The sequence below is a fragment of the Ambystoma mexicanum genome, chromosome 4p (assembly GCF_040938575.1).
Source record: "Ambystoma mexicanum isolate Mex_15411 chromosome 4p, UKY_AmexF1_1, whole genome shotgun sequence".
Taxonomy (NCBI): Eukaryota; Metazoa; Chordata; class Amphibia; order Caudata; family Ambystomatidae; genus Ambystoma; species Ambystoma mexicanum.
Genome location: NC_090927.1, coordinates 679,936,607 through 680,008,695, shown reverse-complemented (window position 1 = coordinate 680,008,695; position 72,089 = coordinate 679,936,607).

The window sequence follows — 72,089 nt, the reverse complement described above, 5'->3', positions numbered from 1 at the left end:
TGTAAAAGCAGAAGTACGCCCAGGCGGCCAAGGCCTAACTGGTGGGTTTCATATCCAAGCCCAAGTCAGGGGAAAGAGCGGAATCGAAATTCAACAAAGGATGGCTCAGGCCTGGGAAATCGAGGTCAACCCAAGAGAGGGAGGCGAGCTTCAGCTAAGGAGAATCGAAACTTCAGAGCATACCAGCCTGCCCTGTAAAGGTCAAGATAAGGAGGCCCGGGCAGTTGGTGGAGCTACATGGAGAATTAAATACACGAAAAGCTAGAAACTGAAGCAGATTCACGGTGAACCAACACGTGACCAGCCAGGCGCGAAGATGTACCAATGTCTGATGTCACGCAGATCCAAGGGGTGCCATAACTTTTCCTGATAAGAGACTACAGTTCCGAGGCTTTCCTTAGCCAAACTAATTGACACATCGCTCTAAAACCACTGATTGATGGAATGGAGGCTGGGTGAATCTTGGGACACTGGGCACCTGGGTGTCCATCCTGCATGCTGCTAATTAAAGTGGAGATTTATGGTTAGGGGTGTAACTTGCCCAATCACAATGGACCATGTAATCTAAGGTCCTATAGCCACTGTAACCAATAGGACGTCGTACTTATAGTGACGTCCATCTCGTGTGATGTAGAGGGATGGGCGTAGACGCCCACCAGATAAGAGTTAACCAATCCGCATGCTCTATTGTCATATATAAATATAACACCTACTTAAGTTACTTTTCCCAACCAATGACATTGTGTGATGATTTTTTGTAGAATTAGACGTCAATGATGACGAGTTTAGCCTATAAAAACGGCTGTTTGACTGAAGTTCGAGGAAGTCAGAGCGAGACAGGTGTTCGCAATGCTGCTGATTTCCATATGCTGATGTATGTATCATTAAACGGACTTCCCTTTGCAAACTTACTGAGTCTTGATTTTTGAGATGTGCTGGAATATGTGAATCCTGCACCCTGTCCTCACACGGTGCAGCTATCCAGTATTACAAGTTCTCGGGGTTGAGTACTGACCAATGGGCCTGTCAGTAATTTCCTCTCCTCCTGAACAGAATGATAAATTATTCCAAATCTTTTATCCTCTTATTGTTGTATCAGATATAATTGTTTTTACTGTAGATACCATTGTTTGCACTATGTGACATTGATAGCATGAAATAAGCATTCTCTTTTTGATTAGACTAATTTAAAATTGGGCAAATTCATTTCATATAAGAAAAGAATACACATGAACTATAAAATGTGAATGTCAAAATGATGTGGTTAAAATGTAATTTGTGTGTTCAAGAAGTGAAAATACAATGTAAATTTATGTTGAGAAAGTTAAAATAATCAACTAAAACAACTTTCAAATAAAAAAATAAAAAATATATTCAAATGTTAGAATCAGTCTTTTTCTTCTAGTTCAACAATACTGCTGTTTAATTACTTCACCTAGATACATTCCGCTTGATAGTCCATTGTAGGGTTCTACAGTACTTCTATCCAGTTCTGTGAAATTTCTGTAGGTAATATGCATTCATAATATGCTAATACTAATACTAGATTGCCTAGTAGATACATAATGGATTATATGTCTTTACATGAGTCCTCGCACTCCACCAGGTGAATTAATCTGGCGTCCTTTCCTCTGCACTTACTGGGATGATGGAAGTGTTCCTTGTGTCTTATTACACAAGTCTAATCACCTATCAACAATGTTCAATATCGGATACGTTAGAATGTTATAATCTTAGATTTAAATACTGATGAAACTCTTTCTGTTTGATGTCTGTGGTAAATACTCACCAGCATGCAATGTTGACAGTATTTCCCTGTTACTGTTTTGGTGGATTTGCCAATATCCTCTGTTTATTACGAAATGCAGGTCCTTGTAAAGAGACCCACGCGTCGTGATTCCTGAGATTAGTTTCCTTCTATGTCATGCAGGCTGTTAGTATAGATCAATAAATTATGTGTGTTGATTATACTCACCAATATGGTGTGTTGAGGATGCGCTGAATTCCTGTTCAGATATGATGAAAATCTCGCTCTTCTATGTGAGACGTTGCGTGTCCCTAGGGGCAAATGGACGCATCATACTTAGCCGTGTGATCAGCATTTCCAACCCTGCACTCTTCTAATTGTCCCCAAATTATTATAGATCTACGTTGTCACCATTATTTATATATTCTTACCTTGGTGTTGCGAATGTTGAACCAAAGCGCTCTCTCATGAGGACCAAAGAAAACTTGCTGCGGCTCCTCTGTGTTGAAAGCTGTTGCTAGGTAACTGCTTTCTTTTCTACTCTACGTGGGGACGTTTTGCGTTCACACGTTAGTATTGCTCAGTCTCTTGGGATTTGGAGTTCAAACTGTTAGCGGCATTGTGTTACTTAATCACTACCCTGCATATCGCTTGTGTGGTAATATCTCTACAATAAAATAAAACACCTCATTCTAAGCTGTACTGAACTAAACGACCAACGTGATAGTTGCATGGGAAAGATGATGACAAAGTACCAGACGCTATCTGAAGAAGAATGGTGGAGACAACTACACATGACTGAAAGCAAGCCACTGTTGATCGCAGTAATGCGATTCTTGGAGCTCTTGCAGAAGCGCCTAAAAATGAATCCGGTGGTTGCCTAAAACAGCGGCCCGCACAGTTATAGGTCAGGAGACCAACCTCTCTGAAAAGACTGATAAAGACAGAATATCTGTTGGTGCAAAGGCAGAGGAATTAGGGGTAGAAAAAGTCTAGAGAAAAAGACCAATAAGGTGTTTAGTGAAAAATAGTTAAGGACTATAGATGGAATGTTGATCTTATGTTAAAGATAAAGTTTTTCAAAGGTTTGTATAAACTAAATGAAAATAAAAAAAAATAAAATAAAATAAAATATGATTTTATGGTGTACAATAACATGCCGCCGCTACCACTCTATTAGTTGTTTGAATCCTTTTGTTTGATTCTGCTAGTCAGACTTTCTAACTATTGTGAATTATTACCACTATGCAGCATAGTCAGCAACATCTATCGGTATGGTGTTTGCATGGTTCTTTTCATCGTGAAGATATTTATAAATTTTGCACAAGCCAATTTCTTTAAAGTTAGTGATAATGTAACATACAGTATCTGATGCATCACATTGCAGAATTTCCATGAATGTTCAGTACATCAAAACATCAAAAAATCAATTCATATCCATGATTCAATATTTCAACCATTTAGGATTAGATGACTCTGGTCCCTTGTTCCTTGTGGCACATCTTCATGGGAGCTGCGTCGCATTGTGAAGTTAACAGAAATGTTCAAAATATCAAGAGACTTTTTATCATTTCTATGGCTCACAATTTCAACCCTTCCAGATTCAGTGACTTTTTTCTTTGTAATTGTACATCTTTATGAACCAATTATTCTGCAGGTGTGTCCATCTACAAAAGACCCTCCTTTTACATGTATGTACTTATTAAAGAACCGATTGTACCACAGGAGTATCAGTCTATAAAAGACAATCCTTTTATATGTTTGTAATTTATGGGGTGAAAGCTCTTCAAGTCACCCCACTCCACATGATGATATATTAGCCTAAGGGCCTAATGTTGTAGTCACCTTCAGTGACATGAAGAAATGTCAACTGCTATTCGTGTATCTTCATTTCTATCTCAAGTTGTTCAATGATTGCTCAATGTGGCTTCCCAATGATATGTACTTGTTTCAGAGAAAAGGTGCTAAGGAAAATTCCACATTCATTCCACGTGGTTCCAGGGAATCCAGTTTATGGATCCAGAACATCTCCCTTTGTGTCATGATATCTTTCATTTTGCCACCTGTTGGGGGTCTGGAAATTGTTTCTAGAATCACAAATTTCAGTTGCGATATAGAGTGATGTTTTGCCTCAAAGTGTCTAAGCAGAGATGATTTCTGATTCTTCGTACTTATATTTGACTTCTGTTCTAATAGTCTCTCTTTAATTTTTCTAGACGTTTGGCCAACATTATATTGGCCACATGGACATATGAATCCATAAATTACAAATTTACTGTTGCATGTTGCAAAATCATGAAGTTTGATTTTTTGACCTGTGTATGTGTGTCTTATAGCGATACCTTTTTGTACATTGTTGCAATGGCATCAATGGAGACAGGGAACTGTGCCTTTCTCTGATTTGTGTATAAAAAGCTGCTTGTTTTTCTCGACTCTTTCTGCTTTCACTAAGGAATCTCATACATTTCTTCCACTTTGTACGGCTTAGTGGTGGTTTGGGGAATAGTTTGTTCATTTGAGGATCCAATCTGGTGATTTTCCTATTTTTACGGCGAATTCTAGATATTTGCATACTTTGCTGTGAGTATTTTGTCAAATAGATCAATGGCGGCACTTTCTTCACTCGCATCAGGGGAATCAGTAAGCTCGCCCTATTTTTTGATTGGCTCTTCATAGCAGCTTCAATTAGGACCTCGTCAGGAAAGCCCCTCTCTTTAAATTTTTGAATTTGATCTTGGGCTACTTCCTTGTAGGTGTCTTCATCTGAGACAATTCTTCGTATTCTCAATAATTGACTAAGGGGTGAATTGTTCGTTAGATGCTGTGGATGGTGGCTAGTGTAGTGTAAACTGTTGTTTTTTACATCAGTTGGTTTCCTGAAAATTATGGTATGGAGTTGATTGTCGTGTGGTATAATCTTTAAATCTAGGAAGTGTGCTGTGGGGCTTGCAACTTCTAATGTAAATATAATTCTTGAGTTCTGGGTGTTCAGGTAATTCAGGAAGCTTTGTAGTTCTACCATTGAACCTTTCCATATTCCGAAAAATGTCATCTATGTAACTTTTCCAGATGGCCAGTTGATTTGACCATGTGGAATGTTCCAGGATGTATTCTGATTCAAATTGAAACATGAAAATATTAGCATAGGCTTGCACCATCGCTGAGCCCATGGAGGTGCCCAAGATCTGGAGGTAAAACTGCTCATTGAATCTAAAGAAATTATTATACAAGATCATCTTGGCTAATTCTATTGCAAAGACTTTGTTTGATGGAAAATATTCTTGCTGTAGTAGTAACCAGTCTAGAGCTTTGAGGCCTTCCCCATGCGGTATAGATGTATACAGGCTTTGGACATCAAAAGTGAAGAGTATCCAATGATCCTCGATATGGTCAATTTCTTTAAGTGGAATCAGAAAGTGAGTTGTGTCCCGTAAATATGTTGATGTTCTCTGAACTAGAGGTTGCAAAAGTTAATCCAAATATCTGGATAACGGATCAAAAATGCTTTCTGCTGCCGCTACAATTGGTCTAAAAGGAGGGTTCATATAATTTTGATGCACTTTCGGGAGTCCATAGAACACTGGGGCTATCAGAGTTTTATTGTACAGGAATTCCTTGGTCTTATCTGTAATCCACTCTTCTCCATGTGCTTTGTTCAGGACTTCCTCAATCATTTTCTGGATGTCATTTGTTGGATCATGATGCAAGATGATATAGGTGTCTCTATCCTGTAGTAACTTTAAGCATCCCTTTATTTACATGTCTGAGTCCATGATTACAATGGCCCCGCCATGTCTGCCAGTTTGATTTCTATCGTCCTGTCTTCTGCACTTACCCCAGTCTCTACTGACCAGGTGCACTTGGACCTCCCACTCCTTTTTATCGTCTGTGCACTTGCATGATCCGTACGCTCCGTGCCGAAGATTGTCTGTCCTCCCTTGTCTCCACCCCTTAATTGCACTGGTATAATCTGCAGAATCGCTGTCAGGCCTATTTGCAGTATCTCAAACTGTTAAACGTACTCTACGCACTTACTGTGCCTGTGCAGCCTATTATCATCTCAGAATTTCAAGGGCTATGAGCGACTGTTGTTTTTTCTCCCAATATTCCCACCCTCCTTGAACGCTTTGAAACACTTGCCTGTGTCTAGGCACTGCATAAATAAACAGTGCCATACCATACCATGCCTCCAGCAATACCAGCATTGTGATGTTCCCAATCCTCCTCCCAGGGGCCCTATCCACCAAAGCTTCCTGCCCTTGCTGCTCAAAATCACCCTCTTCCCTTTGGTGCTCCTCCATCCTGCCACTGTGGGTTGGGGTACTTTCCCCCCCACCCCATTGTCCCTGTCCTTCTTCGGCCTATAATGCTTCAATTTTGTCATTCACAATCTGTTGAGTATCTCCTGTCCTTTCTCCCTGAGCCAGTGTCGTCACTGGTGCTTGGACGACAACCTTATTTAGTTTCTTTTCCACTAGTTTTGCCTCGTCTGTTTGCCGCTTCTGGGCGGTCTCCCTGTCCTGCTCCTTGATTCTCTTACAATAGTGGACTATTATACTTTGTATTTCCACCCACCCTTGGGCTTAAACTCCCACAGTTGTATCTAGTGCCTTCTGGACCTCTTTTGGTAATGCCCTCTTTCTGATAAAGTAGAAAATTGGTACCAAATGGGCCCATTGCCCTCCGGTCTCAACTCTACACATTATCTGTAACTTAAGAATAAGCCTAACTGGGTCCTCATCATCACTCTTTGTGCACTGCATTAAAGAATGTAAGTCAGGGGTATCTGGGTACATCTTTCGTAGGGCATCCCATACGCTTGCCCCTATTTCATTAAGGGCTGCTCTATCATGTTCCTTATTTACCCATATGTCCCCAGCCTGGTCTCCAACCATGGTGACCAGTAAACTCTTAAGGTCTCCTAGTGCTAAGGCTACCCCTGCTGTTTGTTTCTCAAATTAATAGATCCATTTACTGGCTGTGGCCGTAAACTGGGGAAGAGCTTTAATCTAATTATTTTTATCCATTTGAGGCCATGGCACATACTGCATTATCCATACTCATTTATGTATAAGAGGAATCTGCATGTCTATTTTGTTTTCAACCCCTGTTTTAGTATTTTTCTGATCTTGTACTACCACCATTAAATCTGGTTGATTTCTCGGTCTATCCCTTCCCACTGCCTCTTGTGGTGGGGATGGGTTTCTCGCTGCCTCCTCTCCTTGATGTCTTTCTTCCCCTGCCTCTTCATTATTTCTGCCACCTTGATTTTCCCATTCATTTTTCATCGCTGGTTCGACTTCTTGTCTCAGAACCGTCAATACCCTCGCCCCATCATCTTTTTCGACACAAACATTTCTTTTTGCCCTATAAATGAATCTAACCAAAAAATCTCCTGACTTCCAATCCCCTATTTTTTGCACCGGTACCCTTATTTCTGGTGGTACTTCTCCATGTTTGTTTAACCTGACCAACCTTTCCCGCAACGCTCTACACTCGTTGTTCATATCTGCTTGTGAACCCCCTGGGTACACTGATGCTACGTGCATGTCAGCGCTTGTGGGTGGGTTATATGGAGCTGGAGGTGCAGAAGCTCTTGAGCCCCCCCTAGTTGCTAATCCTGATGATACTGTTGTCAACAATTTCTCTACCACTGGAGGCTTATAGACTGGATTTGTATTCCGTACTGCAGGTTTAGGCGTTACGGGGTATGTCCCTTTACAATCTGATCGTCCATATTCTCAAATAACCAGCAGAGATCTAAAATCTCTTTTCTTTTTTGTAACTTCTTTCCCTTATATTTTGCTGCTAAAAAGATGGACATGTTTCTGTTATCGGAGCCCTGCTCTGGCCAGGAACAGGACATCCCCCCTTCCTTTGTTTCCAACACCCATTGTCTATGATATTTTTGTATCCTGTCAAAGTACAGTTTTCATTGCCACACCAGTCAGCCTAACTGCAGCACTAGCCACATCTAACATGCCATTCAGTACACAATTGAAGTCCCCAACCCACAGGGGCCAGACATCCATGCGATGCACCAACAATTCCTTCATGCCATGAAAAAACTCTGCTTGAACTACATTAGGGGCATATGTCCCCAGTAACTCCTCTTCAATCCCCACAAATCTAGCCACCTTGCCAACCATAGAATATGAAACCTTGAACAATGTGGCGGCCTTAATCCAAACCAGCACTCCGCTGGCGTAAGTAGGGAATGTAGTGCCAACCACCACCACCCCTCCAGGATTTCTGAACCCCCCAAAACATGTGTGCATCCAGATGAGTCTCTTAAAGGATGGCTATGTCAGTTTGGTGCCTTTGCAGGTACGACCGGATCTTGCCCCTTTTAATGACATTATTTATCCCTCTTACATTCCAGCTGAGTAACCTTATATAGCCATCGTGCAGTGACAGCATCCTGTACCCACCCGGCTAAGATCCCCCATCCAACCAACCTCCTCAAAGAGCAGACAAGTGAACCATAAACCAACAACATCCCATTTCACCCTGCACCCAAACCCCCAAACCCAGGGCACATCCCCATTTCCATCCCACCCCCCAACCCCACTCAACAAGACCCTTCATAACTGCTGGTCCCCCCTCAAACCTCATTTCTGGCCAATGAGGACAGTTACAACCATGAAGGTTGTAACTCCCTTCAACTCAGGGCGGGCACCCCATTGCTAGTACCGATATTGTGCCCCCCCAAGTGCCCACAATGATCCGAACCAGTTAAAACATTGCACCTCCAACATTTCCCAATACCCCCGACCCCCAAAGAGGTAAATAGATCCCATCCAACACCCCATATTACAGCCCTCAGCCATTGTTCTTCACATCAGTCTGGCCTATTCCGCCAATCTCCACCACATCAAGGGCACCGCTGCAGCCGGGTGCGGCCAGACCCTGCTCCTGTCTCCTTTCGATCGTTGCATCTCTTGACACGCAAATTCTCCCTGTGTCATCTGTTGTCAATTTCCCCAGATAGTGGGAGGCACTCGATCCACTCATGCCGCATGCCTGGCCACTTCCGTGCTGGGTGGTCCCCTTTTCCCCATTCTCAGACTCCAACCAGTCCCATCCCTCGGCCAGACATTCAAAAAGTGGAATCAGCCACTTGGACTTCAACTTCACAGGAAAGAACAGCATATATTTCAGACCCAGGTCTCTGAGCCTTCTCCTCACACGATCTTCGGATTTGCACTGTTTTTGCACTTTTCGGGTGAAATCCGGGAAAACAATGATACACTTACCCTCAAGTTTGTAAACTGATGATCTCTGTGCATCTTGGATTATTGCATCATGGTCTCTGTAGTTCAGCAGTTTTGCCACAATTGGTCCCGGAGGAGCACCAACTGTGCCCTCTCAAAAGTAAACCACTAAGAAAGCCTCTTGTTCTTCTGCACATCCATCACGATATGTTCCAGATACAGTTCCATAATGGGACCATCCTCGACTTCTGCGATCCCCAGGATCCTTATATTGCTACACCTGGATCGGCCCTCAGCATCCTCAGCCTGATTCTCAAGAGCTCTCGTAGCCACTGCAATCCCGTTCAGTCTAGCCTACAGTGCTGTGACAGCATCTTCAATTTCGCCCACCCTCCTTTCCGTTTCTGTGACTCTCTCACTCATCTTCTTGAGGTCTGCTCGCACCAATGATAACTCCACTGTCACAGTATGCACCTTGCCCTCAACTGAGCTCCTGGAGTCTTGAATGGCTGCAGATAATTGTCTCTTGGTAACTGACTCTTCTAGCGGAGCCGGGGGGGAGTCCACATCAGTAGGCTTTTTCCATTGGGCTTGCTTGTCCCCTACCTCGTGCAGTGTTCAGCAACCAAAGGCGCTATCCGGAAGACCCTCCCATTGCGATCGAGCCAGGGAAGTCACCAGACGGGCCGTTCACCGATAGCACAGGTGCTGCATCTCAAGTCCCACCAATTAGGGGATCCACAGCTGGTTGATCTAGGCAGCCCCAAACGATGACCACAGTGCAGTGCTCACCCAACAGCCTGGAGCCAGAACTTTACTCTCCTGACTCCCAGCTCCGCCCTTCCAGCAGCACGGGACCAGTCAGCCCACTACTTCAGCTCACCATCCATATGCTATGTAGAGTGGCCACAATGCAGCACTAGTCTTCTGCTATACCCTAAGCAGCTCGTCAGGGCCTCATAGCAGCATAGCTCCACCGCCTCACTTAGCCATTGATGCATACTCAGGATATGAGGCCTGACAGCTGCTCCTCAAACGCCCTAAGCCAGCTCCGTCACTGCCTCCCAGGCAGCCAGCATATCCAGCCAGTCGTCCTCCAGCTCCCTGCACCGAGCTAGGCAGCCCCAGCATGTTAGATTCCCCCACCAAGGGGTGTCCGTAGGATCCGGTCGTAGTGCCGCCTCAGCTGCAGTCCGGGCTCCCTCACCCCCGCCTCACTGATTGTGGCCGGATGTTCAGTCCAGCTCCACAGCGGGCTGTCCACACTTCCGTGCAAGGCCACCTGCACCCAGTGGGAGTTTCTGTGACTGGGGGAATCTCTCCATGCTTCAGCCCGCGGCTCACCGCTCGCTGCGATCCTCTGGCAGCACCAGGTGCCGGACGCACTCCAATCCCCACTCTTCTGGCGACCTTCACAACTCTGCACAGCCCAAAGCGAGGCCGATGCCTCGCAGATAGAAGCTGGAGCGCTGGCCTCAACTCGCCAGAGCACCTCCAAGCCTCACCGATGCAGGGAATAACGCATCCATTGAATGCTCTGCACTTCACCAGTGCGGTGCAGCAGCTGACATTCCACGGGGACACGATATTGCCTGGATTTACAGGGCACTCGCTCCAAGGCTTACAGAGCTCACAGAGGCCCGGCCATCTTGGTCAGGCTCTCTAGTGCCACCCGCATCTGCAAATAGTTAAGAACTTAGGAGGGAAAACGTTTTAACTAAAGAGGTCTCCCGAGATGAGGCCCCTGAAGTATTCAAATGACTTCTCAATATTATGCCAATGAAATCCTCATCCCCTTCATGATTGCGTACATTTTTGTCTTGGAATACTAGAGGTTATAGTCATCTGTTAAGTCCAGAAGGCTCCTTAGGTATCCTAATGGCTAACTATATTTTTCTGTTACAGGAGTGTTGGCTTACCGCTAGTATTCATGTTGATGGTTAACAAATCTATCAGGTTTTCGGTAAGAAGGTTGAGTTGGGCAAAACGTATTGGAGCCTCTTGACTGAACGAGGGAAAGCCCTGTAGATTATTGGTTTTAAATATATACGGCCCTCCAGGAGATGATGACACTGAAGACATATTTTAATGTTTATCAAATCTGCTGAGTGAGTGGATAAAAGGTGAACATGGGGATCTGATTATGTTGGGTGGAGATCTTAACGCCGATGTGTGAGTAAAGAGGTATGTCCAAAAACCAAATATGTGGTTGTTCCTAGAAATTTAGGAACTCCCGTCCCTTGCACACTATCTATTATCTGAGGAGCAGATCAAAAGTTAGGTATTTTTAGATATATATGTTAAACAATTTCATGTAGTACAATCTGAATTTCAATTAGTAGGACATTGGGAATAAATACCCAGCTCACAAGATTTATAACAAAAACGACAAATGTATTTAGACACTGTTAGTTAGGCCCAACGCGTTTCGAGTAACAACTCTTCTTCAGGGGCAAATACATCTTTCACAAAATTTCTAGAAAAAGATAAAAGAAAAAAGACAATTTTCAATATAACTGTGTATACAATTTACATACATTTTGTACATTTGAAATTCGAATATAGTGGTTTATTACAGTCTTGATTAGAATACAAGAGGTAACTCATTAGGTGTCTAGAATATATATCCAGTATGGTGATACTCAAAAGTACCAGTCAGCTATTACATGTTATCATAGAATCATTAGTGAGGGGATCATAAGAGAATCTATTAATCAGTCTAAAAAAAGGGGGATAGTCTAATTAAAGAGTAGTCATCCTCATGAGTTGATCTGACTAGATCAGGGAAAGGAACAATTTAACTTACCAACAAAGTTGGCAACTTAGTTGTAACAAAGGAGTAGCCAAGAGTGCAAACAGCGGATGCTTAGGAGAAATCTTACGTCACTATGCTGAAAGAATAAAAAAATAAAAAATGCGTGTCAAGATGAGTTAATCTGGGGGGGTAGTGAAAGTAAAAAGAAATGGTATCTACTTATATCAGGTACAAAAAGTCCTGAAGGAATAGGGGGTCTCTCACAGAAGACTGAATAATTCCGGTACAGACAGTAAAACTAATTATCTGCAGAGGAAGAGTTGGACAAATGAATCAAAATGCCCTAAAGAGATGGTCTGACAAGTTAGTCAGAAACAAGATCCAAGACTTACTTGATGTAATGTAGCACATCCAGTGAAGGGACCATGGTGAACCGCATCCCGCAACTCAAGGATACGGCTCACTCATGGTGGCCTTCTTTTATACTTAGTTAGGGAATGACGTAGGAAGAGGCATGCGCCTGGGACTGCTTCTGCCTGCGCAGGCGTGCGGACTGATTTTTAATAGGGCCATGTCATAATCCTGACGACACAGCGGTGCTGGCGTCAGAACTATTTGTGCATAATGAAAAATAATCAAACCGTGCATGTGCGGGATGATAAATGCTAAGTCAGGAACATAATAATGGCGAAGGAATGCTTCCATAAATGTAAAGATCGATACTGAGAAAGCTACCAATGTGAATCATAAAAGCACGCGAACTTGCAAGAAGACGAGTAGTGTGAATGTAGTAACCGCGCATGCGCGAAAATAGGTAACGTGGCAGAAGGCAAATGCCAAATGCAATAAAGACATAAATGTCTGATGACAAGCAAATTCTGCACTCCAGGCTGGAACCATAATAAAATTACATAAAATTGTAAGCGGAAAGAGTAAGGTGTCAGTCAGTCTTGTCAGTGTATGTTCGAAAAATTGGGGTAAAGTAAAAACTGTCAAGAAAAGTCTTTGTGTTAATATGTGCAGTCAATTGCATATAAAGAAACATAATACAAGTTCTTAATACCAAATATTAGATATGCAGTACAATATCAAAACATCCTAAAGTTTACGAAATGTCTTAAACAATACCATTCACAGGATGTGGTGTATATAGGAAAGGTGTAAGGGGATGCATAGTGTATAGTACATTTATAATCACAACGGATTGATCAATCAAAAGGTACAGATAAAGGAAGAATCAAGTCACGTGAAGGAAAGTGCAACATTTTTTTAAAACAAATGGGTAATTCTGAGGATATTTTCTCAATAATCCACTATATTCTAATTTCAAACGTACAAAATGTATGTAAATTGTATACACAGTTATATTGAAGATGGTCTTTTTTCTTTTATTTTTTTCTAGAAATTTTGTGAAAGATGTATTTGCCCCTGAAGAAGAGTTGTTAATCGAAACGCGTTGGGCCTAACTAACAGTGTCTAGATAAATTTGTCGATTTTGTTATAAATCTTGTGAGCTGGGTATTTATTCTCAATGCCCTACTAATTGAACTTCAGATTGTACTACATGAAATTGTTTAACATATATATCTAAAAATACCTAACTTTTGATCTGCTCCTCAGATAATAGATAGTGTGCAGGGGACGGGAGTTCCTAAATTTCTAGGAACAACCACATATTTGGTTTTGGACATACCTCTTTACTCACACATCAGCGTTAAGATCTCCACCCAACATAATCAGATCCCCATGTTCACCTTTTATCCACTCACTCAGCAGATTTGATAAACATTAAAATATGTCTTCAGTGTCATCATCTCCTGGAGGGCTGTATATATTTAAAACCAATAATCTACAGGGCTTTCCCTCGTTAATAATCATACTCCCAACAGTCAGGACATTTGACATATTGTTCAATACAATAACCCTCTGTGCTTTCAGGGTGTTCTTAACCCCAGTCAAGAGGCTCCCATAAGTTTTGCCCAACTCAACCTTCTTACCGAAAACCTGATAGATTTGTTAACCATCAACATGCATACTAGCGGTAAGCCAACACTCATGTAACAGAAAAATATAGTTAGCCATTAGGATACCTAAGGAGCCTTCTGGACTTAACAGATGACTATAACCTCTAGTATTCCAAGACAAAAATGTACGCAATCATGAAGGGGATGAGGATTTTGATGGCATAATATTGAGAAGTCATTTGAATACTTCAGGGGCATCATCTCGGGAGACCTCTTTAGTTAAAACGTTTTTCCTCCTAAGTTCTTAACTATTTGCAGATGCGGGTGACACTAGAGAGCCTGACCAAGATGGCCGGGCCTCTGTGAGCTCTGTAAGCCTTGGAGCGAGTGCCCTGTAAATCCAGGCAATACCGTGTCCCCGTGGAATGTCAGCTGCTGCACCGGACTGGTGAAGTGCAGAGCATTCAATGGATGCGTTATTCCCTGCATCGGTGAGACTTGGAGGTGCTCTGGCGAGTTGAGGCCAGCACTCCAGCTTCGATCTGCGTGGCATCGGCCTCACTTTGGGCTGTGCAGAGTTGTGAAGGTTGCCAGAAGAGGGGGGATTGGAGTGCGGCCGGAACCTGGTGCTGCCAGAGTATCGCAGCGAGCGGTGAGCCGGGGGCTGAAGCATGGAGAGATTCCCCCAGTCACAGAAACTCCCAATGGGTGCAGGTGGCCTTGCACGGACGTGTGGACAGCCCGCTGTGGAGCTGGACTGAACATCCACCCACTATCAGTGAGGCAGGGGTGAGGGAGCCCGGACTGCAGCTGAGGCGGCACTAAGACGGGATCCCACGGACACCCCATGGTGGGGGAATCTAACATGCTGGGGCTGCCTAGCTCGGCGCAGGGAGCTGGAGGACAACTGTCTGGATCTGCTGGCTGCCTGGGAGGCAGTGGCGGAGCTGGCTGAGGGTGTTTGAGGAGCAGCTGTCAGGCCTCATATCCTGAGTCTGCATCAGTGGCTAAGTGAGGGGTGGAGCTATGCTGCTATTCTTGTATTCTAATCAAGATTCTAATAATCCACTATATTCGAATTTCATATGTACAAAATGTATGTAAATTGTATACACAGTTGTATTGAAGATGGTCTTTTTTCTTTTATCTTTTTCTAAAAATTTTGTGAAAGATGTATTTTCCCCTGAAGAAGAGTTGTTACTCGAAACACGTTGGGCCTAACTAACAGTGTCTAAATAAATTTGGCGATTTTGTTATAAATCTTGTGAGCTGGGTATTTATTCCCGATGCCCTACTAATTGAACTTCAGATTGTACTACATGAAATTGTTTAACATATATATCTAAAAATACCTAACATTTGATCTGCTCCTCAGATAATAGATAGTGTGTGGGGGACGGGAGTTCCTAAATTTCTAAGAACAACCACATTCTTTTCTCTCATTTATCCAACCTAGTTGCCAAGGTCGAGTTTTGATCCCCCGCACCTCAAACACTCGTAAAATCCTATTAGGTCATTAATAATACCTTCTGACTAATCCTTTTCCAAAAACATAGGTGTGCCCTGGTGTTTGTACTTGTTTGCTTATTGTTTGTTTCTCCTCCTAACAAGGGAGGGGTTGGCATCTATTTTGTAACACTGGCACCCTGTCCGACTAAGATATGTCATTTTCGAAAATAAACACACTCACTGACAAATCAGCCACCACACTAGCTTTTTCTGACGAAGAAGCTATAAAAATACTTGGTCTCTTCAAAGATACTAGTAAGGAACCATTGAGTATAGACAATCCCCAAAATCTTATCCAAAAACTAGAAAGACTGATTCGTTGAGAAATTGCCCAGAAACTACATGCCACTACTTTGGCACAATACTTCAAATCTAAAAGAATACCAAGAGGACTCCGGATATACCTACGACCAACACTCTGTAAAGAAAATTTGGAATTTGTGAAACGCTGGGAGCAAATATTGAACAAGTGCTCACTTGACCTTATCGTACTTACCATCGAGGAACTATCTAAGTCCCTAACACAGATTAATCAAGAAATCGAAGAGGTTACCTCCGAATTATCAAAACTTAAAACCGCGACAGAACTGCAGACCATATTAGAAGACACTAACAACAAATTGGATAATAACAAGAAGGAAATTGAACAGCGAAAGACAAGGAAATTTAGACGTGATACCCTTGACTACGCCCGCAATATCGTTTATTCCTGGCCGGAATTTTATAGCAGTAAACAACCCAGACCTCAACCTACGAACAATAATACAGATAGTAGTGAGGTTACCAGTGGAGAGATTGAGGAAATTCCATCAACTAGTGGTACTACATTACCAATACCCATACCAACTGAAGGCCAAAGAATACTCCACCTCCAGTGAATATACCAACACCAGAAGGTTTTTTAGGAGGAGGAGAAAAGCCAGACAAGGGAAGAAGAAAACCGCGTCAGAAAAACAAACACTAAAGGATCCGATAATAGTGAATATCTCCTCAAAACCGCTCTCAGAATCGCAATTGAAGACTCTTAATTTAGGAATATCCTTCATACCCACCAACAATACAAGTTTGTTTGAAGAAGAAGTCAATAACCTTTAAGCTTGTTCGGAAAATGGAGCTGAAAATATTTTTTGATAATCTAACGACTGAAACAAGTCAGAAAGACAAATGTCCTCACCTTGAAATGAAAGATAGAAGTCATTTCCATCCCCAAATCAATCACCCTCTAGTTAACTTATTTAAAACCAAGACTACTACAGCCTTTAAATGCCTCAAATATAGTACTGGCAGTAAATAAAACATCAAGAAACACCAACTCAAGATCATCAAAGATCTAGCAGAGGACAATAGTATCACTATCAAAAAAGCGGACAAAGGTGGCGCATTAGTGATTATGGACACCACGTCATACAATGAAGGATGTTTGAAATTATTATCGGATCAAGACACCTATTTGAAATTAGATCACGACCCTGGTAATAACATCAAGGATATCATTAAAAAAACATTTCTAAAGCAGAAGAATTGGACTGGATATCTGAAAACATTAGTACATTTTTGATCAACAACAATCCGGTGACACCTGTCTATTATGGCCTTCCTAAAATTCATAACAACAAAACAGATCCTCCACTCAGACCGATCGTGGCAGGGGCACAAAGTATTTTTCATCCCCTGGCCGTTTACCTTGACACTGCACTTCAACCTCTGATTCAAAAAACCAAAACTTATCTAAAGGACACAACACATTTCTTACAAAACATTAGGAATTTGAAGATGGATGAACCAAACCTGTTACTCTTCACAATGGAGGTAAGTAGCTTATATACTTATATACTTCTATTTCGCATAACCAAGGCATTGAAGCATTGGAATGGTTCTTGTTAATACATGGAGAAATCAATATTCAAAATGTATTGGCAATTGAACTCATCAATATCATCCTTTTCAATAACGGAGAATTCTTTCTACAAACCTCAGGTACCTCTATGGGGTTACCAGTTGCACCCCCCTACGCAAACATATTTATGCATTTTTTTAGTGCACTTATGTTCTTAATGTATCAATGTGGAAGGATAAGATCAAGAGCTGGTATAGATACATCGACGATGTCTTTGGAATTCGGAGAAGAACTGAACAAGAACTTTTAGAGTTCTGGAGATACCTCAATAGTTGTAATGAATGAATTCAGTTTACTATCGATATTGGCAAACCAAGTGTGAATTTCTTGGATGTCATAATTGAAATGACTAACACATGTCTCAGAACTCAGATCTACCGGAAGCCAACTGATGTAAACAGTACCTCACATCATCAAAGTTTTCATCCCAAACATTTGAAAGAAAATCTACCGTACAGTCAACTTCTCAGAGTAAAAAGAATCACATCCAAAGCAGATAGATTACAGGATGAATATACCACTATGAAGTCCAGATTCAAAGATAGAAGTTTTCCATAGGATCTGATCAACAAAGCCATATTAAGAACAGAAGCACAAAGCCGAGAAGACTTACTGAGTCCAAAGATCGAAAATGAAAAAAACAATCTAATTCACTCATTAAAGTACTCAGGTCAGAGTTTTCAGATAAAAACAGATAATACACAAGAACTGGAACATTATCAAAACAGACCCACAACGGAACCGTCTTTTCCCAGAACCACCGATGCTTGCATATAAGCGGGGAAAAAACTTTCGTGATAAACTGATCAAAGCTGAAAAACAGAAATCTAATAATCAAACCTGTTTGTCTAAACCGAAAAATGGCACTTACCCAGGCCTGAATTGCCAACATTGTTCCAATGTCATAAAAGGAGATCATATTCGTCATGGCAATACTGGGAAGAAAATTCCACTGAGACAATTTGCAACTTGTGATTCCAAAAATGTTATTTATGCCGTGCGCTGTCCCTGTGGAAAATACTACGTAGGTATAACCTCCAGAAAGGCCAAGGAACGTTGGACTGAGTACAAGTCCAATATTCAAACTAAAAGTATCAAACCCCCAGTGTACAGACACTTCAGAGACCATCAACACACAGTAGCACAAATGAAAATGGTGATACTAGAAGTAGTACACCCATTACCCAGAGGAGGAGACCTACAAAAACTATTATCACGGAGGGAGCTCTTTTGGATACACTGCCTAGACTCGCTCCCCCCACTTGGTATGAATGAGGACTATTATTTAGGACCTTACTTATGAGACATCCACATACCACAATCTTTACATATACTTTATGTTTGATCAATTAGTGTGACAATATGCTGTGCTCTATGTACCCCCATATACCTTTTAGATGTACCCCACACTCTGTGAATTCTATTGATTGAGAAAATATCCTCAGAATTACCCATTTGTTTTAAAAAAATGTTGCACTTTCCTTCACATGACCTGATTCCTCCTTTATCTGTACCTTTTGATTGATCAATCCGTTGTGACTATAAATGTACTTTACACTATGCATCCCCTTACACCTTTCCTATGTACACCACATCCTGTGAATGGTATTGTTTAAGACATTTCGTAAACTTTGGGACGTTTATCTAATATTTGGTATTAAGAACTTGTATTATGTTTGTTTATATGCAATTGACTGAACATATGAGCACAAAGACTTTTCTTGACAGTTTTTACCTTACCCCAATTTTTTTCCGAACATACACTGACAAGACTGACTGACTCCTTACTCTTTCCGCTTACAATTTTATGTAAGTTTATTATGGTTCCAGCCTGGAGTGCAGAATTTGCTTGTCATCAGACTTGTATGTCTTTATTACATTTGGCATTTGCCTTCCGCCACGTTACCTATTTTCGCGCATGCGCGGTTACTACATTCACACTACTCGTCTTCTTGCACGTTTGCGTGCTTTTATGATTCACATTGGCAACTTTCTCAGTATCGATCTTTAAATTTATGGAAGCATTCCTTCGCCATTATTATGTTCCTGACTTAGCATTTATCATCCCGCACATGCGCGGTTTGATTATTTTTCATTATTTACAAATAGTTCTGACGCCGGCACCGCTGTGTCGTCAGGACTATGACGTGGCCCTATTAAAAATCAGTCCTCATGCCTGCGCAGGCAGACGCAGTCCGAGGCGCATGCCTCTTCCTACGTCATTCCCTAACTAAGTATAAAAGAAGGCCACCATGAGTGAGCCGTATCCTCGTGTTGCAGGATGCGGTTCACCATGGTCCCTTCGCTGGATGTGCTACATTACATCAAGTAAGTCTTGGATCTTGTTTCTGACTAACTTGTTAGACCATCTCTTTAGGGCATTTTGGCTCATTTGTCCAACTCTTCCTCTGCAGATAATTAGTTTTACCGTCTGTACCGGAATTATTCAGTCTTCTGTGAGAGACCCCCTATTCCTTCAGGACTTTTTGTACCTGATGTAAGTAGATACCATTTCTTTTTACTTTCACTACCCCCCGAGCTTAACTCAGTCTTGATACGCATTTTTATTTTTTTATTCTTTCAGCATAGTGACGTAAGATTTCTCCTAAGCATCCGCTGTTTGCACTCTTGGCTACTCCTTTGTTACAACTAAATTGCCAACTTTGTTGGTAAGTTAAATTGTTCCTTTCCCTGATCTAGTCAGATCAACTCATGAGGATGACTACTCTTTAATTAGACTATCCCCCTTTTTTTTAGACTGATCAATAGATTCTCCTATGATCCCCTCACTAATGATTCTATGATAACGTGTAATAGCTGACTGGTACTTTGAGTATCACCATACTGGATGCATATACTAGACACCTAATGAGTTACCTCTTGTATTCTAATCAAGATTGTAATAATCCACTATATTCGAATTTCAAATGTACAAAATTTAGGTAAATTGTATACACAGTTATATTGAAGATGGTCTTTTTTCTTTTATATTTTTCTAGAAATTTTGTGAAAGATGTATTTACCCCTGAAGAAGAGTTGTTACTCGAATCGCGTTGGGCCTAACAGTGTCTAAATAAATGTGTCGATTTTGTTATAAATCTTTTGAGCTGGGTATTTATTACCAATACCCTTCTAATTGAACTTCAGATTGTACTACATGAAATTGTTTAACATATATATCTAAAAATACCTAACTTTTGATCTGCTCCTCAAATAATAGATAGTGTGCAGGGGACGGGAGTTCCTAAATTTCTAGGAACAACCACATTCTTTTCTCTCATTTATCCAACTTAGTTGCCAAGGTCGAGTTTTGATCCCCCGCACCTCAAACACTCATAAAATCCTATTAGGTCATTAATAATACTTTCTGACTAATCCTTTTCCAAAAACATAGCTGTGCCCTGGTGTTTGTACTTGTTTCCTCAAAAACCAAATATGAACAGGGTGAAATAACATGATTCAGATAAAGGGGAACAAACAGGGTAGATTATGGACAGATTTTTTGTAAAGATTGTCAGTTTATAATATTAAATGGTCGGACAAAGGGGAGCGGCCCTGGTAATTATACATGAGCGTGTGGTAAGAAGAGCGCCACATTGGACTATTTATACATCAGTTTGGTTTTTCTGCCAAATGTACGCCGCTTGACGGTAATAAACAATCCTTATAGGGACCATGCAGCTTTAACCCTGTGTTCCTCAAAGGGCTCTTACGAAACTGGAACTATTCAGAATGGCGATGGCGATGTTTATGTTAATAGCGAAGGAAATCAAATTTACTGGTTGCCTGAAAATATAGATAAAGTGAACGACTATTTCAGGTATCTTGATGAAGGCGATTTTCAATTGCTCGAAGGGATGTCTGCTAACGAAATTGAGGACTGGCTGACCCAATTAACTGATGGGTGTGCATTGACACATGGAAAGTATGCTATTAATGAAGAGTGAAAGATTAGAGATGCAAGACGTGTGATGCGTAAAAATATAAGATATGTTAAAAATAGCGTTACGGATCCCTTTCCACTGACTAGCAGGATTAGGCTCATTGGGAACAGATACCGAAACTGGGTTAAGTGGTGGTGATGGTCTGGTTGTAATGCTAGATTAGAATTATAATTGTTCTTTCATAACACGCTTAATACCGGAGACCAGTTTCTAAGCACGAGACTGGGATTCAAACCTGTGTTGCTATGCGTTGTCTTGCTTTCAATACAAACGCTTTGCTCCTGAACTATCCTCCCAGTCAAAAAATTATTACTGTAATTAAAAGTGGTGACCCTAGAATTTTATGAAAAATGTTGGGTATGGCGAAAGGCTTTAAAGCAGAGAAAGTGTTCAATCCCATAGGTGAGTCCCAGTGGTGTGATTATATCAGCAACAATTTCGACAATGGCAGATTAGGCCACAGCTGGGGTAAAATAGATCTAGATATTGATAGTGAGAGCATAGTAACAAAGATTAGACGATTAAAAAGATCTAGGGCACCTGGCCCAAATGGCCTTGCTAATGATATAAATCCCAAGACTTGTGCCAAAATACTGGACATTCTATTTCGGAAAATGCATGCTCTTGGTGTTGTCCTAGTGCCCTGGAGACAGGCTATAGTGATTCCTATTTTTAAAAGGGGGTTATGAACTCTCCCCTCTAACTATAGATTATTGTCTATGTTAAATGTCATTGGGGGAGATTTTTACCTCTTTCTTGTTAAGGGAATTACAGGGTTGGTTGGAAGAAGTGCACTTGCTGGACACATACCAGATCGGGTTTAGAGCGGTTGTTGGACCAATTTGCTGAGAAAGCAACCAATTGTATATGATGTTTTTGTTGATTTTCGAGCTGCATTTGACTCAGTCGATAGGGAGAAACTGTGGAAGAAGATGAGAGATGTGTGTCTGTCCTGAGGGCTTATTATGGATGTTAAAACTACTGCCTGAAAATACGCAAGTGCAGGTAATGCTGTAAATCCGGGGCGCCACAACACCCCTAAACCCTACGAGTAAAAGGGTTAAGCAGGGTTGTGTTCCCCCCGTTGTTTAACATTATTTGGCAGACCTCCCTTCCAGATTGCGAGGACTTATGAACTGCCCTCCTAGAGTAGGACTGTCACATGTAGTATGTATACCATACACTGATGACCTTATCATTTTTGAACATACATTCCTGGGTATGGCTGGGTCTACAAAAGAGTTTTGGGATTATGCTGAAGAAAATTCTCTAGACAGTAACATGGATAAAACTAAAATGATGCAATTTGCTAGCAGATCCTCTCCATGCCCCCAAGTTGATCATTCCTGAAGGACCACTAGGATATGCTGAAAGTTACATCTATCTTGGGGTTAAGATCAACTGTGTGAAAGGGAATGATGAGGCGATCAGCTCCAGAAGAAGAACAGCTTTAAACCTCACACAGTTGTTTGACAAGTTTACCATAAATATGGCAGGCTATTCCCTGGATTCTATTATTAGGATGTACAAACAATGCTTTTGCCCTTGAATATTGTATGGTCTTGAAACCCTGTCCTTAAAAGAATTACACGGGTTGAAGCTGCTAGAAGGTAAATTCTGGAGAATAATCCTGAGACTTCCGCAGTCAATACCCATCACGGCTGGAGTTGGGACTAATCTCATTACGGGCAATGGTATTAAAAAACAGCGGATACTAAGTATTAAAGCAATGACTAAGCCTAAATGCTTCTTGTTGACCCAGTTAGGGATAATAATGAAACAAAAAGCAGCAGAGGCTATTAAAAACTCTGCTGGAAAATTGGTTGATGCATTAGGCTGGAATCCTGATTGGGGTGATCATTTCTTTGCATTGAAACAAACGTTTGTAGGAAAAAACTTGAAAAATGGGATTGGAACTGTAACTAGGACCATCTGGCAACATTGAAAAAATATAAAGAAAAACTGCTTGTTATTCATAGATACAAGATTACTCAACCGTACCTATTGTGTTGCCCTTCTCCATTAGTATGAAGATTCTTGTTGTTTTTACGCATTGATCAACTTCCGGTATTAGCAATTGAACATATAGTATAGTATAGTAATTGAACATATAGTATAGTATTGAACAGTTGAAACTTTCTGAGATTTATGACATGATAAAAAGTTGTGAGTTCTGGCAATATTGCCTAAGCTCTAGGAAAAAGACATGCACTTGACACTTTATAGGGTGTAGCTGGTAGTTTCTAAAGGCTTTTAGTGTGTGATTTTTAGAGTGTGAAATTATTTTAAATATGTGTTTTGATAATGAATGGCTGACAGTTTATTGATTGTATTTATACCTTTTAGTTATGTGTTCGTTGAGTTTAATGTGATTAACATGACTGTTTATGAGATTCAATGATGTATATAATGTGAAGGAAGTGTTTTATGTGAAAAGTTTATTTTAAACTATCCACATTAAATTAAATAAATGCATACATACATGCATACATACATACATACATACATACAATATGGCTACAAAACCCCAAGTGGGGTTTCAGTAATAGTTTTTTTGATCCAGTCTGCCACAGTCGTGATGGACGACGACGAATAGCTGGGTGGCTGTGACTAAATGAGTGGCTATAGAATTGAAGGTGATTCTGTACCAGATCATTGGTACACAGACAGCCTGAGCAGAGATGGAATGGCGGACGCAATTGATCAGACTGCTATTCCCATCTGACACAAAACAACGTGAAGTGATGGTTAGGCGAACATCCTATCAAACCATAGATTTCAGGCGTATGTACTCTCTGTCGCATCGTTGTATAGAAAAGGTGAATAGATTTCACTAAGACGTTTTCCTCATATGCACTGAGACGGTTTGGATGTATTATTTTGAATTAATTTAGTAAAATATGTTTAGAATATAGACTTTATTTCTTTCCCCTTTGGTTTTTACATGTTCTTGTTAATCTGTGTCCTTGAATAGATTTTCATGTAGCACCATAGACCAGGTCATGTTATCTTATACTTTAAGGAACTTGTTTAGTGTGTGTGTTTGCTACACGTGGCTTCTTGTCACTGAACATGATTGAGCCTGAATGTTTGGTCACATCTCGTAGCCATTGCTATCCATCTGGGATTGGGCTTCTGAACAGTCATACTGACATAGCTTTAGTAGTGTATACATTTAGAAGCACAATTTATTAGTTCAGTGGATGCTTACCGTGACACTGCCAGCTCACACCTAAAGCACACCAAAGCCAGGCCTGTCAGCCCTTGGCTTTGGCAGAGGACAATACATGGATGCCAACTTTTGATGTTTGCTGTGGGGCAAAACCAACCTTTGATTTTCGCTACAGGTGCACAAATTCCCACACTGAGCAAAGCAAGGAAGTCGTGCCCACCCATCCCTAGGTCTTAACAACACATTTGACAGCACATTTAGCTGAAGGAATTGGAAAAAAGCCACAGTATTTGTTTATAAATATATAACATCACAGTAAAAGGTACATAATCCACTGAGCTGTGCAACATTCTGCTTTAGAATTCCGTACATCACCCAAGGGTTGCAATCAACTTTGACTTGTCCCCTCCCACCCATACATCAAGACTGAGGTGGTCCATTCATGAGGTGGCCTTCCCACTTTGAAGTGAGCAGCACTTGCTAATTTTGCAAGATGCATGCTAACACTTCACCGAGATTGAGCACAATAGGCTCAGAACCAGAAGCGCTGCCTCGCCCAGTTATTTTGAAGATCATCGCACTCAATGCAGATTTCTTTTTGTTTTCTTTGTTTTTGGTTGCAGAATCTCCATGGGGCTGAAATGACACTCCTGCCCTAGTTGAGGAATCTGCAATCTGTGGCTCTCCAGATGTTCTAGACTATGGGCCTCATTATGAGTCAGCCGATCCAGAAAGAACGGTGGTGGTAAATCTGCCACCACAGTTCTTTCCGGACCGGCTGATTAAGAGTCCAGCAGGCGGGAGGTGTCACTCCCGCCAGGTCTGACCTGACGGGTTTAACACCACCCGCCTGCAGGCGGACATGGAAACACCGGCACCATTACAGCATAGTGCCAGTGTTTCCACTTCCCCATTCCTATAGAGTCCTAGGGGACTCCATGGGAATGGGGATTAACGGAATTCCGCCTCCGGAATTACAGGGTCACCGGGGTTGTAATGCCTCAGTGATTCCGGCAATCACGGAGGCAGAATGGTAATACGAGTCCGGCGGTAACCTGCCGGAATTTCCGGCACGGTTACTGCCGGACTCGTAATGAGGCCCTATGACTTGCATGCTCTCTTACCATTGACTGTGGTGGCTAGGGATGATGGGGTTGCAGTCCAACATATTTGGAGAATCCGAGGTTGCAGACTCCTGCCCTAGTTGTTCAAGGGAAGGGGGCAACTATACCCTCAGCCCCCATGGCGCCTATGGGACGATAGATGGTTGCCATACACAGACACAGGAAATTAACAACAGAGTAAAATGATGGGGTTGTTCTATCTCAGAAGGGGAGGTATGTTAACCAGATCCCCCTTTCATTAAACCAAAACTGTCGTGTACATTTGTGCCGTGATGCATCAGTATCCTGATCTGCATACCCTGCTCTCCAGTTGCACAGAGCAGGTTCAAAGGTCACAGGTGCTGTCTGACAGCTGCTGTGACAGCCAAGTCACTGCAGTTCACAGGCTGAATATAAGTCTGCTCTTCTGTTCCCAAACTCTACTACTTATGCTAAACTATTACCTGGTTGCAGGATCATCTGGAAATATAAGCATACGCATAACAACCCTGTGAGCTCAAACCAGCTATAAAAGGCAATACATATTCTAGGTACCTGACGGTTGTTGGCACTCTGGGAGGTTGGATAACTCCTCCCTGCCAGGCCCAGTGACTCAAAACAGTAGATATCCTGGGAGCCTGGCTTCAAAGAAACAATTTCATAACAAAGGCCTGACTCAGACTAGGGGTTGCACACCATAGATGCCTTTGCAGTAAAGGTTTAGAGAAGGAGGAAGTCAGGCAGAGCGGAACACAGAAGAGGAAGGATTCTCCATCTCAGTGTTCTGTGGCCTTCTCTTTCCTTCCTACACCATGAAAGCACTTTGTTTATAATGGAAAAAGGCACAAGTCTTTTGCTACCTTAACAAGGAATGGACCTTTCAAAGCATGCTTGCTTTTAACTAATTCATTGTGGCTTGTTGCTTTTATTAGGAAAGGGCTTCTTCCTCTTTCTTTGATTCAATTCTAATCTTCAAGAATAATTCATGGCATGAAGCACCAAACCACCAGGACTTTGCATTGCAGCTCAACTCGAACGGCTGGAGCAGCAAATCATTTGCTGGCCTGAACCAGTGGTACTCATCTTTTTGAACCACCCCTGGTGACCATTTGAACAACATTGTCCGATATCGCCTTCAAACCACACGGAGCACAGCTGAAACCAGACTCAACAGAGACTTGCCGCTGCGATCAACTCAACACCTTCGAACCCGACTCGTCCCGGAAGCATCTCACTTTGAAACCTGGTTTGACATTGTCGAACCACCTAAGCGTTGTAATCAGGTACATTGAGGGCTCCTGCCCACTTGTTCAATTTGTTGGGACTCTAGAGACGGGTTAAGCCCCTTTTACACCTTTTTCCTAAAGAAACATGTCCTTTTTGGAAATTGTGAATTAATTGCATTTTCCTTCCTTCTAAGTATCCAGACTGCTGGCATCGTTACATTTGCCATTTCTGTGTCTTTATTTACAGAGGTGGGTTCTTGTGAGTGTTTTCTAGGGCAGTTTGTATTGCATATTGGTGTGCTTAACTAAATTGTATATATTTTTATAGAACCTTCATTGGACATTTCTTCATTTTGGACTGTTGTGTTATTGCTTTTTGTGCTGCTACTTTCTCCCATTCACACTCCTCTTAAGTGTATATCCTGCCCCTGGTCCATATCACCAGAAATGGTGACAGAGATATATTTCTTGACGTTAACTGTTTCATCTTTATGACGGGATTCACTGTTTTGTAAAAGTGTGAGGGCTGAGTCGGCAGTTTAGCTACTAATCATCCTTACACTCCTGCTGGCAAGTAGCCATTTTGACACACTGTCCACTGTCAAATAAAAATAAACATCAAATACATGAGAGTTAAAACTGCATAACTCCCTCCAATTAGCACCAGCCGTCCTGACAATCATCTGAGGTCTCATAGGTCCTTAAAGACCCAGCTGTATGCAAATGAACACATTTTGTTGCATCGATCTGGGGTCTTGGCATTACGTGGCAAGACCTCTTTTGGCTAATCATGCACTTTAGAAGTATATTAAATAGAAAAAAGAATAACATCAGGAAGGCTTGACTTTGTCCTCACAACATTGTAAAGAGGCAGAAAATTTCAGACTTTCCCTGAACCTAGGATTTCCAGGAATGTATCCTTGGTCTTCATGTAGGCTATCCCTTAATGATGAAGTCAGTACTGAAAACATGAACCAAGGGTGGGCTCCCAACATATATGTGCAAGTTCCTGTAAACAGAATGTGCTTCAGAAAAAAACAAGGACTTGGGCTGAGACGTAAAAAAGACAATACTGAAAAATTAAAAACAAGAGAGACTGGAGACCTGTATTCTAATTAGGTCCTAGAAAACACTCTTATAAATGTACAAATTGTCCACAAAGTGAAGTAGCTGAAATGAGAACCAGTCTACATTGTTGCATTTTTTTCAAAAAAATTAATGTTCATATTTAATTCACATTTAATAAACCCATTCCACCCTACTACGATGTTCCCTTGCGGGACCCGCTGAGAACGTCTGGTCAGACCAGACATCCTTTGTGGGTCCCGTTATTAACGGGCCGTTATTAACAAGCCCGTTATTAGCTCCCTCCCCATTCCCATTGAGCCCTATGGGGTCTCAAATGGGAATGGGGATGGGTTTTTTGAATGAGGAATTGCCGGGTCCTCCAAGGTTGGAATGGCCCGGTAATTCCTCATTCAAGGAACCCGGACCCGGACCTGAGTTTGGAGGCAGCCATGCCCTTAGTAAGTGCATGGCTGCCTCCAAACTCGTAATGAGGCCCATGATGTATATCATTGAGCGCAATTCATATATCAATGCATACAGTCAATTGTGATACTAAAAGCAGAAAAGCAAAAACACCAAATATTCATATATTACACAAAAATGTGGATGAATCAAAAAACAGCCATGTGAATTAAACAAAACTTGGATGCTGTGAAATGACATAGATTCATAGCATGAATTGCATAACATAGAGAATTCTATGTGTATAGTTGAGACTGTACAAAGAGTGAGGCTGCAGACCACTATTTGTCAGCTCAACCTTAACATAAATCTTATCTGCGGGTCTACGTCAGTAAGACCAAAAATAGTCAGCAATGTTAAATGTATCGCAGTCCTTTTAGGGTGTCACAGTGATAAAACCGTGTATTGGGCGCCTTGTATGGAGATAAGGTAGTCTGTCCGTACGGTGGGATTGACGTTTCGGCTGATGTCTTATATTCTGTGACCGAAGCCTTCTTCAGGACCCATAACAATTGCTTTGCAGGGACCCTCTGTGCATCTCTGGACTAATCTGCAGAAAGTGTAAGATCCTAAGAGGATGTCAAAAGGGTCAGTGTCTGCAGCTGTACTAGAATCGAAAACTCAAGATGCAGCAGAGCTGTATCTGAAGGTGAAGTGCTGCTCATGGAACTAGTAGTGTTCATGTGCGCGAGATTGCCACGGTCCTGACCCCCCTGGGTGCAGAACCGGCACAATGGAATGCAGGGAGCTCTGAATCGTCCGTTGGGCAGAGCGTGGCCAAGCTACGCTGATAGAGAAAGATGGCCGATATCACAGGGCTCTGATAGCCAGTAGGCATGCAAAATGGCTGCCGTGATGGCCAGATGAATGGCGTTCTGCCGGCATGAAAGTCAGGCGAAAAAGTACTGAAAACATTCAGCTCAAGATATTATGGGACTGATCCTTCACTGGTCAAATTTGCTTTTTGGAGTATTTTCCTTTAGAAACTAAGCAGCACAGTTCCAATAGGCCCCTAAATTGGTACATTGGAACTTGAGTAGAACCCTTTTGCACTGCCAACCAGTGCAAGCTTACGCAAACTGGTGCTACAGTAACTGCATTATGTTCTGTATGTGTCACTTTTTTTAGTCTGACGAATTGTCTGCATCGGTGACTGACCTCAGTGCTGATTTAGCCCCAAACTATCTTCGATATTGGTCAGGTTTCAGCCTTTCGAGGTGCTATGTATCATTTTCTCCACGTGATGTCTTCTTGCCATCCAACAGGTGTGGGAGCGCCCCTCCTTCATGCACTGCCTGGCCACACACTTGCTGGGAGTTGGAGGGCAATGAGAATTAGGCACCCTTTCAAGCACCTAGGCATTCAGACGCCCTTCACTCTCTGTAGCATCAGTGGCTGTGGGGTTGAGGACCTGGTCTGTGCCAATTGGGTAAACACTCTATCAGCTGGGTCCCAGGATTCTATCTGCCCACTATTGATACTTTAAGTATTCTTTGATTCATACATTTTATATCTGAAGGTTTTCTTGAGCATGTATTGTATGTATGCTTTCCCGTTTTGAATTGTAGCTGCTTTCTCCGTTTGTTTTCACTATAAAGATTTGCTTTATATACATTGTAATACCTTGATGACATCAAAACAAAAGCACCAACATAAATCTAAAAAACGTGATTTGTTCATTTTACACATGCAACAATGTAAATGTGTATTTATGATTTTCATTTTTGATTTACAAACAGAAACTATTGTCTTCACACGAGACATCACGATGAACCGCCAGTCATCTCCACTATAGTACTTTTCTGAAAAGAAATCTTTGAATCAAGTTGCTTTTCTCTCACTCACCTCCTTCCCCCAGCCATTGATACCTGGCAGCATTAATATAACAATTATTATTTTCTTAGTGTTTTTGTATTGTATTGGCTCTAGGCCATCAAAACAAAAGCAACTAAATACATCTAATACAAGGCACATTCAAAAAGTTGTTGGCGGACATGGGAATCAAACCCAGCTTTCTGCAGAGGTGAACAATCTTGCCACTTCACCACTAGTGCTATGATGTTGAGGTCTGGGGAAGCATATATCGGTTGCAACACATCCCCATACATCATAATGTATTTATGTACAAACTGATAATGCACTCAGTTACAACGTGGCCATCACTTTCCAGCTCTCTGTGTTATGGTACAGTATAGTGTGCACTCTGCACTTCTCCTAGCCCTCTGGTAACACATTTAGTACCTTTTCTAGATGCTATACTTAATTACAGCACATCTGAGGAGGTGACACACATATGTGTCTCTTGACTCTTGCTCTCCCACCCTACCACTAGCTCCACATATGATGCCTCTCACCTCTGGGCCTGTGCCTGCTCTCACAGCAGAACTAGCTGCTTGATGAAGGGCCTTTGATTGGACCCTAGTTAGTGGGAGATTTTGTGCCAGCTACCTTATACATCGCCACACACCCCTGCTGCCCTCACTTTGGTGTCCCATGAAAGTGATTGGTAAGGTTGCTAATGTCTCATTTCTGTGCCCCTTTCTTCATAGACATTAAAGTTGCTGTGATCGCCAATCAACTCCCTGATGGGCATTTGCTGGCAGCTCTTATCCATTGCCTATGGTCACAAATGGATTTGTCAGAGTGGGGACAGGCAAGACACCGGCAGCGGATCTCCAGCCAGCACCAGAGAGTGAAGAGACACATTTACCTGCTCTTTGATATGATATGATATGATAGTTTATTTATATAGCGCCTATACACAATGTGTTTCAAAGCACTTCAAGGAAAGGGAGGGAACAAGGGGAAAATACAATAACATTCTTACAGGCCATAAACAGTAAGGATGTGAATTAACTATCGTACTCGGCCTGACGACATTTCAGATAGTGCAAGAGCTAAGACATAGATAAGGAAGGGAGGGGGAGAGTGGGAAGGACATGGAAACAGACAGGCAACTACCTTTCTAGGCCTGATGACATTTCTGGTAGAGCAGGAGAAAAACAAGAGGTGAGGGAGAGGGGTGCAGAAAGGTACAAACAAGCGACTATCATACTAGGCCTGATGACATTTCAGATAGTGCTCGAGGGGTGGTGGGGAGGAAAAAAACAGTAAGGGGAGGGGGGAGGAGACAGACGAGTTTGCTATCATACTAGGTCCAGGGACAATTCTGATAGAGTAAGTGCATAGAAGAAAGTAAAGGTAGGAGATAGGAAAAGGGGGAAGGGAAAGGAGGAGAGAACAGAGTTAGCAGTCAAAAGAGTGGAGAAGCAAGGGGAGAGTGAATACAATTGCAGAAGTCAGTAGTAACACATACTGTTGCAAGCCAGGATACAAGATGAAGATGGGAACAGCATGATTCAGGGCCACCATGAGTACAAGATGCAAAGGAAGTCCAGCATGAGAGTTAAGAAAGGGTGACGCACCGTGAATGAATGAAGTCCATAAAAGTCAAATCCAGCATTGGCCACAAGACGGTGATGGTGAAGCCATAATTTATCAGGACAGATTCCTGCAGAAGTAGGCTTGAGAGGGGTGAGGGGAGAGCAGGGTAGAAGAATCAAGCAAAACAGGCAACACCTGAGTGCGAGAATGGTGGGGGCACAAGGGAACATCAGGGAGGACTAGAGGGAGTGGGGATGGGCCGTGGGGACAGAGGGAGTAACACATGTTGGTGCATGCTTACCTGCTGTCTGAGTAGGCGGTCGGGCCTTGGGTCCTCCTGGCCCGAACAGGTCCAAACAGGAATTGCCCTTTTCTTCGTCAGCCCTTCGCTTCGGACGCCCAGGCGAGAGACACCCTTGATCTAATAGTTAAGAGCAGGAAGGAAGAGGCAGGGCTAAGAAGGTGGGTGATGCTTAGGCCAGGTGACCTAGATCCACTTGCACCTGCCCCCATTTGCAAATGAAAAGAGGCTGAAGGGCTCCTTAAGTAGGGAAAAAGAGTGGCAAGCAGGAAGGCATGAGGTGGGCGGGGCTTGCTAAATGGTGAAAAAGAGCAGCAGGCAGGAAAGCACCAGGTGGGCGGGGCTTGCTAAGTGGTGAAAAAGAGTGGCAGGCAGGAAGGCACCAGGTGGGCGGGGCTTGCAAAGTGGTGAAAAAGAGCAGCAGGCAGGAAGGCACCAGATGAGCGGGGCTTAGGCCAGGTGACCTAGATCCACTTGCACCTGCTCCCCATCTTTGGGGATATTGGTCGACAATAAAAAGAAATAAATCACTTGACGAGTCATCTGGTCTCTCATCTGGGCAAAGAGTGCATCACGTGTTTGCCGATATTATAGCTCTTGAGGACAGACTCTGGATAGCATATCTTACTCAGAAACAAAGTTGCAGAATTTGAAAAAAACACGTAGCCTCAACAGGCTTGCTTTACTTAGAGAATCCGATACATAGGACTTTACCTTGATCAATTCTCGACAGGGCCATGTATTACGAGTTTTCAGCAACAACAAGAAATAAAAAAGCAGAGTAAATCCGTTTGAGGTAAAGGGATTCCATTTTGAAACCTGGAAGACGCTAGGGACAGCAGCAGGTGCTAATCAATAGGAATGCCTAGACATTCAGCCGCTACATCTGATTGATTCAATACTGCACTGATGTCCACATAGGTTGCAATTTGTCAATAAATAGCATGTTGGAGTTGATTTTAATGAGCTTGGTCTCATCCACGTATCAATGCAAGAGGACAGCTAACAAGGAAGACATTAGGGGACTACTTGTAAAATAATCTGCATGCCATCCATAAAGATGAATAATTCAGCCCCCAAGATGGAGATCATGAAGGTCAGTCGCCTGGAGACAAAATGGCCTTCACATATTCGGCCTTCCTTGTTTGGTCTTTGACCCCTGCCTGTAACTCAGTTTTGAAACTTGGGGTCATATTGGATGCTAAATTATCTCAAATTCCTTTTTTCTGTAATACGGGTTTCTGTGCCTTTAGACCAGTGAACAGAATTAGGCCTTCGAACATACAATTCAAGCAGGCTTAGCACTGAGCATCTCTCCGATTGATTATTCCAATTGTATCTACCTTGCTTTCCTGGTCTGTTTACTGCATGGATTGCAGAGGTTGCAAAATGCCACACCTGACTTGTTCCTTTTAGGAACCATCAGGCATTGGCATCCAACATCCTGCAGCTTTTACATTGACTCCCTATACGCAGGAGCATATAGTCTTGATACTGGTTCTAGCTTTTTGAAGGAACGATTTGAACACTACCTTCTTAGCCGACCCCTAGATTTAACAAAACGCCTACCTGCTTAAACCGGTAAAAATGTTAATGCCCAAGCGACCTCACTGTGGAACAATTTTCCTATAAACCACTTCAAAACATCTTCATTTACCAAAACGCGTCTTTCAACTTCTTCTGCGTTACATTGCTGCGTCGGTTTTGCTTTAGTGCTGAGAAGTAACCCCAGTTCCTGCACTTTATAAAAGAGATCTAACAATAACGCACCTTGCTGCTATAGGGTGTATGTCAATTTGACTACGGGCAGAAAGGCATTAAAGACATCTTATCCCTGCTTCATTTGGCAGTGTATAGCTAATCCTTAAACTCACAGGTTGACAAGATGATTCAACATTATTTGATGCTTGATCGTGTTGAAATCCATGTAACAGATCTACTAACATCTGAGCTACAAGGTCGTCCCTATTGCCCATCAGTCTGAGATTGTCCATCATCGCAGTAATAAGTACCAATTCAGAGCCCCGACTGGGAGGAAATACCTCAGTAAAAGATGTGCCTCCATTCTAACTAATTACTGGAGTAAGTAATGCACCCCCTCTACAAATGCATCCCATGCGTGGGTCAGGGTTTGTTTATTGTAGGAAATAGAGAAAGGTCTCGTAGGGCCCTCTCCAGTTCTCTAAGAGGCCATCACATGATTAGGGATGCCAGTTGCTGCCTCAAGATCCATAATACGTTTTAGTGGCAAAAAGGTGTAATTAGATTTTCAGGGAAGCTTGAGACTGTGCAGGTATAGGTCAGTTTCATAAAAGCCTCAAGAGTAGACTATTGAACATGATAACATGTCATTTATTATTGGAGGTAAAGTCATCATTGGCCGCTCACTCTTCCACCAAATGGGCTCTGAGTAGAACCTCCCTGAAATATCCTGATGTATCTGTTGAACCTTAGCCAAAGCATGTGAGGCTATGTCAGCGTAGTGGCGATGTAGTGACATAATTGCCACACAAGTGCCCATGTGTCCATGCTAAAACAAGCAGCACTGTCAACACATTTTCTGAAGGATATAACTTTATTTGAACGTGTTCAAATCACACCGTGCAGAAATCTACAAGTACTGGAAACTGTCGCAATGAGGAGGGCTATTACTATGCGGCCTGACTCAACATTGACGCCAACACAGGTTACAAAGAACATACAAGTGCTTTATTTAAAAGCTACAACAGTTACCAAAGTCAATTGACAAACGGATAGCTATTCGGCTCTCAGAGTAACATAACGAACTTCAACGAGCGTTCGATGCGTTAGTGAGAGAGACCGCACATTGGAATACTTGGGTCTTTTATACGGTTTGTCCAGCTCTTGGCCAACCCTCTCGCGGGTTAACCATTCTGTGAGCCGGGCCTATGGGTTCCTTGTCAGGTCAATCCTTTAATATATGCATTTTGATTAGTTTCACTGATATAGTTGTACATCTACATATAGGACAACGTTAGGACAAGGTCTCAGTTCGCGACCCCGACAAGTGGCCTGCAGGCATATTAATTATTCATGTGTACGGAGGTCACAACGGCCAGAATCTTACTCAGAATGTCATTCTGCCTCCGTTTTGATGTTCAGGGTGACTTCCATATAACAAGAGAACCTAAAATGGCGGCTTAATCCAAGATGGCGACTTACATTACTTTCTCTAAGGTCGAGACCTTGCCCTGGAGTTTGTTCACATATGATGTTTAGACAACTTGGCGTAGGCCAATACACATACAATTGTTGCGATAGGAGGCATAATATTGTTTCAATTCCGACAAACCCTCCTTTTGGCCTATGCCAAGGGCTAATATCATTTCTAATATCTTTGTAAATAACTCCATGCATTGTCGTCCATACATCCTGAATCATTATCCGTAATATCTATAGCCATTAGGTCGTTCATCAGAACCTCTTGTAACACAAACTCTTTAGATACTGTATCTGGGGCATACATTTTGTGCCCTACTGTGCTCACTGCCTGAGCACAACATCCCCCTAGCATTGCACATATACTAGGTAGACATTGGAAACAGCAACAAAGGAATAGCAGGATTCCCAAAATAACCAGTATAACAGAAAGCACCTTCCAATCCCAGGATCGTAGAGAATCCCAGAACCAAGCACTAATAATACAATCTCCCACAGGAACATGCACTTCTGAACTAAGGATGTGCAAGTTCTAAATTGCTTTGCAAATTGTCGGTGAGGAATCTGGTACGAAAACACAGCAAGCGGACCCCACTAATTTACATACTCCGCCACGTTCTGCCAGGATGACATCTAATGCCATCCTGTTTTGGAGTGCTACCAATCTTATTGCTTTCTGTTCTAGTGTCATATTGTAGAGTATATCCGTGGTCCGGTTGATGGTTCTCTCCAGTACCCTTGCTAGTCCCCTAATATTTTCAGAATTTGCTATCGGTCCCCAAAATGGCACAACTGATTTTGCTATATCTCCCAATACTTGCCCAGGGGTATCTCCGTTCTCGTCCCACCGTGGGCGAGCCTTAGAAACTTCCAATGTACTAGCTATAAATACCCCAGGTAACAGGATTCCTAAATAACAGGTTCCCTGCCAATCCGTGGGCAACCAGGGAAATGCTGAACTACCACAGATGAAATAGACAGGCCCCCCTACATACAGAGGCCTGTTCTCCCCGGTCAAATTTACAATGTTCACACAACCTTCAAAATCTCCCATTGACCGAGTGCCATTTCTTTGTACACAAAAGGGGACTGAATCGGGGCTATGATTAATAGAGTAGGAAGGAGGCACAGCGTCCTTATTGCCTATCGGAGCCATTTTAAAGGAAATTAGAGTTTGAAAAGGAAGAGATGGTTTGTCAGATGGCCTAATAGAAGCAACATTAGGTTTACTTCTATTTGCAAAAAGCGAGCATCCCAGGGGAGTCAATTCACGTTTCTCAAAATCATTTAAATTAGTTCCATCAAAGTTCCCTGAGATGCTATCATTCCAACGGCCAAAGAATAGTGCTCTAAGAGAGGCATAGCAAGCAGTCGTTAAAGGTAAAGGGTGAATATACCATCCTAGACCCTTGTTCCCATGTTGCGGTAAATGGGTACAAATCCAGCAATTACTCTTATTAAAAATGACATGCGTTGAATTCATTATTATCCTTAAAGTGTTATTATGGTACTTTCGTCTATGCTGGGAGTCTCTAGGTGACAAAGTGGGAAGGTGTACAGAGGGAGTCAAAGCAGTAGGTACAATCTCAATTGGCAGTAGAGGTTTTAGAGGGTACATTTCTTCGAAGTACCAAAGTCCCACAGCAGTAACTATACAAATTCCAATTATTATTAACACAACACAGCAATACGTTTTCGGGGCCCAGGCACATTGTTCGTTGTCCGAGTTGGTCACCCCCTTATTTACAAGTCCAATGCAAGCAGCAGCGGTGGAGGTGGCAGGCATCGTAGTTTCTCAATCGACGACCCCAATGTTCGTTGCTGGCGACACTACGGTCACGCGACTTCTTAGTCCTTCCCCAACCCTAGTCAGCAGAATCCCTTTTTTTTCAAAAACTTCCTTTTGCAAGAGAAAAAACTCTCAATAACCTTTTTTTTCCCAGATGCACAGGCAAAACCTGTGCCGTAGTTCTATTTTCTTCGTCGAAGGTCGTACCTGGTGGTACCCGGTACTGTTTGATCCGGAAATAGGGTAACGTCACTTCCTGAGGGAAGCAACGTATCGGAGGCGACGGAAGTCGCAGAACTTGAAACAGTGTTTTCCAGAAGTGACCTTTTCAAAGAGTGCGGAGACGAAATGGACTGTTCCCCAAGCTCCACGGGCTCAGAGAAATTCTCCGACGTTCTCACAGCGCTGTTTGCTACTCCAAGATCAGAGATTGTAGCATCAGCGAGGGGTTCTGCTTCTTCTGTAATGTTTGGCGTCGGGTGAGGAAGTTTCTTGACATGCGTCGCGTGGATCCAATGCTTCTTTCCAGCCACCCGCACTGCTGTCTGGGTGACCAACAGCACCTGGTAGGGTCCCCGCCAGCGAGGCGCGAGACAGGAAGACCTTTCGCAGGCCTTCACTAGGACCCAACTTCCAGGCTGAATATCGTGTCCTGGGCCCCTAAACCGTACAGGTAAAGCTGATTGGACCTGATGATAAATGAGATACAGATTTTTAGTCAACTGGTTACAGTAGTCTACAAGCAATACATTTTCAACCTCCTTCAGGGTTTTGGGCTTCGGAAGGCCCCAAATGTTAGCAGGTCTCCCCATCACTACCTCAAATGGAGAGAGCCCAGTCTTGGTTTGAGGTGTGGTACGCATGGCTAACAATACAATAGGTAAGGCATCTGGCCATTTCAGTTTGGTGCCGGCACATGTTTTTGCAAGCTTATTCTTTAGGATACCATTATGTCTCTCTACCAACCCAGCACTTTGAGGATGTCTAGCCGAGTGAAATCGCTTTTCAATGTGTAACGCTGTGCATATCTGCAAAATTACCGCTGCAACAAAATGGGGACCGTTGTCCGACCAAATTACCATAGGTAGCCCAAATCGTGGAAAGAATTCCTTCACCATAGTCTTTGCAGTGGTCATGGCAGTAGCATCCTTAACGGGGAAAGCCTCAACCCATTTACTAAAGGCACAAATAATCACAAGAACATATTTTAGATTGTTACACCGTTCCATCTAAATAAAATCAAAGTGGATGACCTCGAAGGGAACAGAAGGGGGCCCAAAGCTACCCTTGGAGTTACTGTCCCCTTCCCCACATTGTGCTGTAAACAAATCATACAATTCTGAACATGTCGCTGTGCAATCTTCAAAATTTTATCATTCACCCAGACTTGTTCTAATATTTTCGTGATCTGTTGAGCACACACATGCGTAGGACCGTGTGTCATCGTAACCATCGCCAGCACATATGAATCAGGGAGCAACCATTTCCCTTCAGATGTATCCACCCAACACCCATCGTCATCCAGTTTCCCCATCCCTTCGGCCCACCTTTTAGATTCTTCTATTGTGGCATCAGTTTGGATATCTCGCACAGACCCAATACCCTCATCCATTACATAGGCATCTTTTGTTTCCCTTAGAGCATACATGTCTGCACTAAGGTCTGTGGCCGTTTGCCTGGCTATCTGGTCAGCAAAAGTGTTCCCTTTTACCACATCATCTACGACCTTGCGATGTGCTGCACATTTCATGATTGCTAACTGCCTAGGGAGTGAGAGTGCAGAGAGCAATTGCACTATCAGGGGACCATGCTGAATCTTGGTCCCATGTGAGGTTAGGAACCCTCTTTCCGACCAGAGCCTCCCAAAGTTGTGAGCCACCACAAAGGCGTACTGGCTATCAGTAAATATGTTTACTGTATGCCCTTCGGAGAGTTCACAAGCTCGGGTCAACGCTATAATCTCTGCGGCCTGCGCGGAGTTATGCGGAATTCTCTTAGTTTCAACAGCCGTACTCAATGTAGTAACTGCGTAGGCAGCTGTAGATGTACCATCTGGGAGTTTGAAGCAGGAGCCATCACAAAACAGCTCCCCTTCTGCATTGCCCAAAGGAGTATCTATAAGGTCTATCCTGCCCTTTGTTTCCTGTTCAGTAGTATACAGGCAGTCATGTAATTCTTCGTCACCGCAAACAATATCTTACGGGAAAGGTAGAAGTTCAGCCGGATTAAGAACACAACACCTCTTAATTTGAATGTGAGGGGCAAACAGAATTAATTCATACCTTGTCAGCCGTGCAGAGGTGAGGTGTTGCGTTTGGGTTTTATTCAATAGGACATCTACAGAGTGAGGTACCATCAAAATTAAATCATGGCCTAGGACCATCCCCTCACTCTGTTTTACAGACGCGGCAGCAGCAGCGACAGCTCGCAAACATCTTGGCAAAGCGCATGCGACAGGATCAAGGGCGGAAGAGTAGTAGCCGCACGGCCTATTCTTCCCTCCGTGTTCCTGTGTTAACACAGCCAAAGCACATCCATCACATTCATGCACAAACAACACAAAGGCCTTGTCATAATTTGGAGTACCCAGAACCGGTGCAGAGCATAACGCAATTTTGAGAAGCTCAAATGATCGTTGATGTTCCGATTTCCATGGCAGCGGCAAAGAAATGCCCTTCTTTGTCAAAGCCAACATCGGTTTTATCACTAGTGAGAAGTTCGGGATCCACATCCTACAGTAAGAAGCCATACCTATTAAGGCTCTGACTTTCTTCTGTGTATTTGGAACAGACATGCCAGAAATGTGTTTTATTCTTTCAGGTGTCAATCTTCTCCCCTCCTTTGACAGGAGATAGCCTAAATAGGCGACCTCCTGACAACAATATTGAAATTTTTTGAGCGAAGCTTTATGACCGTTTTTAGTCAGATGAACAAGCAACAATACAGTGCCTTCTTTACAAGCACTTTCAGAATCTGCAGCCAAAAGCAAGTCATCGACATACTGAAGCAGTGTACAAGTAGGTGGCAATTCAAGGGTATCAAGCTGCTCTTTCAAAGCTCTACTATAAATGCTTGGACTTTCAGTAAACCCTTGAGGTGCACGAGTAAATATGAACGAACGTCCCCCTAAGGTGAACGCGAACAAATATCTACTCTCCTTGTGTATAGGAATACTAAAGAAAGCATTCTTTAGATCCACAACACTAAAGTGCATAGCTGTAGCAGGGATCATTGTTCGTATCGTTGTTACATCAGGCACAATTGGAAATTGTGGGGCTACAACTTTGTTAATAGCACGAAGATCAATTATGAAACGGTATGGGATTGCATTGTCGCCTTTCTTGTATACAGGCAAAATCGGGCTGTTACATAAACTACCTGCAATCTCTTCAATCACCCCTCGATGCACAAAATCGGAGACAATGCACTTCAAAGCACGCTCGCCTTCAACTGATATTTTATATTGCGGAATGCGTGGTAGCTTAACTCCATGTTTCAAAACTATTTTAACGGGTTTGATCTGTAACACCCCGACATCATTGTCGTCAACCGCCCACAAACATTCCGGAACAACGCTAAACTCAGGAGGCAATGGTCGAGTCAGAAACTGAGAATTGGGAAGTTGCTGTGGTGAAACTGTCAGTCGCACTCCGTCAGAGGAACAATGAATTACTGCATTCAGTTTCTTCAACAAATGTAACCCCAGTAAATTCTCTCCACAGTTCGAAGTCATGAGGAAGGGACAATGGTCCGTGAAGGGGCCCAAAGAAACAGACACCGGCGAAGAAACCGGGCAAGCAATTGGTATGCCAGAAAACCCTACAGAAACATTTGTTTGCCCTGACAGTGGAATGTTTGGAACCCGGGAATGATCAATGGAGCACTTCTGTGCTCCAGTGTCTATCAAAAACTGATGTTTCCTATTCCCCACTAACAATTCAACGTAGGGAGCTTTCTGATTAACAGGAATAGGTGAAGGTTCCAAACCCTGCTTCGGGCAGTCCTATCGAAATAAAATATCGTCGGAAGGAAGCTCTTCAGAAAGATAGGCAGCAGAAGGGTGATCAAATATGTTTCTTGTGTCCACACTCGAAGTCTGATTTTCCTGTGAAAAAGGTTGCTGAGGATTTTGCGAGAACTGACCTCTATCAGGGCCCCCTACTCCGGGGCGGCCTCTAGGTCGTCTACCCATGCTCCCAAATGCATTGTTTGACCTTTGGCGAAGGACGGGGCACTGTGCTCGCCAATGACCTTCCTGGCGGCAATATGCACATTGATTAACATTCACAGGACCCAAAGGAGCGTTTCCTTTTGGGACATACTGACCTCTGGTCTGTGATTTGTTGTAACAATACTTTAGTCTTCAAATCTCCTTTCCTCTTCTCTATTTTCTCTTTTTCATTATTAACACGGTTCTCATAATACTGAGCCATGTGCAAAACTTCAGATTGGGATTTTACCTGCCAAGCGCTCTCAGAGGACATAATCTGTGACTGGATGTCGGGCAACAATCCACGTACAAATTCGTCCACAAACAACCTTTTCCCAGACTCTGTGCCCAAGTCCTGTCCACTGAAGTCAGAGAAGACCTGTTCGAATCTATTAAAGAACTCGGTGGCACCTTCAGTTTTTCCTTGAACACAGGCCGTAAGCTTGTCACAAATAATTCTTTTCTCAGGAATTATGGTTTTCAATTTTGCGACAATTCTATCAAGCAAAGTAAGTATTACCTGAGGTGGTTTCTCACCAGCTGGTCTTTCCCCATCAAACCTAGTCATGTTAGCCCACGTATCTCCCAACCCTGGCACATCGTCTATTGTTCGAACCTGCTTCCATAAATCTACTGGCAGGAGTACAGGGAATAGCAAGTCAATATCACTTAAGGTGAACACAGAGGACTGCAAAACGGACTGTATCTCTTTGTAGAATCCTGTCGGGTTTTTCCTAATATCGGGAATTGATTGTCTAATAGTGTTCACTTCCTGTCGTGAAAATGGGACGTGAACAAATTGCGATACATAATGTGCAGGGATATCCACAGCGGGTGCACCAGTCCCAGCGTTAGTGGGAATCTCAACCTTTGGGACAAATGTCGGAGGAACCTCTCTCATAGGCAACTGAGATATAGGTAACTTTGACCGCTTACTAAGCAACAGAGCCAGGTCGAGCGCTAAGGCAGCTGAAGAAGTGTCGGGCGAAAAAGCCCTCTTACAAATACCCAATAACTCTATAGGATAACTAACCTTCTTCCTTACACATTCTTCCTGCAGGTACTGTACCATTACCTGAATCACCTTCCTCTGCATTTCTACTGTATACTGACTATACGTGTCATATACTTTATCCGGCGGTATCGATGAATCCGAGATCCATCGAATCGCATCTTTGGGACAAATTCATACTTCCTCAGGTGCCGATCTACGACACGGAAGGAACCGTTTCTGCACATACATACCGTCGTCTTCATCATCCTCATCCCGTAATTTCTCAAAGTCCCTCCTATACTCAAACAATCTCTCAAAATGACCATGTACTTTCTCCTCTGTGTCCCTCGAAAGTGCTAAAGTATTTAGATCCCTCACCCCTTGTGGGAGATCCGTATCATGTAATCTACCCCACATTACACATAAGTGAGTCCCCAAACCTTCGATAAAAACATTTTTCTCGGGAAAATTGCCCATATTTGATAATGTGGAAAAAACATTAACTTCATCACCTTTCTCCATACAGTGCTTAGCCCATGCAAATAATTCCCGTTTCTTGTCTGCAGAAACAGTATTTCGAGTGACAATCTTTGACCCCGCACCCCGATCAACTTCAGTCAATACAAAACCACTCGGGAGCGGAGGTGTGGGCAAATTCAATGAGGGTGCAACTATCGGCGCAAGAGGAAGGGGTGGTACGATAGGTGGAGGAACAACAACTGGAGGAATAGGAACAGTAGGTTGTACAGGGGGAACAGGAATAACAGCAGGAATAACAGCAGGAATGGGCAGAGCACCAGGGAGAGGATCATACGGAGGTGGCGCAGAGGCACCAGGCCTGCGTTCGTTTAACAATTTTTCAATAAATTCTTCAGAAGCATGAAAATCTTTAGAGGGATACATTTTCTGGATACCGAGTGAGAAAGCCCTATCCATATTTTTGACTGACTCCGAATGTTTTTCCTTATCATATAACAACGCCTTTTCGGCATTTGTTTTATGACGGCGTGCATGTTTATCCCTACTTTTAAGCTGCTGCAACGCTTCTTTTTTCCAATTCTGCAAAACATCAAATGCTGCAGGTCTGGCCTTCTTTTTTAGCAAGACCGATTCTAGGTATGCAATACTAGGGCTGTACCGAACTTCGGCTTCGAGTCCCTATTCTGCCGAAGTTCGGCTGAAATACAGCTATCCGGCTTCGGCAGAATAGTTTCTGTTTAGGGACTCGAAGCCGAAGTCCACTTTCTATGATTAGCTGCCCTCTCCCTGTTTGGGAGATGACAGCTAATCATAGAAAGTTTGACAGTGTTCAGGCTGCAGAAGCCAAACAAGCTGTTTGCCTATTGGCTTCTGCAGTCTGACCACAGAGGAACCAGCCTAACGTGTTGAAATAGGAAGCGAGGGAAGGGAACAGTTCTTCCCTTCCCTCGCTTCCTATGCCAACAGACGGGCTCCAGCAGATGCCAGCACCCGGACCCAGAGAAATCACCAGGTAAGTGACCCCCCCCATACCCCCTCATCACGGTGAGGCCGCGGGGGTGCCCTGCACCCCCACGGTCTCACCGCAGTAATTGCATGTATGCTGGTCGGGCCACCGGTGCAAAGCCGGTGGCCCAACATTTATTTTGAATTGGGGGGCCGCTCCTACAGGAGCGGCCCCCCAGACTCATGAGGCCGCCGGGGCACTTTGCCGACCCCGGCGGCCTCAATTTCGAATGTGCCCCCCATCCCCCTCACCACGGTGCGGCCGCGGGGGTGCCCTGCACCCCCGCGGTCTCACCGCAGTAATTGCATGTATGCTGGTCCGGCCACCGGTGCAAAGCCGGTGGCCCGACGTTTATTTTGCATTGGGGGGCCGCTCCTACAGGAGCGGCCCCTCCAGACTCATGAGGCCGCCGGGGCACTTTGCCGACCCCGGCGGCCTCGCTGTGAAATGTGCCCCCCCTCGCCCCTTGAGCACGGTGAGGCCGCGGGGCCACAGGGAACCCCCACGGCCTCACCGCAATAATGTTGTGTTTGTCGGGCCACCGGGCCAAAGCCGGTGGCCCGACATTTGTTTTGCATTGGGGGGCCGCTCCTACAGGAGCGGCCCCCCCAGACTCATGAGGCCGCCGGGGCACTTTGCCGACCCCGGCGGCCTCGATTTCGAATGTGCCCCCCATCCCCCTCAACACGGTGAGGCCGCGGGGGTGCCCTGCAGCCCCGCGGTCTCACCGCAGTAATTGCATGTATGCTGGTCGGGCCACCGGTGCAAAGCCGGTGGCCCGACGTTTATTTTGCATTGGGGGGCCGCTCCTACAGGAGCGCCCCTCTAGACTCATGAGGCCGCCGGGGCACTTTGCCGACCCCGGCGGCCTCGCTGTGAAATGTGCCCCCCCTCGCCCCTTGAGCACGGTGAGGCCGCGGGGCCACAGGGAATCCCCGCGGCCTCACCGCAATAATGTTGTGTTTGTCGGGCCACCGGGCCAAAGCCGGTGGCCCGACATTTGTTTTGCATTGGGGGGCCGCTCCTACAGGAGCGGCCCCCCCAGACTCATGAGGCCGCCGGGGCACTTTGCCGACCCCGGCGGCCTCGATTTCGAATGTGCCCCCCATCCCCCTCACCACGGTGAGGCCGCGGGGGTGCCCTGCACCCCCGCGGTCTCACCGCAGTAATTGCATGTATGCTGGTCGGGCCACCGGTGCAAAGCCGGTGGCCCGACGTTTATTTTGCATTGGGGGGCCGCTCCTACAGGAGCGCCCCTCTAGACACATGAGGCCGCCGGGGCACTTTGCCGACCCCGGCGGCCTCGCTGTGAAATGTGCCCCCCCTCGCCCCTTGAGCACGGTGAGGCCGCGGGGCCACAGGGAACCCCCGCGGCCTCACCGCAATAATGTTGTGTTTGTCGGGCCACCGGGCCAAAGCCGGTGGCCCGACATTTGTTTTGCATTGGGGGGCCACTCCTACAGGAGCGCCCCCCCCAGACTCATGAGGCCGCCGGGGCACTTTGCCGACCCCGGCGGCCTCGATTTCGAATGTGCCCCCCATCCCCCTCACCACGGTGAGGCCGCGGAGGTGCCCTGCACCCCCGCGGTCTCACCGCAGTAATTGCAGGTATGCTGGTTGGGCCACCGGTGCAAAGCCGGTGGCCCGACGTTTATTTTGCATTGGGGGGCCGCTCCTACAGGAGCGGCCCCTCCAGACTCATGAGGCCGCCGGGGCACTTTGCCGACCCCGGCGGCCTCGCTGTGAAATGTGCCCCCCCTCGCCCCTTGAGCACGGTGAGGCCGCGGGGCCACAGGGAACCCCCGCGGCCTCACCGCAATAATGTTGTGTTTGTCGGGCCACCGGGCCAAAGCCGGTGGCCCGACATTTGTTTTGCATTGGGGGGCCGCTCCTACAGGAGCGGCCCCCCCAGACTCATGAGGCCACTGGGGCACTTTGCCGACCCCGGCGGCCTCGCTGTGAAATGTGCCCCCCCCTCACCCCTTGAGCACGGTGAGGCCGCGGGGCCACAGGGAACCCCCGCGGCCTCACCGCAATAATGTTGTGTTTGTCGGGCCACCGGGCCAAAGCCGGTGCCCCGAGATTGTATTGCATAGGGGGGCCGCGGCCCCCCCCAGAGTTATGAGGTCGCCGGGGCACTTTGCCGACCCCGGCGGCCTCCATTTCTAATGTGTCCCCCATGCTCCCCCCACCCCCACAGTTGTCCAGCAATGTACTCCCATTGACCCCCACCCCTCAATTGTCACATGATCTCCCATGTTCCCGCCCACCCCCACTGTTGTCCTGCAATGTTCTGCCATTTACCCCCACCCCCACTGTTGTCCCGCAATGTTCTCCCATGTTCCCCCACCCCCACATTTGTCCCGCAATGCACTCCCATTTACCCCCACCCCTCAATTGTCCCATGATGATCTCCCATGTTCCCGCCCACCCCCACTGTTGTCCTGCAATGTTCTGCCATTTACCCCCACCCCCACTGTTGTCCCGCAATGTTCTCCCATGTTCCCCCACCCCCACATTTGTCCCGCAATGCACTCCCATTTACCCCCACCCCTCAATTGTCCCATGATGATCTCCCATGTTCCCGCCCACCCCCACTGTTGTCCCGCAATGTTCTCCCATGTTCCCCCAGCCCCTCCATTGTGCCATGATGTCCCTGCTGGAGCAGCCCCCAGGGTTGCTTTTAGCCTTGCCCTCCATAGAGTTCTGTGTCTGAAATATTTTGAGTGGATCTCAGTCCCACTGGCTGTGATGGGACTTCTGCGTCCCAAAGAGTCTCATAGTTTGTTCCTTTTAGGCCATAGTTTCTTGATCTTATGATCCAGTTGTCCTGGGCCATGTATTTGTTCTTGTAGACTTGTGACAAAATGTGAAGAGTAGAATAATTGTGCATTTTCTTAATCCCGCAACACTTGTCTAGCAGTAACATCATCCTTTTCTTTACTTTAGTTATACCACAGCCCAGAAAAGACACAGCACGTACCAAGGAAGCTCACCCCTGAGACGGACTTACACCACCTTGATGCAGATGCCTGTTTAGTGCCCACAATCCTGGTGAGTACTATGGGGGTTTTACTATTCAGGGGAAGCTTGCGGTGGGAGGTTAACACTCATATGCCTGATTAAATGAAAGACTGCTATATTATGCTTGCTGCCGTCAATGGATGTACATAATGACACCAACTCCTGGCAATTTCAAGTGAGGTTTTTGTCGTTCATATTTTGGTTTTTTACATAGTTATTTTTGATAAAAGGTTTTTTCAAAAACTTTTTTAAAGGGAACCCTGATACCACTTCAGAGCCCAGAGCCATCAGGCAGTACTGCCCTGCCAAAAATTAAGTTTGACTTTTGCTTTACATTTCTTTGTCACCAGTACGAGCTTCTGATTTACCTAAAGGCCCACAAGCAACAGCTAGGAGACGTGCCCAGCAGAAACCCTATCCCTCAGAGCTGCAGAACCCCCTTCGTTGTCGGCATGAGTAGCACCAAGGAGAAAACCAGCCCTGTGTGGGATTACTTTACCATAAAAATGGACGATAACTCCAAGGCAGTGTGTTCTGTGTGCCTTGCAGTTTTGTCTCGTGGATCTGCAAACTCGAGACAGTGCAGCACATCAGCACTGACCAACCATCTGCGGTCCAAACATCACAATGAATATGTCCAATATGAAAGGAAAAAAGAGGCAGTTGTTGGGAGAATCAATAGCAATGTGTCTCCCGCAAAGTGCAAGAGGGCATTGTCACAGCTGTCCATTAAAGATTGTCTGGACAAAAAACAAGCATGGCCTCTGGACAGCCCTTCCGCACATGCAGTGCATCGCAGTATTGGCGAAATGATAGCGCTAGACTTGCAACCATTTTCTGTTGTTGAGGATGTCGGTTTTGTGCGTTTACTCCATAAATTGGAGCCTAGGTACAAGGTTCCATCACGTAAATATTTTTCAACGCGCATCATCCCCGACCTGTATGAGAAAGTGAGCCAGTTTATTGCTTCAGAGGTTCAGAGGGCTGAGAAAATTGCATTTACTGTGGACATTTGGACATCTGATAACACTGTGAAATCTTTTATGAGCTTAACAGGGCATTGGCTGGCCAGCAACATGAAAAGGCATGGAGTTTTGTTGCAGTGCGAGGCTTTTGGTGGAAGCCATACTGGTGCCAAAATAGGATTAGCATTTCAAGAAATGCTAGAAAGGTGGCAAATTAGCCATTCCAAAGTTCACGTCATTCTTCGGGATAATGCCGCTAACATGTGCAAGGCCTTCAGAGAAGCAGACCTAGCTAGTGTGGGGTGTTTTGCTCACACCCTACAGCTTTGCATCCATGATGGCCTTTTTGTGCAAAGATCTGTGTCAGACATGATGGCACATGCAAGGAAACTTGCAGGCCACTTCAAACATTCTAGTTCGGCCACGTCCCGCCTGCACGCACTGCAAAAAGATCTAGGGCTGCCTGAATTGCAATTGATTCAAGATGTATCTCCAAGTGGAACTCGTCCTTTTTGATGCTGGGGCGACTGGTGGGGCAGAGGCGGCCAGTAAGTTTGTACTGTGCGGAGGACGATAAAGTGTCAAATCGTTCTGCCTGCCAGTGGCTTTTGGCAGAAAATGTTTTATCTTTGTTGGCACTCTTTGCAGAGCTCACAAAGGAGATTTGCTCTCATGCATGAAGCATCTCCTTGGTTGTTCCTGCTGTGAAAGCTTTAAGGGCCTACCTGAGCTCTGGCGAGGTTAGGGACACTGGTGTGAAGCTAGTGAAAGCAGAGTTATTGAAGGCTGTAGAGGCAAGATTCAAAGACATTGAGGCTATATCTATCTACTGTGTGGCAACAGGCATCGATCCGCGGTTCAAATTAACATTTTTCAGCAATGATGTTGTGGCCAACAATGTGAAATGTTCTATGCACTCTACTGCCTTAGCCCTCTGCGAGCAGTCCTCCCCTCCTGAGGGGCAACCTGCAGACCCTGACCCACAAGAGGATGAGCCACCACCCAAGAAGAGCGTTCCACCATGTGGCATATGGGCATTCTGGGACAGTGTTGTTCTTGGGCTGGTGTGAGTCAGTCCATAAGTTCCCTGGACACTGAGCCCACTGTCTTTTTGAGAGAGCCGCTGCTCCCTAAAACTGCAAACCCGCTGGAGTGGTGGGACATGAACAGTGTTCGGTTTCCAGGGTTGGCAAAAGTTGCGCGTGTGTACTTGGCACCTCCTCCTACCAGTGTGGACAGCGAGAGAGTGTTCAGTTCAGCTGGAGAAATTTATTCTGAACACAGAAGCAGCCTCTTAGCTGAAAATGTTGAAAGGCTTGTTTTCCTAAAATACAACCTTCCCCTTACAGGTTACTCTTACTAAGAGTGAGGGCTTTTCCCGTAACTTTTGTATTTTTTCTTTGTCTTTTCTCATAAGCTTACAGAGATGTGTCCAATTAATAAATATGTACCCATGCAATAGAATGCCTTCTTAGTTTATTCATTGAAATGCAGATTTTTTATGCCCTAGAATATGTTTGCCTAAAAAAAAAAAACTATTCGGCTCACTATTCGGCTCCGGCCGAATAGTTGACAAACTATTCGGTATCCGGCCGAATACTAAATATGCTATTCGGTACAGCCCTATTCAATACGGGGGATCTCGAAACTACCATTGATTGGCCACTGAAATTCTGAGGCATGTCTGGTTTGTCTGTGCAAAATATCATTAAATACTATACTTCCAATGCCATACTTACAGTACATAGTACATGCCGGCGACCCATCCTGTGGTGCCGGGCGGCTAAATTCCAAAGATTGTCGATCGCTGTGGAACAGAGCTCTAAAGCAGCTAGACAATTTCCCAGGCATTTCACAAAAAATTGGTGTTACCTGGTCAATAATTGTTTCTGCAAATACAATACGCCAAATTCAAATTGTCAGGGTTAAATTCAGAGTCGGGTCACGACTGCACCTGACCAAACCTAAGGAGGACCGTACGGTTTACCAAAGAACTTACCTAACGAATTTTACCTTGTGTTTGGTGGTTTCGACAAATCTGCCCGCCTCAAAAATGGACCCTCGTCAAGATGCCGTGTCAGACCACACGACTGTCGTCCAAGGATCGGATCGTGCAGCGCTGCCGAGGTATCGCGTCTCGTTCGGTCGGGCCCGCAGTATCACACCGTCCGATAGTCTGCGTCAACCTTCAATGATGCGTCATCAATCTTGAGGGTCCCTATTCGGGCGCCAACTGTGAAAACAGAAAAATAATATGAGGCCGGGAAGCCCAGAAAGAAACACACCAACACAGGTTACAAAGAACATACAAGTGCTTTATTTAAAAGCTACAACAGTTACCAAAGTCAATTGACAAACGGATAGCTATTCGGCTCTCAGAGTAACATAACGAACTTCAACGAGCGTTCGATGCGTTAGTGAGAGAGACCGCACATTGGAATACTTGGGTCCTTTATACGGTTTGTCCAGCCCATGGCCAACCCTCTCGCGGGTTAACCATTCTGTGAACCGGGCCTATGGGTTGCTTGCCAGGTCAATCCTTTAATATATGCATTTTGATTAGTTTCACTGATATAGTTGTACATTTACATATAGGTCAACGGTAGGACAAGGTCTCAGTTCGCGACCCAGACAAGTGGCCTGCAGGCATATTAATTATTCATGTGTACGGAGGTCACAACGGCCAGAATCTTACTCAGAATGTCATTCGGCCTCCATTTTGATGTTCAGGGTGACTTCCATATAACAAGAGAACCTAAAATGGCGGCTTAATCCAAGATGGCGACTTACATTACTTTCTCTAAGGTCGAGACCTTGCCGTGGAGTTTGTTCGCATATGATGTTTAGACAACTTGGCGTAGGCCAATACACATACAATTGTTGCGATAGGAGGCATAATATTGTTTCAATTCCGACACTTATGGCACTGTGGTGCAATCCCAACACTTTAGGGTGACACACCTGGTGCACCCAGCCCGGCATTACATTGTGGGGATGGCTGGACTGCAACAGCTGCAGGGTTGTTGGGCCACTCACAGATGTCACTGCTGGCCCTCAAAAATTCAACAGTAGTAGTAACATAAGCACAAACTGTACTGACAGTGCTCCACTGTGTTTGGCTGTCAGGAGTCTTGTGAGGGGCCTGGCAAGTGAGATCATGGTCGAAGCAATGGGCCTTAGGAGGCTGCCATGGTCAGCCAGGAGGCCATCTATCCCTTGACCTACTGTGTAACAGATGTTGGTTAACTGGGTCCGGGAGCCAACTTAATACACCCACATCTGATTTGTCTATGTGAGTTCACTTTGGCGTTGGTGACGTTGACATCCAACAAATTACCCATCATCCATAAACTCATGGTCTGATATTGATGTAGTGGAAGAGCGGCCTGAGAAATAGATTTGCTATCTTTGCTAGGTTTTCTGGTATGGCCTTGGTCCCCGTTGCTCATGGACATGTGCCTTGTCCTCCTACATATATTTGCATGTTAATAGTTTATACATGGCAACCTCCGCTTCCCCCTCCTTCCCATCCAGGCCTTGCATGACTGCATATGGCTCCTGCACAGGGTTTTTTAGGTGGCATGGAATTTGTGGGCAAATGTATACGTGTCCCCGACATTAGTGGTGCCACATTTTGCACATGTCACTGCTTGAATCCTCTTCTGGTCTCCTGTACCCAACTGCTCCCTTGTGCCTTTTGTATTACTAAATATATCCTGCATTCAATTCATGATATACTTTTCAGGAATGTACGCCTGTAACCCGACAAAGGCAGCCGTTTCCGGTTGCTCCACTGTAGTGCCATCTGCTCATGTACCCACAACTGCTTTGGTAGGCAGACACTTCTTTCTTGGTGGGTGTGAGTGGCACCTCGGAGCTTGATCCTTGTCCTGTGCCATTTCCATGTGCCTCTTTCCGTATCACATTCTCCTTGCTCTGTCTCTTAACATTAGTCTGATGCTTTTTAAAGTTATTGACTGTCTGCGGGTACACACCTAGGACGTTGATATTATAATGCTTCACCACGCTTGACTATAAGGTGCCATGTCCATGAAGATTGAACAGTTCATCTTCATGATCGCCAACCTCTGCCTGCGGGAAATAATTCTTTCTGTGGTCATTTTCTTCATCCCTGTCCCCTTGTTTAACTTTCTGGGCTCTTTCTGCTTGTGGTCTGGTTGTTGCTTTCATCTCTTTGGGACACACAACGCGTACTTGCGCCGCCTATACCAGTTCTTTTTGCGTTCATGATGATTTGTCCTGAAATGTGCAGTCTTTTCATCCATGTTCATGCCTCTCCTCCTGATGTGGACAGGTGTGCGCCTTTGGTAGAGATGCCTGCTTTTTAACTTATGTTGTCCAGCTTCAGCTGCTTTGGAATTTTATTTCGGCAGAAGGTCCTATGCGTTGATGGCGTCGACTCGATGTCCCTTGAAGGCCTCCGTCTCGAGGATAATGTCATATGAAGGCATCTATAGCGCTCCTCTCAATGAAAACAAAGCTTTGTGAATTTGGCTCTATTATAGAGTAGTTTAATTCAACCTGGTATCTTCAGATTCAGTTTCATAAAAAGATGATATTACATAAATTCAGAAAGTAACATGCACTTTGTTGTTTCATTCAACAAAACATAAACATCTCTTGTCTATGATTGGCTAGTAAGGTGACTGCCTGTCAATAATATAACTCAAAAAATAAATTGCCAATGATTGCCCCATCAAAATAAGTCAATCACTGTAGGTGTGACCATTGCACCATCCCACACAATAACCAAAATAATTATGAGCATGATGTATGCTATATCATGATTTGCCAATTTGGCAACTGCATGGCCAACAGTTTTGCCCACTGAGGGGCTTTTTCAAGGGGGAAACCTCAATGTGTAGTAGACTCACATTCGTTGCACCATTATTCTGTGAGCAGAATTGGCTGATTTAGAGGGCTGACCCTCTGACAGAACGAAATGTTCAATGGTTCTACATGCAAATACTAATGGCCGTCACATTCGTCGCACCATCATTTGGCGAGCCGAGCGTCGGCCGGTTTAAGGAAAGTTCCTTGGGCAGAGCAAGTTGCGCAATGCCTCTCTTACGCATTCAATATACGCGGGTTCAGTTCTCAAAGTCAATCCATCGCGTTGAACCACCCTGCAATGAGAGGTGCAATAGACAACTGCATTCTTTCTTGAATGCTCATCTCATCTAAGTATCACAGGTATGTTATTTATGTGAATTTGTCCCATGCTTACTTTTGGCTTCCACAGAGAGAACTTTATTTCCAGGGTGCTGTTGTCAGGCGACCAGCATTTTTGACTTAAGAAAATATGTACCTTTGATGTTCATTGGACAAAGGCTGTCTTGTTATGAGCAGGCCTGGAAGAACTCTCCAAACAGGGATCTGTGGTATGTAATGCATGTTTTACTGAAGGTTCATCCCTATCTCGACAAGATGAAAGGTTTTTCATGCCGATGAATGCCAGATGAACTTTTGGGCTTCTGGGTCTCGCCTGATTTCTTTATAGTCCAATCAGGAGCGATGGATTTTGTGACGAGGTGCAGGTTTATTCATTGGGTTTGTCCCACCAAACAGGGCCCTCTCATGGGATTTGATGAGTTTGTTAGCGTTCATTCAACAACTCAGCGCCCACAAATCTCCTAAAGGAAGTTCACCCCGCTATAGGAGTCTTAGCTCACTTCCTGTTCCTTTGTGGGTTTTTCAAGGCTATGAGGAAAGTTGTTGGAGTAGTGTTATGAGCAGAATGGATGAGTTTACCTGCCTGCTGTAGCCCTTATGTGTAGTTTCTTGATGTTTAATGTGTTTTTGTAACTATTTTGTATACCCTTTTGTCCGCTTGTTTGTTTAGTGTGTGATAATGGGTTGTGTTAGCTTTCCCATATAGAGAAATTTGACATTTCCTCCTGCTCCTTTTTACTTTCGTGTACCCATAAAATATGAAAAACCCCCAAAAGTTTCCTACTACTATTGGTATCCCTCAAAAAACACAAAGAACAAAAAATAATCATTTACACCTTCCCAGGTTCCTGTGTGTTTGTTGTTTATTGTTTTGTATAGTATTGTATTAGTATAGCATTACAGTAATGCTTTGCTTTTAGTAGTCTTGGCAGGTGGAGGGGTGGGGGTGTGGAACGTGAGTGGGATGACACCTTCCACTTACAACGTGCAATGCTAGCCTTCCCCAGTGCATATTGCAATTCTGCTGCAGAAGTGACTAGATCCCAAGTAGCATGCCTCCCCGCCTCATGCTCCTTTGTGTACTGACACGTTATTCCAAATGTGTGTCACCTGCCCCCCTTATTCTCTGTTGCTCCCTCCTAGAGCAACCAGGTGAGTGTGCTCCTCCAACAAGCTGCCCTATGGGAATGCCGGCTCCTCCCACTCTTCCTCCCAGATGTCACCTGATCGCACATCTCATCCAATCACTTCATTAGACAGACACTGATTGGCGCATCACCCGCCTGCACAATTCTGTACCGCCCCTTATCAGAAAAATCTGGTAAGCATGCCCTGGCCACAGCTGCCCCCGGATATGTGTGGCTCCTTCTGCGGCTCCTCCCAAGTGGCACATAATGGCAGCTGTCTTGTTCACTACCTGCAAGAGATAGACACTGAAAGGTGCGTCACCCACCTCGCTGAATCTCTGCTGCTCTCTCCCAGAAAAATCAGGCAAAGCTCTGCGGAAAGCTGCTATCATCGTTCTGCAGCTCTGCCGGCTCCTTTTCCCAGGTGTTTTCCGAAGGCATACACCTGGTTCCCTCGCTTCAAGAGACAACACTGCCTGGGGTTTCACTGGTCACCCTAAATCTCTGGTGATGGCCCTCCCCAACTCACTAAAGGTGTTGTACAGGCTAGCGCTAGCTAAGCGAAACCAGCTCCAAACCCTGCGCGCTAACTGAATGTGACTCATTCACTGCCTTGCCCTACATTTTTCCTACAACTATTTCAAATCCATTTCAGTTTATAAAGCCTTGCTTAAATGTTATAATACTGCCTCCAACAATCACCCTCTTGCTCTCTCACAGCTGCCTAACACTGAACAGGCTCTTCAAGCCATCTGGTGGAACTGTGGACCAAGTCTTGAAAATGTTTGTCTGAGTTTCGTCCTGGACGAACCATCGAGTTTGTTTCAGGAAGGTTTGTCCAGGCCCAGTTTATAAATATAGGACCACGCGCTGAACATGTTAGAAGGTTTGGCAAGCAGTGCCTGCAGCATCATTTGGACTATGGCTGGCGCTAAACAGGTGTACAGGCTAATACAGCATAAAGGACTGCAAGGATCGGAAAGTGAAGTGACTGAACAGGAAGGAACGGACATTAGGAGACAGAAGTCCAAATCAAGGAACACGCGGCACTCTTCACCTTTCAAAGTTCTTTGGGCACACTTTTCGAATGCAGTTTGATGCCAAGTGATCGTTTAGAGAACATAATGTTCATTAACCTAGTGTGTCACACTTTGTTCAGAAGTAATGTTCAGCTGTGAGTCACAGCTTAAACACTGCATGTGCAATTTATATACGGTACAAGCGTCCAAATGGAGTTTGTATTCATTAACTAATGCATTTTCTCCGTTATAGGGACTCATGCCATGCCCTTGACGTACTTTACAAAATGAGCTTCACAGTGATGCCGTTGGTAGGCAAGTACAGGGTAAGCTGTGCAGTATCTACGGCAGGGAGAAACACGTGCTATTGGAAGCCATGTTCCTGTGCTTCTTTCCAACTGGGCTTTGTAATGCTACCCTCGTTTCTACCTCACCCCTGCCACTGGCATAGAGGCAATGTTGTGTGCATAACAGTTAAATCACAAATGCAACGTTCTGCTGCAAACTGCATAGACCTATCACCAATCCATCTGTGTGTGGTAAGGGACGACCTATCACCAATCCATCTGCAGTGCGTGTGGTAAGGGACGACCTATCACCAATCCATCTGCAGTGCGTGTGGTTAGGGACGACCTACCACCTATCCATCTGCAGTGCGCGTGCTAAGGGATGACCTATCACCAATCCATCTGCAGTGCATGTGGTAAGGGACGACCTATAACCAATCCATCTGCAGTACGTGTGGCAAGGGATGACCTATCACCTATCCATCTGCAATGCGTGCGGTAAAATGCGTGCGGTAAAGGATGACCAATCCATCTGCGTAAGGGACGATGCCTGAGTGATTTCCACACTTTGGACCCCTGCAACCTGTTGCGTCTCACAGCAGGAGTGTGTGGTATGGTGGTTTTCGATTGGGTCCCATTGGAGTCAATGAGGCTGAATATTATTTTGAGAGCAATGATTGGAAGGGAGAGATTTGGATTGCTTGGAAGGGGTCTCTCAACACCTAGGCCATCATGTCGCCCTTTGCCCCATCTGGCTTGCTAGACGCCACCCTCCCCTCTCCTCCTCACCACCCAGTACAGCTGTACACCTCCTCTTTGCCCTTCTGTATACTATTCCCCGCTGTATATCTGTTCTGTTGTTACCTCTGGAAAGCGTTCCATTTTGCATCTGTACTGTTGTATACCTCTGTAAAGAGCTCTGTTGCTTCTCCAAGCTAGGTCCACACTCAATAAATATCATAATAATAATAATGACGCTAATGAGGTGACAGAAGTGTAATCTGTGGGGTATGCTTATTCGGCCTATATCAATAGCGTGTAGCTTAGGTCTCTACACATAGAGAGCGAGGGATCCACATCCTGGCAAGTCCCACCCTCCTCAAGAGGCGACAACAAACAGTGAAATGGAAATGACTCAAGATTCATTAACCCCAGAGGTGTCGCTAGGTAGGGGCTGAGGGGGCTATAGCCCCGGGTCTTTGGTTGTAACCCCGGATAGAAACTCAGGGGCTACAACTGAAAGGCTAGCTAACCCCGAGTCCCGACAGTCCTGACATTAAAGTAGCCGCAGATCTTTTCCAGACCTAGCAACACCTGTGATTTCCCCTCTCTCTGAACGCTAATGATGAAGATGGCTACCACCCAGACCGCTACATGACAGACCGGACATGCCTTCTCTTGTACATGTTCTTCGGTTGGCTACTTCCAGGGATTGGAAGCACTGCGTTGGAGCTAGCCACTGTCTTGGGAGAGCATGAGCCCTCCCAAACTGGGCAAGTTTCAGGCAGAAGGCAGCACTCTTCCTTGACTCTCAGCCAGGCAGGCATTGATAGGAAAGGGGCACTACAGAAAATGTGCTACAGAAGAGGCTGTCCAGGAGGACAGATGCGCTTAGGTTGTTGGATTATAATTCGATTACATTGTTAAGTGGATAGTAAATATACGTGATAGTTGCAGTTCCTGGTGTACTCAGGCCCTGCCACTGTCTCAAAACAATTAAACATGTAAAGATGGATGTATACCAGAAACATGTAATTTTAATATACAGCTCGGACATCCTGGATGTCCGAAAAGGAAATTAAAAGTAGACCCCTAAACCTTATGGACAAGATCACTACAGCAAGAGCCTGTCTAATCTGACACCTGTGAGAGCAGAGTGTTTAAAGTGTAAACAATCACAAGCAGGCATAAGCAACACATGTCCAGTGGCAGGAACTGACCCTGCCCATTTCCTTAGACCTCGCATGATGAAGCCAAAGGCTTAGCTGCTCTGCTCAGCCTCGCACCACACAATAATTAGCCTCTATTTGTACAACTCAAAATCCTCTGAACCCAGGTGAAAGATGACTGTAATAGGCCAGAGGAGTATTCAGCTTCCTTGTCTCAGAAAAGGGGGCTGACTGCCCAGTGGGCTAATACACCTACTGTAGCAATCACTGGGTAAATGTCAGGCCAGACATCCAGTGCCTGGCCTAATACTGATACTGCTGGGAAGGGCAGTCACATCAAGAAGGTGCCCTGTTTAATTCTTAGGGCAAATAACTCATCAACACCTTGGATCACGTATGTCCTAATTTGTTCAGGTCTTTTGGGAGCAGAGAGACATGTAGGTAGGCCAAAGTATACAAAGCAAAAGCACAACTGATAGTATTCATGAAGGCAATTGGAGGAGTATTGTGTGACTGCTTAAGACCCCATTTGCGGCTTGCTTTTAAAAACTCTTCTCCTGCCCCCAAACATTTGAGGTTTGCTCCATCCCTAGTACCAACACTTCAGGGGGGCCAAACAGCCAGGTATCTTAAAGGGACTCACAGCTATTTTTGAGATAGACCGGGCCAGGAGGGAGTCAGTCACAACCTGGCTGAATGCCAGCATGCAGCACTTTCAATGAGAAACATCATCAAAAGAGAGAACAAAAATAGAAATTCCTACTGGGAGGTCACCTGTCGAAAGACAGGAATAAGAGGTGGAATGATGGATCTCCTGCATCAGAGGTTGAGGCAGGGGTCATCCCTGGTTAGGGGAATTCTCATTGGAGGAATAGAAGAAGGGTGCCTGTCTGGGGAGGCTTGGATGCATCATGCTTTGAGGACTGGGAAGAGGGATGAGGAGGTAATGTTATGATAGTCACTCCTAGTTTCAATGTGTAACATATCTCAAGGCAGATAATCAATTTGTAAGGTTTAAGGTAAAGCTTAGCTTTGACCCCCACTTCATTCATCTTTTCATGCATTGAACATTCGGTAACTTTGGATTTTGCAAGGCAATCCTGAGCATTCACAACTCAGCACAGGGTATTTTACTTGCCCTTCTTTGTATCTTAGATTGATCTTTCTATAGATGTAAGTAGATGTGAAAGATAACTGGTGCTGGACTAGAAGTTATGTAAACCTGTGCTGCACCAGATTCTTAGCCCTTTCATGCCATCCTACAGCTGCCTCGAGCAGTGAGTGGCACTTCGCACATCATCAAATACAAATATATGTCATACTGCTGGGGATAGTCTACCAGTGCAGCTGCAATGAGTAGACCATCCCAAAAAGGAGTCTATGATGCACAAACGCAGAGATGGTTGATCAATGCCGCAGCTTATTGTGTCACTCGCTGACTCTAAAATGGCATTAGTTATGCATAGACCTTGCCACTGCAGAACTTCTCTGGTTGGTTTGCGGCACTGTAATGGCGCCTTTTCCCTCCCACGTCTCCTCCATTTCCTCTGAAGTGACAGGTATTTCAGTTAAAGGAGATCTTGGAAAAGGGCTAATTTACTGGTGTTTCTCAAATCTTTCCCCAGTTTGAAGGAAGTTCCCCCATTACAGTTCTTTAATAACCTCTCAGGTCGGGGGAATCGTTGGCATTGTCTCTGGTCACTCATGGTATTCTGAAACCCATTTGGAACACTAGCACCCTATTCACCCCTGCAGCTAAGGGGGCTGTTCACTAATGTCTCTGGCATGCATCAGCTGTACTTATTGAAATGAGAATGGTTCCTGGTTAAGGTCTTCCCATCAGTACTTGTTATAAAGATTGGTCCCTTCATGGCAATGGCGTAACACAAAATGTGGGGCCTTCCTGCGAGCCATGCTCAGGCCCCCCCCACAACTCGGCAACAAATGACGGGTCGCGCAACACTCTCGCCGGCCTAGATTACCACACTTGCGCAATGCGCACAAATGTGCTGCTGAAGGGGTATACTGCACACTGCACTAGGAGAAAGATATAAATATGTGGTCTAATGCAATATACAGCACACTTTCTGAGAAAAATTGCCTAAAAGGCCCCAGTGTTTGCAATTGTTTTGTAGGGTAACACCAACCCAATACATGCAAGTCACCAACTGCACAGGAACATGAATGCTTTGCTATTAAAAATGCAGTGCTAAAATTAAAACATGTCCAACTGGCTGCACAGTGTAGACCAGTGTAGACACGTAATAACCTTACAGTAAAGCATGCCAGGCCACATTCAGACATACCTAGACTGGTTGTACCAACATCCCAGTCGAAGCAATAACACTCATCAAGAAGAGAGCACACGTTCAAGCCCCCAACTCTGCGTCCTCTAACAACACGGCCAAACTCTTTAAAATCTGCAAGGAACTGGAAAATCCTGTTGCAGTCTCTACCTCTTATGTTCCCTCAACATGCCCTCTGTATTGCTTTGGCCTCTCACTTCTCCTGTAAAACTCAGCACATCCTGTCCTCATCTCCTCTTCCTCTCCCTCTTCCTCTCTCAGCCCCCCTTTGGCCATCTCTTCCTCTCCTCCTCCTATCTCCTCTATCTCTTCAATAACACATATCAAGATTTCTAGCCAAGTCCCAACTATGAAAGTGTCATTCAAACAGGTGATCACCTGCTTCTCCAGAACTATCAAGGACCATATTTACACCCTTGCTACAGCCTTGGCTGATTTTTGTAATCACTCTTTCGTCACTGGAACTTTCCCCTCTCACCTTAAGTACTCCCTTGTGCAACTACTCCTCAAGACACCATCTGCCAATCCTACCTGTCCGGCAAACTATCGCCAAATCTCCATCACCCATTTCCTGGGAAAACTCTTGGAAAAGCTGGTCATCTCCCAGTTTACTCTCCACACTGAATCTGTTAGTTGTTTCCATGACCATCAGTCTGGCTTCAGAGCTGCCAGAGGCACGGAAACTGCTCTCCTGAACACCCATGAAGATCTGTTCTCTCACCTTGATTCCAGCATCCCTTCTGTCCTCATCTGCTTGATCTTTCCTCTGATTTCGACACGGTCAACCACGCCATGCTGATCAATCGACTCAGAGAGAACCTTGGCATCACAGATCAAGCCCTGGAGTGGCTGACCTCCTTCCTCTTGAACCGCCCCTCCCAGGTCCAACTTGGTCCCTCCCCACCACCTCTCTCTCTACCTGTGGCATTCCCCAGGGCTCTATGCTCTCACCCTGGTTTTTCAACCTCTACTTGGCCCCTTTTGCCCACCTGATCTCTACCTTCTCCTCTAACTTTCAGTGTTATGTGGATGACACTCAGCTTTCCTTCAGGCTCCCATCAGCTTCCTCTCCACTCACGCTCATTCCTGACTGTCTATCCGTGATTCAGGATTTGTGCACCTCCAACAATCTCTGCCTTAATGCCAGTAAGATGGAGATCCTTCTCATTGGGACCCCTGCATTCCCTCTCTCACTCTGGCCGCACACCGTGAGCCCTCTTCCTTCGTCTTCCTGCAAGGCAAAAACCTTGGTGTCATCTTCGATTCCACTCTCTCTTTCTCTCCTCACATCTCGACGTCGCCAAGATTTCTCACTATCAGCTGCACCTCCTCAAAGGGACTCTTCCCTTTCTCACTTTCCCCCAGAAGCTCACTGTTTCCAGAGCCCTAGTTCTCTCAAGGCTGGACTACTGCACAACCTCTTTCTCAATCTGCCTTCCTCTACTTTCCGCCCTCTGCAACTAATCCAGAACAGGACTGCAATACTTATCCTTGGCTTCAAGCCCAGGGACTGTATCTCTCCCACCATGAAATCCCTCCACTGCCTCCCGTTGGCTGCAAGGTTCAAGTTCAAGACCCTTTCCATTGTCCACAAGGCTTTCTGGGGGTGAGACCTGCACTACATCCAATGCTCTCTTCCAAAATACCTTTCTTTTCAAGCCCTTTGCGCAGCTACCTCCAAAACTCTAAGGGTTAGATGCTTCTCCAGGCAGAGAGTGGGGGGTACATCTCTCTCCTCTCCAGGTGCCTTCCTCTGGAATGGCCTCCCTTCCACTCTCAAACTTGAGCCGGCCCACATGAAGTTCCGGAAGCAGCTCAAAACTTTCCTCTTCTCCTCTGCTTTCTCTTTCTCCCTCCCCTGCTGACCTAACGGACCCACCTGTCTGCTGTACCAAGTGGTTGCATGGCTACCCTCAGAGTCTCAATGAGTCCAGGCTCTTTCTTGATCAGTCACCCTTGCACTGCCTCCGGGCCGACCATGCACTTAGGTGCTGTAACTGTAACCCTACAGTCCCTTGTTCTTCTTGCACTACCCAGAGCTGCGCTGCCCTAGCTCCACTTACTTAGAGCATTGCTGCCCTGTTTTCCCCTCCCATCTCCCTTGAACTCTCCCTCCCTTTGCCCTTGCACTTCTCATTCTCGTACTTGCACAATCTGAATGACACAAGGCAGAGTAAGATTGTTTATCTTGTCCTCCCACTGTTTTGGCAATACCGAACTTCACCTCAGTTATCCACTGAGCAATGTCCGGCAGAAATAATTCTGGGTCAGAAAACGCACATGGGGCTTTTCTAACTCCCGGTGTCACCTCTGGCCCATCATGAGGATATACAAAGAAGTGACTGACAAGCCAAAGAGAAGATGAAAATCTTTGCTGATCACAAGAAGCAGGCTCAGTAGTCTCACGTTGAGAGCGAAGATGTCGAACGTTTTAGAACATGTTGCACCAGAAAGTCAAACTCAGTGTTGGACATCACGCCACTGACAGTGATGGCCATCAAGCACTGGCGTAATGGGGTCCCCAGCAGGCCCTGCGCTGCGGGGGCCCCTGTCACCCCATGTCCTGGGTAGAGGCACCACCTGGAGTAAAAATAATGCAAACTTTTGTTTCACACATTTTTTTTTTAAAGTTTCTTTTTGAATTCACTCTGCCTTCATAAATACATGATTTCTGGGTTTTTTTCTGCTTCACTCACCGTCTTTCTGCTTTCTGCTTCGCTCTGGGCTTTAGCTGCACTTTCAACTTTAATACTTTCTTATCGTTATGATTCCGTGCTGCTTCTACTGTTCGTGCATTTCTCCTGCTCCACACTCATCCCAAATGCACGCTCACATTCCCCATGAAACTCACTGGGCAGAGTCGCGTCGAGAGGCGGCTCCTACTGGAAGTGCAGGGTTGAGGTCAGGGTCTCACCAGCTGCCCCTCGGGGGGGAAAGTACAGACCTCACTGATAGCATGTATTGTCACTCGCCTTTTCTCTCTCCGTTGAGATGTCCTGTGCCGCACCAGGCTTCTGCTCACGTTTCGCTTCCACCCTAGCGTCCAGCACATCCGTTCATCTTTGCAGACCCTGCATCTTTCCATCTGGGCCCCCGGAGTGTCCGCTCTCACTACCTTTCATACCGTCACAGGATATTAGTCAACAATGGTCCCTTCAAAATCGTTTTTCTCAAGCTTGTGATGAGGAATACTACTATGGTCGGCCGTCGAATGGCCAATGCATGTGGAATGTGTAGGTGGTTGTTATATCTTTGGGACCAGAAGCAGCCTATTCTACTCCCACATTACACAGTAGTAGTTTTTGTTAGCTTACATTTATTAAGCCCGCCATAATAATGATGGTGTTTAGTAAACACGCTTTGACAATCACAAGTATGCCAATTACACCACCCCGATGATACCCAATTAGGGTGACATGCATAGTGGATGTTGCAAGCTGTGGAGCTGTCAGTCTTAGAATGATTACACAATGTATATAAAAAGCACTGCCCTATCAGACAATACCTAATTGGGGATCATTAGTGTGGTGTAAATGACATGCTTGTGATTGTTGGCATCTTTAACAAACACACACCACCAATCTGATGGTGGGTATACAAAAGACAAGGAAAACATCCACCCTGTAATGTGAAAGTAGTACCGTCGTATAGGCTGCTTCAGATAAAAAGCCACACATGTCACTCGCAAACCAGTTGCCATCCCTGAACGTATGCAGCCATGTTGTCCCGTCTAATTCTTATACATGCATGATAACTGTGCATTTATCCAACTTCCATTCCAAGAAATAAATAAGATTATGCACTTCTCTAAAGGCTACAATGGCCCAGAAATAACCACCCGCATCAGCCTCGACCTGTTCTTCCATGCTGGAACCAGAAACGATGCGACACTAAATGATGCTTCTCTGGAACTGTCTTCCTCTTCCCACAACATCCCTCTCAAACGCCCCCCCCTCTCAAGGTTCCTTCAAAAGCGGCTCTAGTGGTGTACTCCTTAAAAGTTCATTATAATAATCAATAAGGACAAAGGATGAGCACATTGAGCGTTCCCTCTATTGGCCGGTTGCCGCGCACGCGCGCGCACACACACACACAGTCCCAAAGATCCAGACATTCTGATTTCCCACCCTGAATTTTCAGTTGGACGAGGTCCAAACAGAACTTCATGAAAAGGGACCTCGTAATAGGGCCTGTCAGCGCCTCCAAATACTTCCCACATCTTCTGTCTTGCTCAAAGTAAAACATGGCTAGCATTTGTTAGCATAATCTTTTCCTGATATTCCCAAGGAGCCTCCAGAATTCTGCAAATGTCGGCGTTCGTTATCTCTTGGGGGAGTACCGCAATGATGCCATTCACAGTGTCCGAGACACTTCGCTATTTGCCTGAACAATGGCTGATTTCCTGCTCCCTCCAGGGCTGCAACTCTTTAAGAAGGCATTCATGAGTATCCATAAGGCTTCACCCAATATAAAATAAGTGTTTCAAAATGACTAGCTGGGTAACGGTTTAAATCCCCAGCTCTTCATACACAAGCACAGAGGGAGCATTTAAGGGAAGCCTCAGAAAATTCTTCAGAAATGTAATTTCCATGACCTGAGACCAGATTACAGCAATTTTGCACCCGTGCTAGTGCAATTATGCACTTCATTAGCACCAGGGCAAAAATTGCCCTAGTGCAAAAAATACCTACTGCTGTCCTCGGGCAATTGTTTTTTGCTGCTCTGTATATCCAGCAGGTCAAGGTATATCGTGTACCATCCTTCTAGTGGATGGGAAGGATGAAACCCATTTCTTCTCAAGTATATATTAAAACCTCTAACTCTTGTGTGGCTGCAGCTGTGGGGAAGACGTGAGTTGCCCTTTCTTCAGGCTTCCTTTCAGCATTGGGAGGAAGGAAAGTTACTTCTGAGTGTTGGGTCACTGTAGGAGTGAGAGCTGCGTTTCTCTCTGCCACTCAAGGCACCAAAGGGTAGAGGGGTGTTAGTTCCCCATGACTGTCCACTCCAGGGTTTAGGAAGCATCTCTGTGTGGCGTCTAGGCCATTCCCATAATCTTCCAGAACTACAGGTCTTAGGTCATTTCAGTTTTCCCTTCCACAAAAGAGAGGGTCGCCCTGCGGAGATGTAGTATTTCCCTGTTTGTCTGTCATCTGGGTACAGGCTTGGGATATGCTTGGGATATGCTTTTCAGCGTCCTTCCTTTACTCGGGGACCTGACTAGGGTGTCCCTATAGTTCTCCTTCCTAATCCACAGATGAATCTCAGATCTGGTCCAGTTTTTCCCTCTCACAAAGAGGGCAATTCTGCGAGATGCCATTCTTGGACCTTGGGGGTTTTGCAATTGATCTGCGTGTCTTTGGGTCCTGAGCGGCCCATTAAGGATCGGCGAGATCGCCTGGTGACTGTCAGCTGCCCAAGTGCATTATACTGCAGCACAGGCTATAATCACATTTCTGTGGTTGTGTTATGTCCACATGAAATTCGTTTTTACATTCAATTGTAGGTGCATTGCTTATTTATTTGCGTTGTGGTAATTGTGTCATTCATTTTGCAAAATGTTACTGCTGACTTTGCATCAGTCTTGAATGTTAGAACATTACTGGTTTGTTTTCATTTTCTGTGCTATTTGTGTAGTCTCGCATGACTAACTTTCACTTTTTCCCTTTTGGTGGTGGTTGGTGATGATGTTTTTATGCCAATGTTTAGGCTTCTTGTGTTGATGAAATCTGTGTAATTGGGCACATTGCCACATCCTTCTTCAGCAGCATGGGTGGAAATGTGTGGCCAGGTTAGTGGATGTCTACGGGCCTTATCATGAGTGGACGGTATTCCAGCAGTAAATCCACTGGGATACCGCCTATTGCAATTAGCGTTACTGCAACTTGGTCCGGTGCTGTTAGCGCCGGATCACTAGTTGCGGTACCACATAAATCTCCATTTTCTTTTTGTCCATGGGGCATTTTTGGTGCAATTACCACTGTGGTAATTACCACTGTGGTGATTCGGTCACAGTAATTGCACCGAAAATGGACAGAAAGTCGGCACATTCACCTCCAGCTCAAAGCTGGCAGTGAATGCTTCAAGGTTCACCCAAACTCGGGATTGGATGGAGCGGTAATGCAGCATTTATAGCGTTAGCGCTCCGCCCAACCCCTGATGAGGCCCTTAAGTCTTTCCCTTGTATGAGACTACATTTATGCCGACTTCAAGATGGCATGACAAATTATTGTGACGTTGTGGGGCAGTAGCTTCGAGAGTACAAAGATGTTGAAGAAAGCAAAGTTGAAAGTGGCTCAGGTTTGGCTCTTGCTATTAAATTTGCGTGTAACTCGGGGGCTTGCAAACTGTTTTTTTATCAGGGCTCAAGTCGAGGGAACACGCGGGGGGACGGAGTCCACCCACTTTATTGAGAGGGTGGACTCAGTCCCCTTCCAGCTAAAATGAGAAACATTGAATGTCCTCTTTGAATTTATGAATTAACGCCGAACTCAGGAATCAAAACACAGTGGTCAGGTTTGAAGGCCGGACACTTCACCACTGCACTATATAACCTGAACAATAACAGCAAAGAACTAAAGGTGAAATGTCCCATTTCGGTACTGCAAGTCGCAGGGAAAACATTTCTATTGGTTCTTGGAGTTTAAAACATGCACACCTTTTAACGTTTTCAAAAACACTATTAGAAGAAAATATCCTCTCTTGGTTTTGTGTGTGTGTGTTGATTTTATGAAACGCAAATATCATGCGTCCTGCGCAATTTGCTTCGTTATGCAAAGCCAATTTAATAAAATGTGCATATTTCATCCTTGAAAAGCTAATTTATGGCGACGTCGCATTCCATTGCATTTGTTGATGAGTCCCCCCACTTACATTTTTAGGACTTGACCCCTGGCAATTGTTTATTAGTTCCACTAAAGATTGACTTACATGTGCGGGCAGGATGTGTGTGTGGATTCATATTGTCGTACAGTTTAAAGTTTGTGCAGATCTGATTGTTTGGTCCTCCTGTGTGGTTTTAGAGAGTATCTCCATGTAAGTCATTTTTATTTTTAAATGTGTTTATTATGACAGTTCATTGTTTTTATTTGTTATGGTTTTTCAGGGTGTCGATATCTCCTGCAACTTGTGAATAGTTTGGGACACCAAAATCCATTGGCTACAGTGCCAGACCAAGGCCTTAAGACCAAGGCCTAGATGTTTCAAATATCATACTAGACTATATTGAGATATCATAGGCTGTGTGATTATTCTGCCTCTTTGGAAATAGAAAATAACATTAATAGAAAATTGCCACATTTGGCATGAGGTTTTGGGTTTGGACAGATCCTTGACATGCCAGATTTGGTGAACCTTCATGGATGAGAACAACAGATATGGAGGAAAGCCTCACCTGCAGGAGTGGGCAGGACTGGCCCTGAACAAGGTTGAAAGTGATTCCAAGCAATAGGTACTCCGATGCGCCTCATTTTGTAAGGAATGAGATGAGGAAGAGTGCTGTGGGATATTGAAAATTCAGAGGGCTAATTGGTTCAACTTCTCTGCTCCTTTTGTACAGATAGCGATTTAAATGTGCATGCTTGGCAGGTGAAAGACATCTGCTTGGGCCTTAATTGTGTTATTGAACCGATGTGCCATGAAGACATGTGGGAAAACACAATCAGAAGCAATTGGTAGCATTTCAAACTCAGACGTTTTATTTAAGAATTTCACAACAAAATAACTTGTTTCCTCCCAACTGGATGGGTGGTTCATCAAAATAGCAAGACTAAGGGATATGTCTTCCTATTACCCTTCCTGGGGGTTTGGTCTCTGCACGATCCCTGTTCATATCTAATAGTAAGAAAAACACAAGGACATTTCTCCAAGGTTTCTTTCCTGGGGGAGATAACATTTTTATTATTTCATGTACTAAAAGCAAACAACAGTAAAATTGGCAAAAGTAATAAAGTTCAAACATAAACAGCAGAAGCAGTGCTGGCGAACAATAGATCAATCAGGTTATAGCAAGTAGGACAAATATGACGCCTATGTGCAAGACAGGGGTAAATATAACACACTGCGAGCAAACCTGGTTATGCACCCAATGCTATGGATGCCTAGACTACCTTGATGTCACAAATATGGAGAGCATTTTGAATACCTGTGGTTCTAAAATACATATTTCTCTGAAAATCTTTTCAGTACATTAAGAGACAGCGGAAGGAGACACTATGATCGCCCTATAATCCTCTAAACTACAGAGAGGGGGTGAGTAGAACGGTTGATTAATAGATATGTTCTTGTTCTGCAATTGTGGGGCATACAGTGACAGTAGATTGACTGGCGCCTTTTACTGTGTACCTTTTATGCAGTGACAGCAGAGGGTACACCATCTACAAGAATTGCATTCAATATTGCTCCACTGAGGGAGTCCATTCATGTGCCTAACACCATTGAAGACACATCTAAGTGCAAAATATGTTGCCAGAAAATTTGTTGGCAGACATATATGTAGAGTCAAGATACGAGTATGGGATATTTATGTATCCTTGCTGTTGTATATTTCTAGGTGCATGTAATTCAATTCAGTGACCTGGAGGATTGATTTCCGGCATCAACACTACCCCTGACACAAATTCAGTTAGAGGTGAGTGTGGATGGGTATGGTCAGTAAAGAGAGATACACACTAGTGAATTGTGTAAAAAAATGATGAGGCTAGAGTCTAATAGGTTGTTTTATGTATTAATTTTTAGAGATATATCAAAGAGGATATCTCTTTTCCTGTTATATGCGGAACCCTGATGAGTGGTTCCTAGATCCTGAAGAAGGTCGGATAAATAGCGGACCCAGTGGGGTCCAAGATCGACCGAAACATATGTAGATCCAAGAGAGAGGAATCATAACTACTATGTGAACATCTAAATGTGTATTAAGATACAGAGAAAATAATACTGATATGGGCAGGATTGCTTTATGTTCTTTTGTGATGACTTATGTCTCACTTTTTCTGTGAAAGAGAAAAACATTGTATATTTTGTGTCAAAGAATTTATGTTATGTAAATATGTTCTGACTCCAGAACCTGAAAACTATATGTGAAAATAAAAATATATTTTTCTATTGTAAGAATGGTTTTGTAATTGTGAAAGTTTGTCGCTCGCCTCAATTATATCTAGGTCCATTATTTAGTTCCTGCCTATGTGCAAGAGACAGAGAGCGAAAAAGATAAAACACACCATAAGTCAAAAAATCATGCACATAGCATATACAGTAAGTGCAGTAAGATTCCAATACAAAAACAACAGTACAAGTAACATTACATGGATGAGAACGTACCAGGAAACACATCTCAAAAGCATATACATCTAGCCATAGTACCCATAGGCCAGTTAATTTATCAGTGTCTCTGGACTGCTTGAAAATGGCCCTCTCATATGTGGACACAGTCAACAACTCCACCCAATCACTGATACAGAAGGAATTGGATGATGTCCATGCACGTAGGACCTTCCTCTTCGCAAGCATGCAGCTCTGATGCTGCCAGATTTTCTTAGAAAAGGGTAGATCCACTAGTCAAGACATATCTCCAAGAATAAAAAGGGAAGCTTTTGTAACGCTTACCTCTGGAGCCCTGCAGGAGTGCCTGGTCTGGCCTGTCGGCGATCACTGGTCCGGTCTGTGGTTCTGGTAGAATGCCCAAAAACACTCCCTCCACTCTGCTCACTGAAGTTTTATTCACCCAGTGGACAGAGAGCGGGGAGTGATTTGGATTAGTGATGGGTTCCAGGTCCCGTGACGCTGCTGGGTTCCCTGAAGCCTTAGGGCTAATGTAGCTTAGTCCTTAATGTCTTAGCCCAGTTCCTTCACTGGGTTAGGCGGCTCTGCAGTTCTTGTCCCAGTTCCTTCACTGGGTCCTGGTGGCCCAGGCCTGCTGCGGCGCACCTATCCGCCTCGGGAGATTAAAGAGCGCAGGTCCGCGTTGGTGAGTGTCTCAGTGGCACTAGCAATTGTCTTTATGGCACCCGTGAGTGTGTTTGGGCACCAGAGCCACTGATTGAAGAAAAGAGTCCACGTAGCCTTGGCTGAGGTACGTTCTGATGTTGAAAGAAATGTCTTTCCCCTTGATTTACCCACTGCTTGAATTCTTGCAGGGCTGAGGTGGAACGCCTGCACACAGCGGTAGCTGAGGAGCCCATTGTAGGAGAGAAGCGGACCAAGGTGAGTTCACTGATGGAGGGCCGTGGGAGGTGTTATTAGTCCCTGCTTACCCCCGTGTGCTTTTTCTTTGCAGATACGGCAGTTGTTGAAAATGGAGACGTGTGCTGGAGGACGCGATGCAGGTGGCGCCGAGGAGATGATCAGCTGTTGGTTCCCGCGATATGGATGAAGCTGTCGAGTGATCAGCTGCGGGTTTCTGTGCTGTTGATGGGGTCGCCGTGTGATCAGCTGCTGGTTCCTGCGGTTCTGCGAGTGGAGCTGTTCCCAGGGACTCGCGATAGGTATCAGGCAGAGCTGCTGGATTCAGATGGAAGCTGGATAGTGTCAGGCAAGCGTCACACTACTTCTGAACCGGAGAAAATGCTAAGCGCTGGGTGTGGCCCAGGGCGGGGTTTATATAGCCCTGGGCTCCACCCAGCACCACTACACCACCAGGGATATTGTGTTGTATGCCATGTTGGATCCAAATGGATGACTATCTCCAGGGGCCATCTTGGAAGGGGCAACCATCAGAAAATACTGGCACCAGTCTGTTATTTCGCCACTCAGCCACTCTTCTGGCCCAGATGCCACCAACCCTGCCAGCTGTGAGTTTGGGGGTCATGACAGCACACCTCCCCCAAATCCCCCCAAGAAAAGCGATACCTGGCCCCGGACGTCCAGGGTGCTCATGCTGATAGCGAGCCAAAAGACGTGGTGCATGTATGTGGTTTGCGGGTTCCCAGCTTCGATCCAGAACTCCATATCCCTTCCAATCTATCAGGTAATAGAGTTTCTTCCGAACCATCTTGGAGTCCAGGATGTTTTTAACTTCATATTCAGCTTCTCCCTGCACTACAATAGGAGGGGGCCGTCGCAAGGTGTCTCGGGTGCCAGGGTGTACAGGTTTCAACAATGAGACATGAAATACCGGAGGTATCCAAAGTACCGGTGGTAGTGCCAATTCCATGGCCACAGGGTTAATAATGTTCTTTATTGGATATGGTCCAATGTACTTGGGGTGGACTTTCCTTGGTCCTTTCAGTTGGATGTATTTTGTGGATAGCCATACTTTGTCTCCCACTTGGTACAGGGGTTCGGGAGTTCTCTTCTTATCTGCAAAACGCTTGTGCGTGGCTTTTGCTTCCAGAAGGGTTTGGGGGGCTTTTCTTAGAGTCTCCTTAATGCTGGTGTGTAGGGTGCCCACAGCTGGCATATCCAATGGTGCTGGTGGATCTAAGGTTGAAGTCCGTGGATCTCTCCCATGTAAGAAGAAGAAGGGTAAGACACCTGTGGAACTGTGGACTGTGTTATTGTATGCATATTCAGCTGGCCATAGTAGTTCCATCCAATTCAGGTCCGTCTGAGCCAGCATGCACCGGAGATACTGCTCGGGTGTCTAGTTCTTTCTCTCGGTCTGACCATCTGTCTGTGGATGATGGCTGGTGGACAAACAGATCTCAATCTGAGCTTTGGCGCAGCAGGCCCTCCAGAATTTGGATACAAACTGGCTTCCACGATCCGATATCACAACTCAAGGGAAACCGTGTAGCCTTATGATGTTGGTTAAGAAGGTCTGTGCTAACATACCTGCATTAGGTATGCTTTTCAATGCGATGAAGTGTGCCATTTTGGTTAGGAGATCAACTACTACCAATACCGTGCTATAACCCCCACAGGAGGGTAGCTCTGAGATGAAATCTAATGAGATCGTGTGCCACGGGGCCGGTGGAACCGATGAGGGATGGAGCAATCCCTGTGGTCTGGTTCGTGGCGTTTTGTTCCTTGCGCAGATGTCACAGGTTTTCACGTGTTGTACTATATCTTTCCGCCATGTAGGCCACCAAAAGTTCTGCTGAATTTTTGCCATGGTTTTCGCTATACCGGGATGTCCTGCTGTGAGTGCATGGTGGTAAGTGTCTATAACCTTCTCTTGCATTTTAGGGTGTGGTAGATAAAGGCGATTCCGGTAATACGGAAGGTTGTCAATTATGGTCCGTTGCGGTTCTTGCAAAACCCAAGTAAGGACCTGAGCTGGAGTCATGGTTCTCTTGATTTCCTCATGCAATTTCTCCAGACCAGTCTGGTCGTTTCCTGTGATCCCCAATAGCTTCTCTTCTGGTATGATGGGCGTGATGCTGGAAATGCATCGGAGGGACAGGGCCTCCGTATCCTTGTCCTTTACTGCCTTTTTATCGTGTCTTCTGTTGTGTTTTCCGCGCAAGGAGTTCATGTGGGTCTCCTGGCAGTGCAGCTCTCTCCTTTGGTTTTGGTGAACAGACCCATGGGATACCCTTACAGCACCCATGGGTAGGGGTGCAACCCTGTGCCCCTAATGTATGTTTTTGGGTACCTGTGTGTGGTGAACAGAGCAGGGTACGGGCTGGTGGCAGCTCCGTGCTGAATTGACTGGTGCCCTGACCGTCCTCCATTTTGGGATGCCCAGGCCCTGTCATTGGAATCGGTAGATTCCTGATGGAGACAAGATGGCCCCCGTGGCCTCTGGCCTTCCATTGCCTGTTACCTTGATCTTCCCGAAGTCCCAGGTATCTGTCCCTTCCCACTGACTGGCTGTTAGGTGGAAGTTCCATATATGGTAGTGTGGGGAAGTGCTGACCAGACTGGCTGGAGCCTTCCCAACGACCGTATGTTGTGGGTACGCCTGTGGGTGGGACCTGGGTGAATGGAGTGTGTGACA